The 72,089-nt window shown below is 46.3% G+C and overlaps 1 protein-coding gene across 4 annotated transcripts; it reads right to left on the minus strand.

Moving 5' to 3' along the window:
* Positions 1-3,954: 3,954 nt before the first annotated feature.
* Positions 3,955-31,524, minus strand: RNASEH2B (ribonuclease H2 subunit B). Of its 4 annotated transcripts, none has more exons than XM_073583319.1 (11): positions 31,142-31,522; positions 28,212-28,283; positions 17,058-17,165; positions 15,770-15,846; positions 15,083-15,200; positions 14,533-14,597; positions 13,584-13,689; positions 10,295-10,376; positions 6,232-6,274; positions 5,673-5,750; positions 3,955-4,127 (listed from the first exon to the last, which is right to left on the minus strand). In XM_073583319.1, exons 1-11 carry the CDS (start codon positions 31,203-31,205, stop codon positions 4,020-4,022), a joined length of 921 nt encoding a protein of 306 aa, XP_073439420.1. In that variant the 5' UTR covers positions 31,206-31,522; the 3' UTR covers positions 3,955-4,019. The 4 variants fall into 4 exon arrangements, with proteins under 4 accessions (XP_073439420.1, XP_073439421.1, XP_073439423.1 ...); XM_073583320.1 differs by lacking the exon at positions 31,142-31,522 and adding an exon at positions 30,418-30,466; XM_073583322.1 differs by lacking the exon at positions 31,142-31,522 and adding an exon at positions 17,668-17,683.
* Between the last annotated feature and the right edge of the window lie 40,565 nt (positions 31,525-72,089).

Raw genomic sequence — 72,089 nt, forward strand, 5'->3', positions numbered from 1 at the left:
CCAATTGGAAAGGACCCTCGCGTGCCCGATGATAGTCATGCTGAAGTAGACCGTCCAGATCTAGATCTGGGCGGTCTGCCCTGGGAGGAGTGGGGTCGCCAGGAAGGAGTGGGTCTGAAGGAAACTTTCTTTCTCTCCTGGCGAGCCTGCGGTCTCTGTTGGCTGGAGGAGTTGTCCGCCGTATTGAAACGGCGGAAAGTCCGAAAGGGTCGAAACTGACGCCTTAGTGGGGGTCTGCGAGGCTTGGACTGAGGGAGGAGTGAACTCGTGCCTCCGGTGGCGTCCTTAATAATCTGGTCCAATTGGGACCCAAAGAGGCGCACCCCCTGAAAAGGCAGGTTAGTGAGGGACTTCTTAGAAGACAAGTCCGCTTGCCATGCCTTTAGCCAAATTGTACGTCGAATTGCAACAACGTTGCTTGACGCCTGAACTGCACAGGATGCAGCATCCAAGGAAGCGGAGAGAAGATAGTCCCCAGCATGGGAGATCTGATTGGCGAGATCGGCCAAATGCTCCGGTTGCGCCTTATCTAAGATGCCCTGACGAAGGTCGTCTGCCCACGTGGCTATGGCCTTTGCTGCACAGGATGAAGCAAAGATTGGACACACCGCAGCTGAAGCCGCTTCAAAGGCAGACTTCGCCAGGGATTCTATAATCCTGTCATTAGAATCCTTTAGGGACGCCACGCCTGAAAGCGGGAGAACCGTGTTATTGGATAGCCTGGACACGGGCGGATCGACCGAGGGAGAGGCCGACCAGTTGTCCGTGAGCTCCTTAGCAAATGGGTAGAGTATGCCGAGACGTTTTCCTCTTTGAAAGCGTCTGGTCGGATCCTCTCTTTCCTTGGTAAAAATTTTCCCAAACTCGGAATGGAAAGGAAAAACCCTGGAGGGAGTTTCTGCCCGTCTGAACGAAACCTCCTGATCTGAGGATTTCGCAGGGGAGTCAGCAATATCGAAGGTATGATGGATCGCAGCAATGAGGTCCTGCACTGTGACCTTCATGCTTGCATCCTGGTCTGAATCCAGCTCAATCCCCTCAGATGACTTGTCCGAAAGCGCTTCCCCTGACTCGGGAGACGAGGCCCGAGAGGGAGGCTGGTGAGAAGGGCTATGCGGTGAGATGGGACTAGGAGAGGATTCCGGCTGGGAATCTTGCCTGGGTCTTTTGCGACTACCGCTGGCTGATTCAGATGGAACAATTTGGGACCTGCTTGGCCCTGCTGAAGAGTCCAGGGGCAACTTATCAAGAACGGCCACCAGGGACTGAGACACCCTGGTGAGGTCTGCCACTGATTGAGATAGCGAGGAGGCCCAGCCAGGCATGGGGGGCTCACTCTCACCTGGGGCCGCAGATGGCTCCTGGACGGCGTCAGGCTGAATTGGATTGCTACAACCCAGGCAGAGGTGAGTGGACTGGCCTGAGGGAAGTTTGCGATTGCACGAAGAACATGCAAAGTACTTGACTAAAGTGCAGGGGGGGGGCGGTAGAGCGGGTACGATCAGACTTAGAGTTAGACATAGTGAAAAGCTGAGGTAATGCCGGAAGGTTGGGGGACAGAGGGCGGAGAAGGGTCAGTCTGCAGTGCAGAGCTACTCACGGTCCGGTGTCCCCAGAAGCGATGCTCTGCGACCTGTCAGTGGATGCAGGTCAGAGCGAAATCCGGCCGACAGACCTCCTGAAAAAACCAGCTGGAGATGGTATCCAGTGAGGAGCTGGTGCCCGGGCTAACAGGCTGGGAAAATGGCGCCTTCCTGAGAAAAAGCGCGCGTTCAGGAGAGGAGGGAGGGCGGAGCACCACGCAGGGTTAACAATTCACCGCCCTCTAGCCAATAACAGGCTGGGCAGGTGAAGGACAGGCGGTGGGAGGGTCTGGGAAGAGCGGGAGAGAAGCCCGCTTAGAAGAAAGGGGCGGGGGGCGTGGCCGCGACGCAGCGGTAGGCCCGAACTGAAGCCGGGGCCTAAATTAGTTGCGGCGGCCGCCTGTCAGCAGGGGGTCGGCGCGGAGGTCCGAAAAAGTGGGACGCCGCAGTCGCAAGCCGCTCCCAATGGGAAAAAACCCTGTGCTCCCTGTCCCCAGAAAGGGGGGAGGGAAGGGGGGGATGCCCAGCAACATTGAGCTGCCTAGCCTTGTGGCGACTGCGAGCGACCGCAGCGCCTACAACCGGGGTTCCCCTGTGACCATTGAAGAGGCGACCGTCGGGAATGGGCAGCCAGGTAAATACTCACCCATCCACGATCCGTTACCTGTCTGAAGAAGTCTTGCGTCTCATCCAACCAACAGGCTCTGGTAGGCGAGTGGGAGGGAGACTGGCGACAAGGACCCCTGGAGTCGCTGGCACGTCTCGGTGTCGGCGTCCGTCTGGCTGGTCCTGCCGCGGAGAACTGCAAGGATACGGGGTGGCAGTACACGCCGTACTTGCAGACTACATGTGGGAGTACAGATGTGACTTTTCACTCTGTATCCCTCCGTAGAACCTGAAAAGGAACGACGCACGACGAGGTAGATATGGGTCTAATGAAAGACCCGTGTCCACCTCCTACTGACACTAAGCTAAACTGAGGAATTCTCTGCCGGTCGGTGGGGTGTACACTGCGGAGGAGGAGCTAACCTTTTTTTGTGCATAGTGTCAGCCTCCTAGTGGCAGCAGCATACACCCAAGGTCTCTGTGTCCCCCAATAAGGCGAACGAGAAAGTAGATTCTCCCAAACATATATTACCATTACAGCACCCATCTGCGCCCCTGTACTAGAGGTTGCTACAGAACATGCTGTGGTATTCTATGATTTACAGCTGCTCCAGCCGTGTGCTCAAGGCTCCTACATCCAGAGGACAGGAAACCACATTGAAGGAGGAAGTGGGAGTTGCCTTATTTTGTGCTCTTCACTTCTGTTAAAGTTATAGGGGTGGATCACACTCTCTCTCAGGTGCTCTCATTGGCCATGGGAAAAATTTAAATCAAATAATACTTTTATATCTGCAATTCAAAGAATGGATCCTGAGAAATCCAAATTTTTCAAATATGGAAGAGAGATCTTTTCAGCTCATTTAGGGCCCCGTTACATTTAGCGATGCACCAGCGATCCCTACCACGATATGACGCGGTCAGGATCGCTGGTGCATCGCTAAATGGGCACTAGTGAGCTGCCAAACAGGCAGATCTCACTAGCGACGCAGCAGCGGTCGTTACTTACCTGTCAGACGCGGCGATGATGACATCCTCCGCCCGCGTCCATGAGTCGCTCGTCGGCGCCAGCAGGAAGCCGCCGACGAGAAATGGACCAGGCCGATCTCGTGCGATCAGCGATAGCCAGCGGGGGAGCCGGTCGGAGGTAAGTGCCACATGTAGCGATATCACTGCTGCATCACAAAATTGGTGACGCTTTAGCGATATTGCTAGCGATATCGCTATGTGTAAAGCCCCCTTTACAGAGCAGGATCTTCCATAGTCTGCCTCCGGAGAGCTTTTCAGCTCATTTACATATTTGAAAAATTTGGATTTCTCAGGAACCAGACATTGGATTACAGATGATATCAAGGTGTCATTTGATTAAACTTTCTATGACATGCATGCCCATATACACGGCTTAAGAGGGTTGATCCTACGGACCGATGCCCTTTAATGTTTACAGTAGGCCACATTCACATGTCACTATTTTCTACATCTTCCCTCAACTGAAATAGAAACTAGGGTGAGCGTGAATGAGATATATAACCTTTCATTTTAAAATACAGTTACGGTATATCTTTCCAGAAGGATGCGGCTTTTGCTGGGAATGGTGGAGGGTCGAATGTCAGGATTCGCCAGTGTCTATTTGAAATGGAATCCACAGCGCCATTATAAGCAGAAGACATGACGCTGGTGTCATCAGTGCCTTAGTACGAGTATACTGTAAATGCAAAAACTAGAACATATAAATCTCAAATCTTCACCCAAGTAAATAAACTACATGTAACAAAACAATATTTTTTTATTAAATAAAAAGCAGTGAATTTCCATATAACGGTCTCATTCTTCTTATTTTGAGGTTTTTGGCTTTGGACTAAAAAAAGACGATATGTTTTTCATTCCACTTTTGTCCACTTTAGCCAGGGATTTCTGAGCTGCCGTCATCTTACTATTAGTCTGTGAATTGAAAACACAGTGAATACAGTTTTCCCAAATTAAGCATTCTGTCGGGTCCATAAAACGCAGCACAAATTTCAGTTTGTCAATGAACAATAAGAAACTTGACAACTTATTTCACAGCAGCATCTTCCCGTTTGGTTTCCTACTCACATATGACTTTAACATAACTAATGTGCTTCCGTGTGCTCGAGCACTGTGTAGATCAATCGCCTGGATTATTTTCTGCGCAGTGATTTCTAACTCGGTGCAAACCAGAAAATAAAAAGCGCTACGTGTGAACTGGCTACTACTCACCAGCTCTGGTCACACACAAAACAAGGGAAATTGTAATGTTTAGTATCATGTAAACGAAAAAAATGTAATATTTAAATTGTAAGATCCCCAAATGCCTTTTTCTCTAGCTAAAAGCCTTCACTCAGACAGCCATGATTTTTCCCATGCACAAAAATATTGACTGTCCATCAGTATTTGGTCATTGCGTCATTTTTTACCATCAGTGATTTTCACTAATGAAAAATAAACTGCAAAGATTCTCCTACCCACTACAATGTTAATCGCTGACAATGCATGGATGGCAAAATGCCATCTTTGTGCACTTTATAATTTTCAACTATCCATAGACTTGCATGGGTCATTTAAAAAAAAACAGACATGTGTCTGCAATTTTGTTTTTTCCTGACTGTGGCCACAAAAAAAAAAAAACACTGACATGTGAATAGCTCCATAGTGTCACGGTTTCATGATTGACTGTGGTCTAGGCACGCTGTGACAGCTCAGCCACCCCAATGGAATCTGGAGAGTGCTGCACTGTCTGTTTTGTGAGTTACAGTCCAGTCATCCAATCTGATCCTGGGGTGTGCTGGGCTGTCAGCATTTTGATTGACAGTCCTGCTGCTCAATCTGGTCTAGACTGCGAGTGGTGTTTCCCCAGGTGCTGCCCATTCTCAAATGATTTGCTAGGCATTTAGTTGGCTTGCTGTGAGCAGCAGATTGTCAGTTGTGTAGGCGTGTGTGCACTTGCTCTGTGTCTAACTTCTGATTTTGTTTACGACGTTGAATCTGTTGTGACAATTCTCGTGCATTATCGCTTCTGCTTTCGACGCTCTTCTGACTTCAGGTATCTGACCCCGGACTTTGTCTTTGACTATCTGTTGTACTCCCTAGTTTTGACTTAAGTCCCCGTCACACACAGCGAGATCGCTGCTGAGTCACAAGTTTTGTGACGCAACAGTGATCTCACCAGTCAGGTCTGAGGAGTCGGAGCCCATTTTGGTGAAGTCGGGGTCATGGAAATTGAGGAGTTTGAGTCAGAGGTTTGGCTAACCGACTCCACAGCTCTGAATATAACACAAAAAAGGGCCCCCACATTAGACAGACATAAGATAAGCAGTAAGAAGCAAAAGGCAATCACAGATAGAAAAGCGCCAGAACTATTCAAGGAAATAAACGTAGCTGCCCTGATCTGGTGTAAGAAAAGTGTATTTTACTTAAAATCTTCCTGTATTCGTTGGAAACTAGGAGTTTTAGGGAAAACATGCCCACCTTTTTGCCTTTGTCATTTGAATTATATTTTGAGTAGTCCTCTTCTGCTTCCACAGGCTTGTCAGACACTTTCCGTTTCTGCAAATTTAGATGGGGGAACGTACTCAGTATATTTTTACATAAAAGTCCAGGAGGGAGGGAAAAAAATCCACTTGTTAAGTTGACAACATGATTGGACTAAGTTCTAGTTCCCATCCGGGGAATGAGTACATTCAGCAATCAGAGAAACTTAACTCATCAAGAAATGTCCCAAAAATATAGGTTTCTCTGTGAAGATATGCAAGAGGCCTTGTATTTAAGATGCTCCCAACATCTTGAATACAGAGGAATCCACCCACCAGAGAGGCTCGTCAGACATCTTCCTGCTTACATTCCCCTCCTGCTTCCCAGTTTATCCATTGCCAACTAAATGCAAACTAGCTTTAGGAGTTATACTAAAACCCAAAAATAAACTTTTGCATAAAAAGGTATTAGTGCAAATTATCAGGAAAGAGTTAGTCCTGATTAATGGAAATGCAAGCAGCAGTAAAGCAGGAAGGTGCGGTGCACAAGTAGTTACCTTTGTTGGTGGCTCTGGGGTTGGACTGGAGACATCTGGAAGACTGAAAAGCACAAGGACATAAAAAGGAAGCATCAGTATCTTGTTAAACTTCTAACAGTGGCTGTTTTGTCAAATAATTAAAGGGTCTGTCTCAGTGCTGAACAGGAGGGCATGGCTCTCCTGCCTTCCGGATTCCCAGGGGTCGATATGCTCCTGATGTGGCATTGTTGTGCTGATGGCCCAAACTGTGCACCATCAATGCTGCAAGCAGAGGCAGCTCTCCTCTGCAGCACTTATCAGCAGAGGGCATGGAGGAGGACCGGATACAGTAATCTGCAGAGCAGTGCTTACAAGCGCTAATGGAAAAAGCCACCCCTGGTAGACTACAGGTTTTTTTTTTACCATATCAATTTTTATTCTCAGATTGTATGCAGGGTGTTGGACCATGTGCTACTCTGTAATGTGTTATGTTGTTTGTACAAGTACCCTCTGAATTGAAAAGTGCTGCGGAATAGGTTGACGCTATAGAAATAAAAAAAAATAATCTTGCTATTTCACACTGGCCACTGGGGATTTTTTTTTAGACTCTTACTTCTTGTCATTTCAGGAAGAGCTTTCAGAAATGCTCATTAGAGACAGGATTACAATGTCAGGCCAACACCTCTATGCACAGCTGATGACACAGGATCCAGCACTCACAAAAGGTGATGACACAGCTCCCCCTTCCTTCAAAATAACATGTGCACATGCTCATAAGGTGCTTCAATACAAAAGCATAGGGTCAGGATCATGACTTATTCATGACTTTATTAAGCGGTACCACGTGACCGCTGAAGGAAGGGAGACCGTGGTAGAAGAGGTGGGAGGCTGCAGAGACCGCGCGAGGAGGGGGTAAGTATATGCATCACCTGTCCCCGTTCCAACGCTGCTCGCCGCTGTCTGCCGGGTCCTCTGTCAGTGACGTTTAGGCAGCAGAGGGCGCGATGATGTGGTTAGTGCGCTCCGCGCCCTCTGCCTGAACAGTCACTGACAGAGGACCCGGCAGACAGCGACGAGCAGCGATTGAACAGGGACAGGTGGATATCTCAGGTGCCGGGGTCCTGAGCCAGCGGTGACACCAGCACCTGGCCCCCAGCGACAAGAGGTGAGTATGTCTTTTTTTTGCAGCATCCTATGGGGGGCATACTCTACAGAGCATCCTATGGGGGGCATACTCTACAGAGCATCCTATGGGGGGCATACTCTACAGAGCATCCTATGGGGGGCATACTCTACAGAGCATCCTATGGGGGGCATACTCTACAGAGCATCCTATGGGGGGCATACTCTACAGAGCATCCTATGGGGGGCATACTCTACAGAGCATCCTATGGGGGGCATACTCTACAGAGCATCCTATGGGGGGCATACTCTACAGAGCATCCTATGGGGGGCATACTCTACAGAGCATCCTATGGGGGGCATACTCTACAGAGCATCATATGGGGGGCATACTCTACAGAGCATCATATGGGGGGCATACTCTACAGAGCATCATATGGGGGGCATACTCTACGGAGCATCATATGGGGGGCATACTCTACGGAGCATCATATGGGGGCATAATCTACGGAGCATCTTATGGGGGCATAATCTACGGAGCATCTTATGGGGGCATAATCTACGGAGCATCTTATGGGGGCATAATCTACGGAGCATCTTATGGGGGCATAATCTACGGAGCATCTTATGGGGGCATAATCTACGGAGCATCTCATGGGGGCATAATCTACGGAGCATCTCATGGGGGCATAATCTACGGAGCACCTCATGGGGGCATAATCTACGGAGCATCTCATGGGGCATAATCTACGGAGCATCTTATGGGGGCATAATCTACGGAGCATCTTATGGGGGCATAATCTACGGAGCAACTTATGGGGGCATAATCTACGGAGCATCTTATGGGGGCATAATCTACGGAGCATCTTATGGGGGCATAATCTACGGAGCATCTTATGGGGGCATAATCTACGGAGCATCTTATGGGGCCATTATTAACCTTTGTGCAACATTATATGGGGTGTATTTTGTATGGAGTATCTTATGGGGCCCATCATGAACTGTATGGAGCATTATATGGGGCTCCTGATTCAATATGGATATTCAAAAACATTTAACCTACTGATGTCTCAATTAATTTTACTTTTATTGGTATCTTTTTATTTTTGAAATTTACCAGTAGCTGCTGCATTTTCCACCCTAGGCTTATACACGAGTTAATAAGTTTTCCCAGTTTTTTGTGGCAAAATTATGGGGGTCGGCTTATACACGAGTATATATGGTAAGTTACAGTGGTATTCACATCTCCATGATCCTATCCCAATATGTAGTAGGTGGAAAAATAATAATAGTAGAAAATACCTCCATTAGAATTGTAGTATAGTTATTCTGATTCACTATGTCTCTTTCCTCATGTGCAGGCATTGCAGGACCTTAGGTATCCATAGTTACCACCACTGATGAAGTAACAGTTAGGTATCCATGGTTCCGACCACTAACAGCTAAGGTCCTGCAATGCCTGCACATGAGGAAAGAGACAGTGAATAGTATGCACCTGTACACGCCTGTTTTCTGCTTGAAAGTGACAGTCTTATCTTAGTATCATTACATAGGATGTCCAGTTTACAAAAAATTGTGAAAGGTTTTCTTTAAAGGAAATCTGTCACCCTTTTTAGCCCCTATTAGCTGCCGGCACAGACATCGGGGGCTTATCTACAGCATTACAGAATGCTGTAGATAAGCCCCCGATGTAACCTGAAAGAGAAAAACACGTTATATTATACTCACCGGGGTGGGCGGTCCGGTCCGATGGGTGTCGCCGTCCCGTCCGGCGCCTCCCTTCTTCATACGATGACGTCCTCTTCTCCCGTCCTGTAATGGCTCCGGCGCACTGCTCTGCCCTGTTGAGGGCAGAGCAGAGTCCTGCAGTGCGCAGGCGTCGGGAGAGGTCTGGCGCCTGCGCACTGCAGAATTCTGCTCTGCCCTCAACAGGGTGGAGCAATGCGCCTGCGCCGGAGCCATTACAGGACAGGAGAAGAGGACGTCATCGTATGAAGAAGGGAGGCGCCGGACGGGACGGCGACACCCATCGGACCGGACCGCCCACCCCGGTGAGTATAATATAACGTGTTTTTCTTCTCTTTCAGGTTACATCGGGGGCTTATCTACAGCATTACAGAATGCTGTAGATAAGCCCCCGATGTCTATGCCGGCAGCCAATAGGGGCTAAAAAGGGTGACAGATTCCCTTTAAGGCTACGGTGCCATGATGAGCATTTGGTGAGTTTTTGAGGTTTCTGCACCAATTAAGTAAAATAGGTTACTTGCATTTTTTCTTAAATACGGGACATAAAGAAAATTTCACCAAAAACTGATAGATCCTTTAGGCTGCGTTCCCACTAACAGAAAAAATTCAAGTTTGTATATGATATTTATCACTGTGCTATGACTACTATTGAGAAGAAGTTGCCTGGTGGCAGCACTGTATACAGTAAGCACAGTGTTTTGGAATAATTCAGAGGCGTCAAAGTACGGTTTTAGAAGTGAGGTTAGGCTAAAACGGTGAGCTGAAAACCTTTGGTACAATTTGCTTCTATGCTTTAAATATAGCAGCTAACGTATTAGTCCAATTTAGCAAAGTTCACATATTACAGGGGGATCTTGCTGAAGATTCACCGCGGGCTATAATGTAATGTTGGCAGGATTAAATAAGGCAAGTCAGTCATATTAAGAATTTCTATTCATTACATAAAATAATCGCGCAGAGGTACTGTGTGTGAGAAAAAAAACACCCAAAACCCAACTCAAATTTAACATCCGACTGCCGTGTATTCTTGCTTAAAAAATAAAAGTGTAAAAACATCAGTAAGGTGCACAGAATGAACCAGGCCTTGATAAGATAGAGGTCCATCTATTAAAAAATGCAAAAAAAAAAAAAAAAACGTTTTTGTGAACACTGAAAACAGAACCTCATTCCTAGCGGAGTAGGACTCATACATACTGTTCTTTACATTGATGCCAGAAGCAGCGTGTCACCTTACTTTAAATGTGCAGACAGTTCGCTGCGAAGATCTTCGGGAATGTATTCTGAAATCAGTCCATGAGCATACCGCATATAGTCCTCTGGAAAAACGGAAGGAGACAAAACTAAAATGATGCAAGCAGTTTCTATGTGAAGCTCCTACACATGAAGTACGAGCACAACCTCAAAAGGCGATGTCCCATCTGGCATGTTTAAAGAAGTACTCCTCCTCCCAGCAAAGGTTTTACCCTCTTAATATATTGCAGTCATCATATTATATAGCGCTATGTACTTACAATTGCTCATTTTGCCTTTCTACCCAGCTAATTCTTCTCTATTCTCTGCTCTATGTAGAAAAAGGAAGTCTTTTGTCCCTGCAGAAATCATTCCCCTCTTCAACTCCTGACCCAACTTCTCCCACCTTCCCCTGCCAGCGACTTTTGTAGTGACTCATGAGTCATACAGGGACTGATCTCCTGTTTCTACATTGATTGGCTGAACCCTTCTAAACTCTGTTTTTAATCACCTGATGTCATAGACCTAATGGAAAAAGAAGAATTATCTGTGTAGAAAAGAAAAATGAGCAATTGTAAGTACACAGTGCTAAATAATATGACGACTAAAATATATTAAGAGAATAAAAAACGTTGTTGGGAGGATCAATGCTTCTTTAAAGACATGTATATAGGATAAGCCATAAATGTCTCATAGCTGCAGCTCTCAAGAATGGAGAACAGGGTCCAGGTGCGCATTCTGAGAAACGGAAAGAAATCTGTGCTCGCGCAGCACTCAACATTCATTTCTATGGAAGCCCCAAAAATTGCTGAGTGAGTGTGACGTGTCCTATATGGAACCACCTCTGTATAAGGTCATATGCCTATTTATTTGGATCTATACTCTTCTGGGAAATACAAAGAGGAAAATCTTTCCACCACTCTCCCTTATCACTGTTGCCAATATTACTATACAGGCAAGCAAAATCAAACCATAGTGGAGATGAAAATGACCCCCTCCATGTTATGGTGCCAGATATTAAATGATACTGCGAACCTCCTTCATCCATATCCAATAAAACAGATCTGCCAATAAATCTCTGCACAGTCAAAGCGTCAGCTACAGTGATATATGAAAAGTGCAAGCTTTCAAAAGATGGAATGAAAAAAATACAAAAATCTTCATATTAAACACCTTGCTCTATGGTCAATAGCTTGGACTTTTCTACATTTCTTCTACTTAGCTGAAGACGTTATGCGGCTTTTACATAAGGAATTAACTTTGGATTAAAGGAACAAGGAGCCTTCCTCACCTTAGCGTGACCTGGCATTCTTACACAGGGTGGATTGTATCAGTGCAAACATAACATGATCCAGTTTATGAAGCTTTGGGAAATCTCAGACCAGTGAGAAGAGTTTCAGACAATATTTGCCGAATTGACACAAATGCCTGATTATATAACTGAGCAGATGTCTCTTTATATCTTTTTTTTTTTACCTCAAGTGTTGGCAGGAAAATTTCTGCGTAAGATATTTTTTACAAGCAAACTTTTCCCTATTAATTGGAATGGGTTAAAAAACGCTGCAAAAACGCTGAAAGATTTTACATGAGGAAAATACCGTATTTTTCAGACTATAGGACGCACCGGACCATAAGACGCACCTAGGTTTTAGAGGAGGAAATTAGGAAAATTGAAGCAAAAAATGTGGACAATTCTGTACTTAATATCTCCTATACTGGTATATATGCCTCCACTCATCCCTACCCTGGTATGCGTGGCTCCCCCCCCTCATCCCTACCCTGGTATGCGTGGCTCCCCCCCTCATCCCTACCCTGGTATGCGTGGCTCCCCCCCTCATCCCTATCCTTGTAGGAATGGTCACCCTCATTCCTATCCTGATATGACCCTCATCTTATCCTAGTATGCATGGTCCCATCCCTATCCTGGTATGCAGGGCCCCACCCTTAACCTGGTAAGAATGGCCCCATCAGAAAACATAAAAAAAAAAAAACACCATTACACCTTGCCGGCGCTCCCTCGCAGCGTACTGCTCCAATGCCAGCAGCTGCTTAATGCTTGTAAGCAACACATGTCAGGGACGTCATGTGTTGCTTGCAAGCTGAAGGGCAGCTGCCGGAATACTCAATGCTCTCCATGCCGTGACCTCAGTGCGCGCAAAGAATTGAGTATTCAGTGCTCTGTAACGAGCAAAGTGTCAGTCGGGGCCTTCCTTCTGCTGCCGGCGGTCACGTGTGCCGATACTCAAGATAAATGAATATTCATGGAATGGGGTGAATATTCATTTCTCAGCACACGTGACCGCTGACATCAGCAGGAAGTTTCCGGATTCATTGCTCATTAGAGAGCAATGAATACTCTCTGCTCACACAGGCCCGGCATGCAGAGCATTGAGTATTCCGGCAGCTGCCCTTCGGCTTGCAAGCAGCACATGACGCCCCTGACATGCGCTGCTTACAAGCATTAAGCAGTTGCTGGCATCGGAGCAAGACGCTACGAGGGAGCGTTGGGAAGGTAAGGTAAGTGTACTGTTTGTTTGTTGTTTATGTTTTCTGATGGGGCCATGCATTTCAGGATGGGGGTTGGGGCCAATCATACCAGGATAAGAAAAGGATGGGATCAATCATACCAGGACTGGGATGGGGGTCAATCATACCAAGATGCCATTAAAGAGAAACGAATATTCATTGCCCTTCACGCCCATGGGCGTGGATTGCAGTGAATATTAATGTCTCTTTAGCAGTGGGCACAGGAATTAGCTGTAGCAGCCGGCTCCTTCCTCTGTGACCCACTGCTCTGCCGAAAACGCTCCCCCACCTCCCCACCATAGCCAGAGTCGGTACATAGGACTATAAGACGTACCCCCCCCCCCCATTTTCCTCCACATTTTGGAGAAAAAAAAATGTCTTGTAGTCCGAAAAATACGGTAATACATTGGGTAGAGTAGTACAATGCATGACAAGCTGTAAATGTTTTCATAAGAATTTGGGGAAGTTATGAAATGTCCTATAAATGTCTGTTCTGTTCCTGATCTCGGCTGTTAGTGGAGATGAATCTGTGCTGCACTTTATGTATATGCTCAGTCGTGACCAAGGCTGTAAGGTCAGAGTGAGGGAAATTCAGGAGTCGGAGGTTTGGCTTACGAACTCCACAGCACTGAATGTAACGCTAATAATCTATCAGAGCTACACGTAATAATGTATAAAGTTACTTTCCATGCAGTTTGCCATTCAGGAACACGAGATTTGTCATTTTACAAAAGCTCAGCAAGGACATTATGGGAACAGGCACGCACCTTCTTTTATGTCAGATTCTTGTTTAATCCGAATGTAGCTGGCAGACTGCGTGCTTCCACCCACACATATGTCACTGCCCTTTAGTACTTTAACAGTCTGATCAACCTAAAGAAACAGAATTCCATAACACATTAATGCACTCAAAATGTTCATTGTGCTGACTAGATTCTGGAGATTCCATAATGATTATTGAAAGACCTTCCTTGCAAGAAGGTGGAATAAAGGCCTCTAATACACAGACTAAAGATGGTCAAGCCCACCGATACAGGGCAGAGCAAAGTCCTGTAATGCACTGGACTAGTGATGAGCGAGCGTGTTCAGATAAGGCGTTATCTGAGTGCCTTCAGCGTGCTCAAATAATATGTTCGAGCACCTGCATGTCTCACGGCTATTAGTCAGCGGCATCACATGCGGGAATTGCTTGTGTGTTAGGCAATCCCTGGATGTGTTGCGGCTGTCTAACAGCCACGAGACATGCAGGTGCAGGGGGCTTGAACATATTTTTCAAGCATGCTGAAGAGACACTGTTAGCACACGAGCATGCTCTGATAGCACCTTATCTGAGCACGCTCGCTGATCACCAACTCGCACCTATTAACCAAAAGTTAAATTGGCGCATTATAGAAGTTTGCTCTGCCACTGTTTAAACTGCACAGGCGCAAGATTTGCAGGGATGACAGACGCATCATCCACATCAATCAAGGCAGGAGGATGGCAATTCTGCCAATAGAGGTGGTGAAGACTCTAGATCACAGACGCCCATTGGGCAGGATCAGCGTGGGAGACTTAGACAAGGTATTTCTACGATCTGGAGAGGGAGTTGGGGGCTTATATACACAGGTTGATGGACTACAGTAATAAACCTTAAAGGCTTTAGCTTAAGTAGAGAAAACATGATGACAGGGCTCCTTTAAGTCAGAATTTTACTTTTTTAAAATACAATGTCACCTTTTTCTTCAGCCATGAAAGGGTCTTTTCTTTGCTGTACCTGTAAAATTTCTTGCTGCCAATTTCTAGTTAAGAAAATCAAGAACAAAACAAAGATATTCTTCTTAGTCTGGGGGAGAAGCGTGACAGTACAGAAATCCATAGTAAATATAATAGCGGTATCCTCCCTATAGTCCAGTGCTTCCTACAGCCCCGGATCTGCGCTCACACAAGACAAGCTATGTAACAACATGCATAAAGCACTGCGGCTACAGCAAATCATGGTTAAACGAAGCAGATTTGTGAAGAACAGAGGCGCTTCTAGGTAAATTTTTCAGAATTATTGCATTTATGTGTAAATCAAAGCATAAAAATGCCAGAAAAGCAGCACGTGTAAGTATTTCTAGTCTAGAGGATGTCCCTTAGAAAAAACATTTTTTTTATGCAAATGGCCAAAAACTGCCACGTGGCACATGCTTGTGGTTCAGATGTAAGTGCGAGGCAACTTTGGGTTTCAGATTCTTAGATGCGCATCTTGATGACTTTGTAAATTAGCTTTAGATGTCGTTACCTTTTTCTTCTGTAACATGATGGAGTGATTGTGCTACCTGTGTGCACTGCAGCAACAAGTTACATGATGGAAATTCTTCATCTACCACGATCTGTTCTGCAGGCTGAAATTTCCCTTGCTTTGAAAAAAAAAAAAAAAAAAATTAAGTGTCATTATTATTATCTAGTTAATACAGAAAACCTCACCAGCTACAGTAGGCAGGGCTGGACTTTTGCAGATGAATAAATAGGCGTAAACTCGGGTTTCAAACCAGGGCTGTCGAGTTGGAGCCGGAGCCCATTTTGGTGGAGTCATGGAAATTGAAGAGTCGGAGGTTTGACTTACCAACTCCACAGCCCTGGCACCCCTTTAAGTTAATGCAACGAAGATGAGAGTGAATGAGAACTTATAAGTGGTCCACCATACAAGATAAAATTGAGACAAGTCAGCCATAACAAAAAGGTTTTCTGTTTAGTAGTCACATATCATAAATCAAGAATTGGTGGACATGTATAATGAAAGAAAAAGTGATGCATCTGGCCATGGCAATATGCACCAATCATTTCTCAGAGGCCCATGGGGAAATGAAAGCAGCAAGTGGTTATAACTCCTTTTTCCTTTGCACCAATATTCACATGGTTAATAATAAAGCGCAAGTCATTTTTCTTTTTGCTAAAATTTCAGTGACAAAGCTGGATGACACTGTACCTCTTTGTCAGCTTTGATCAGATAGTACAACGCCAAATACAGAGGATCCACTGGGGTTGCATACAGTAATCTGCCATCTAGAAATGATCACAAGTCAAAATTGCATAAGAAAATTATTGCAACTAAAACTAGAAAAATGATACTTGGATGAGTCATTTTAAGTCAGAATATGAAAAAAAAATGTCCCAACGGGCTCACGCATACAAAAACTAAGAAAATACTTTACATTCCCTATAGATCTTAGATTGTCAATGTGTCCTACATACACCCAATTAGGAAGACCGCAGGCCACATTTATCAAGCTTGGTGTTTTATACGAAAATAAAATGACAGTATTTAATAGCGTCAAACTTCTGAGAAGACACGCCAAATTAAGTTTGGTGCAGTTTAGAGGCTCCACACCTCCTCAACAGGTGCAGATTTGTGCCAAAGTCCCAGACTTGTTTGGAATAGATATATCAACTGACAAAAACTTGGTTGGCGCACCCTCCTGATACTCCATGACCACTTTTTCAACTCTTGTCAAGCAATGTGCAGAAATGTGGGACTTTTTTCAAGATTTTAGAACTTGGCTTGAGCCAAAAACTTTGGTAAATTGCTTGATAAATGTTTGCAAGTGTCTCAAGAAGGACTGTGTGCTGTCCTCCTGCCTGGGGGTAGCAAGGTATTTCAGTGTGTGTGTGTGTGTGTGTGTGTGTGTTCTTGCCTTGCTTATTTCCTTTAAAGTGAATGAAGCAAGAAGTTCTAATGGAGCACTATTTGGTGGCATGGATGGTTATTTTTATCTAAGAAAGGAGAGTTTTTTCTCTTCTTGACGACTGTTGAAACAATAGGTTAGTCAACTATTTTTAAAACCGTTCTAAATGGTTGAAAATACCAAACTAAACTATGCTCACTTTACTAATACCATGTCACTATGCATGAGGTTTATGGGTCATCGCCGGTCTTCATTTTCTGATCAGAGATGATTTCCCTGTCCTGGACATATGACTGCTGCAACCAATCATTGGTCACAATGATGACCCACAACCACCGATTGGCAGAAGCAGTAGCATATCCAGGATACCATTGCTTAAGCAGATAGTGGAGACTGGCAAGTAACTGGGAAAAGTGGTGGAGACCAAGGTGGCAAAGAGTCTAAATGACCTTCTGTATATTTTGCCTGGTTAAATAATCCTTTTAGCCTGGAAGTCAAGAATTCTAGTGTCCGATATTAATTCTGGTTTTAGCAGTGATTGAATTTACTGTATTAATATGATAAAGAAAAGCTGAATTTTATTCTATATACCTTCTTGTACTGTCTGACCAATAAACCATGACCGAAACTCTTCCTGGAAAGCTTTCACTTCACAGACCTGTTGTCCAGAGTTGATAAATAAAAACATGGCTCCTTTATCTATAAAAAGTAGAAGAGACCATAGTTAGCCACCCTGCACAATTTGAGTACCGGCACCAAGTCACAGGGTTTGGGATCACGGATACAACGTCAACCGTTCAAACATTGCTGACCGAACCAAGTTCTGACGCCAACATGTCTCTGATCAGCCTATGCTGAACTCCATGGACTTTGCATAATTGCAATTGCAGTCCATAGAAACACAATTGTGCATGCATACGTCATGATGATTTTATGCAATTGTCGCAGGACAAATACAAACACAAGGAGAGACATTGCTTGGAGCATTGTGAATTGGGGAGAAAAAAAAAAGACAGGGAAAAGATGTGTGCACACCCAATATATTTATTATTTTTCATTTTTTAGAAAATATTTAACATTTATTAGGAACAAGGCACAACAAAAGTCTATAAAAAAAATGATTAAAAATGTACATGCATAACGAAATAGGATGGAATTTGGATGAAATAGTCCAAAAATAGACACTCAGAAAAAGGCACACCTTAAGTAAAGTGATCCTGGTGCAGAAATCAATTTGTTGGATATGATTGTCAAAAATATAGAAAAGACTGGTCAATTCAGAATAAATATATTATATATATTTTATAAACACACACACGTGGACAAATTTGTTGGTACCCCTTGTTTAATTACAGAAAAACCCACAATAGTGACAAATAACTTCAATCTGACAAAAGTAATAAATCAAAAATCTATGAAAATGAACAAATGAAAGTCAGACATTGCTTTCCAATCATGCTTCCACAGAATTTTAAAAACAATAAAAACTCATGAAATAGGCCTGGACAGAAATTATGGTTTCCTTAACTTAATATTTTGTTGCACAACCTTTTGAGGCAATCACTGCAATCAAATGATTCCTGTAATTGTCAATGAGACTTCTGCACTTCTCGGTAGGTATTTTGGCCCACTCCTCAAGAGCAAACTGCTCCAGATGTCTCGTGTTTGAAGGTTGCCTTTTCCAGACAGCATGTTTCAGCTCTCTCCAAAGATGCTCAACAGGATTTAGGTCAGGGCTCATAGAAGGCCACTTCAGAATAATCCAATGTTTTCAGCTGTGTGTTCTGGGTCATTATCCTGCAGGGTGGATTGATTTAAATCACGCCGATTTAAATCATGATTTAAATCACGATTTAAATCAAAAGATTTTTTTCTATTTAAATCGGATCGATTTTAATCATGATTTAAATCACTGATTTAAATCAAAAGGTTTTTTTTTAATATAAATCACGATTAAAATGAGAAGTGAGAGCAGTGTGCATGTGCGCCCATAGTTACACGGACGAAACTAGGGGCAACGATCTAACGCCAGGGTGAGGGGGGGACCCCAAAGTAAGTAAAAATCTTTTTTGTTTTACTATATGGCAATAGGTAGGTGTTTAAAAGCAGCATGTCTTAATTGTATAAACTATTAATAGCCTCCACATTTTGTTCATACTGCCCCTTTAATTCCACACTTCTAGCTTGGTTTCAGTTTTGGTTTAGTTTCTTTTTCCCTGCATTCAGTTGACATGCCCAAACTTGTTGGATAGTCAGCAGTACTTGGCTCAGGCTGTAGTAACATCAGCAGTGCTTGGCTCAGGCTGTAGTAACAATCAAACTTCATAAGTGATCTGTGTGAGCCATGGCAGCAGGTCGTAAGAGAGACCCTATTTGGGTTCATTTTGTTGAGATGCCAGCAGCAGATCTTGGAAAGAAAGGTGCAAGAGCAAAGTGCAAATACTGTCAAAAGGATATCCAAGGACTTGTTTGCCGTTTGAAATCACATTATGAAAACTGCAACCAGAAGGGAAATGAAGATGTTGATAGTGATACAACTAATGTCAATGAACCCCCACAGCTTCTTATGCACCAGGAGCCTAGTACTAGTGGTAAGTCTGGCAATTAATTTACAACCTATTTTTTTAACAGACATTTTACTGGGATGGTTAAAGTCTATGAAAAGAAAAATGATTTAAATCAAAAAAATCTGATTTAAATCAAAAAAATCTGATTTTTTTGATTTTTTTAAAAAAATCAAGATTTTTATCCACCCTGTTATCCTGTTGCAAGGCCCATGACCTGCGACTGAGACCAAGCTATCTGACACTGGGCAGCACATTTCTCTCTAGAATCCCTTGATAGTCTTGAGATTCATTGTACCCTGCACAGATTCTAGACATCCTGGGCCAGATGCAGCAAAGCAGCCCCAGAACATAAGAGAGCCTCCTCCACGTCTCATAGTAGGGACAGTGTTCTTTTCTTGATATGCTTCATTTTTCAGTCTGTGAACATAGAGCTGATGTGCCTTGCCAAAAAGTTCCATTTTTGGCTCATCTGTCCATAGGACATTTTCCCAGAGGCTTTGTGGCTTGTCAATATGTAGTTTGGCAAATTCCAGTCTGGCTTTTTTCAGATTTTTTTCAACAATGGTGTCCTCCTTAGTCGTCTCCCATGAAGTCCACTTTGGTTCATACAATCACAGATGGTGCGATCTGACACTGATGTTCCTTGAGCTTGAAGTTCACCTTTAATCTGTTTAGAAGTTTTTCTGGGCTCTTTTGTTACCAGTCGTATTATCAGTCTCTTTGATTTGTCATCAATTTTCCTCCTGCGGCCAGGTCCAGGAAGGTTGGGTACAGTCCCATGGAGCTTAAATTTCTGAATAATATGTGCAACTCTAGTCACAGGAACATCAAGCTTCTTGGAGATGGTCTTATAACTTTTACCTTTAACATGTTTGTCTATAATTTTCTTTCTAATCTCCTGAGACAACTCTTTCCTTCGCTTCCTCTGGTCCATGTTGACTGTGATACACACCATGTCACCAAACAGCAGGGGGTATCTGTAGCCCTCTATACATGCCACTCACTGATTCCAAGACTGTAGACTCCTGTGATGCTAATTAGTTATTTCTGTGACCATTGTGGGTTTTTCTGTCATTAAACGAGTGGTACCAACAATTTTGACTGTGTGTATGTATATGTGTGTATATATATATATATATATATATATATATATATATATAATACACAACAAATAAATACATAAGATGACAAGCATAGAGACATGATTATCCAAACATATTAAGAGGATAAGCCAAGATGACCATTTTGGGTTTTTCTGTCATTAAACGAGGGGTACCAAAAATTTTGACTGTGTGAGTGTATATATATCTCAAACATACATATACACACACACACACACACACACATATATATATTATACACAACAAATAAATACACAAGATGACAAGTATAGAGATATGATTATCCAATCATATTAAGAGGATAAGTCAAGATGTCTATTTATGACAGAACCCAATGTGTCGCTGCTGGTGGCAGCTTTGTGAGGGGTCCTAAAATGCGCTGCACAAGTGCCCTCTAATATGAACATAGTGTACAGCATTATCAAAATGTGCTGAGTGCATATTCTGTCTTGCGTTCCTTCAGTGAGGAAGTTAATAGACGTGACATGTACATTCTTTGGGCGGCTTCCACTGGAACACCACGCGCTCTATACTGCACAGTATAAAAAGAAAGACAAAAGAAAGATAAATGCAAGAATGACAGCAGGACTGTAGGAGAAGCCACTTCAGGAAACCATCCTCTGAAGTTTTACTGAGGCGGATTCACCCGAGAAACCTCGGCACGCACATGGACAATCCAGTAAAATGCTGCAGCCGATGTAAGTCTTCACATTAGTGACATCATAGCTCATCAGCTCATTTACTATAAGGGCTCGTCCACACTAGCATATAACAAATAGCTCTAATGTTGTTCCTGAAAAGTTGGATTAGTGGAATCGGTATGCGCCAATTTTTCCTCACCTACCATCCGTATGCAATGCGTTTTTATCATCTTTTACATACTAAAATGCTCTATGTAACTAAAAGCTAGTTTTCAAACTAATAAAGCAATCTAATATAGATATAAGTAGACAGAACATATAGCTATCCTGTACACATAATTTCACAAGCCCCCTACATATAACAAACTACACTATGTAAAGCAGTCAATACAAGAGAAGATAGTATTCTGCTACAGATGGATCTGGATAAGTTGGGAACTTGGGCCGAAAGGTGGCAGATGCAGTTTAACAATGATAAATGTAAGGTTATACACATGGGAAGAAGGAATCAATATCACCATTACACACTGAACGGTAAACCACTGGGTAAATCTGACATGGAGAAGGACTTGGGGATCATAGTTAATGATAAACTTACCTGGAGCAGCCAGTGCCAGGCAGCGGCTGCCAAGGCAAACAGGATCATGGGGTGCATTAAGAGGTCTGGATACACATGATGAGAGCATTATACTGCCTCTGTACAAATCTCTGGTTAGACCGCACATGGAGTACTGTGTACAGTTTTGGGCACTGGTGCTCAGGAAGGATATAATGGAACTAGAGCGGGTTCAAAGGAGGGCAACAAAATTAATAAAAGGGATGGGGGAACTACAATACCCAGAGAGATTAGCAAAATTAGGATTATTTAGTCTAGAAAAAAGACGACTGAGGGGCGATCTAATAACCATGTATAAGTATATAAGTTACAATACAAATATCTCTCCGAGGATCTGTTTATACCAAGGAAGGTGACGGTCACAAGGGGGCATTCTCTGCATCTGGAGAAAAGGTTTTTCCACCAACATAGAAGAGGATTCTTTACAGTTAGGGCAGTGAGAATCTGGAATTCCCTGCCTGAGGAGGTGGTGATGGCGAACTCAGTCGACGAGTTCAAGAGAGGCCAGGATGTCTTCCTGGAGCGCAACAATATTGTATCTTACAGTTATTGTTAGGTTCTTTAGAAGGACGTAGATCTGGGGATTTATTCTGACAGAATTTTATAGGCTGAACTGGATGGACTAATGTCTTTTTTTCGGCCTTACTATGTTACTATTTAAGGTGTTTCTAGCCTTATTTAACCTAATAAATAATCTTGGGAAAAAAAACAAACAAAAAAAAATGTAGGCTCCCCCTTTATTTCCTTAATCAGCCAAGGTAAAGCATACAGCTGCGGGCTTGTATTATCAGGCTGGGAAGGTCCCCGGTCAATGGGCCCTTCCCAGCCTAAAAATATAAGCCCGAGGGTGCCCCACAATTGACACATCACAAGATGCGCCAATTCTGGAGCTTGGCCCGGTTCTTCCTGATTGCCCTGGTACGGTTGCAATCAGTGTAATTGTTTATGGAGTTCATGTCAGAAGGCATCAAACCCAGGGGTTAGTACTGCAAAGGCGCAAGTTGAAAGAAAAATATATATCTATTTATATAATTGCCTAGTAATGTTTTAATTTCCTGTTCTGTCTAGATGTCACCGTATCCCAGAATTCCAAGATGAGGAAGTTCACCAACCTATTGTGCGGTACCAGCAGCGGAACACCGTCACACCACACACACACACACACACACTGTACGCACCACTCACACTGCCTCTTGCGCAGTACCACCAGCGCAACACCGTTGAATCTCGTGCAGGCGCAGTGAATCATTCGGCTGATCCCGGCGGCAGATACGCGACGTGTCTACAGGCAGAGGAATCAGGTCACATTAAAAAGAGTTTTCCCACGAACGAAAGTTTATTTTAAAAATTGTCTGTGTCTGGCCATATATGGAATAGACCACATCTCCTGGACAGGGGAGGAAGCAAAAGACAATACTGACTGTTGTGAACTAATTTTCAGGTCTACCAGTTGTGAGTTCTCCTTCCGGGCTCCCTCTGGTGGTAACAGGAGGTAGTGAGGTTGATTTAATTAGTAGAGATCTGCCACCTGATGATGAGGATAACGATTGGATCTCTGGAATCTCAGACTGGATTAAGACAGCCGACGCCCTATTCTGGTGCTGGTGATTCCTTCTGGATTTTCAGGTCTTGGTTTTCAGCTCTGTTCCAGTCATCTCAATCTAAGTGTTTCTGCTAATGTTCACACTTGATTTTGTTGGTCTATTCAGTTTTTTGTGTGGTCAGCCAGCCCCGGCTGGAGCCGTGCTGAATTTCCACTCTTATCTGTATTTGCTAATTTGCTTTTTGTTCCTTATTAGATTGGCCTCTTTTTTGCTCTGTCTCAGAATATTTCAGAGTGCTGATATAGTGGGAGAAGTCTAGGAACTTCAGGGTTAATTTTGTTATCAGAAGTGTTGGACATTATTTTTGTAGGGTTTTTTGGGCAGATTGCAGACAGTGTCTTTCCTTTCCTGTCCTTTCTAGTTAGTTTGGGCCCCATCGTTTGCTCAGCCTATTTTCCTGCCTGTGTTTGTGTTTTCATCTTGTTTCACCGTCAATACATGTGTGGGGGGTGTCTATTCATTTGGGGTCTGCTCTGGGGCAGTTAGTTTTCCCCTTTCCTTGCTTTAGGCTTATTTAGTCCTCCGGCTGTGACGAGGCGTCTAGATTCATCGTAGGAACGCTCCACGGCTGCTGCTAGTTGTGTGGTTAGGATCAGGGGTCTGCAATCTTCATAGTTACCAACCTCTCTGGTTTTCTGTGACTTAGCTTGTTTAGTTTTGCTCCTCGGTGACCCATTCATAACAACTGACATTACAGCAGGGGATCACAGAGGATTCATTTTGTGAGATAAAATATTTCACTGACTGTTTTTAAACAATATTTTACCTCGCAAAATGTATCCTCTGCGATCTCCTGCTGTAACGTCAGTATTGTCTTTTGCTTCCTCCCCTGCCCAGGAGCTGTATGTTCTGTACACGGTCAGACACAGGGGTGAGAAAGACAGAGCACAAGGGGGAGACAGCAAACAGGACAGCACATGAGGGAAGGACACAGCACAGGAAGGAGAGAAACAGAAGACAAGGGGGTTTAGCACATGGGGTAGACAGGTCAAAGAAGAGAGCACAGACGAGAGAAGTCACCACATGCGGAAAGAGAGTGGATAGGTGGGTGAGCACATGGGGGGGGGGGGAGAGATTCTCAACGCTTTAAAGCCTGCCCCCATCGTGACATTACAGCCCTCCCGAGTCTCCATCTAGTATATATATATATATTTGAAAAGACACCCCCCCCGACTCTAGCCATCTTTCACTAATTTATAAAGGAAAAAAAACATCCAATCAAGGGTTTTTGTTTTTAATAATAAACTGGTGAATGAGGGAGTGTCATATGTATGTCATATGTCATAAGCTTCATGCCAGCGAACATTACAAAGCTGACATTAAATCATATAAACCATTACCTAATGTGATGCACCAATTCCAGGGACTTGTATTTTCAGGTTGGAAAGGGTCCAATAACCAGGGACCTTCCCAGACTGATACTATAAGCCTGCAGCTGTCTGCTTTACCTTTGCTGGTTATTATTTAATAGGTTAAATAAGGCTAAACACCTTTCAATGCCACATGAAATGCAGTAAAGGGGGCTAGTTTATATGTAGGGCACTTGTGACATTAAATATCTACAGTAGCATGTAAAAGTTTGGCAAACCGGCTCAAAATTGCTGTTATTGTGAACAATTAAGCAAGTTGAAGATGAAATGATCTCTAAAAGGCCTACATTTAAAGATGACATTTATTTTGTATTTTAGGCAAAAAATATTTAGACAAAAATTACAAAAAGAAAAATAGGCCGATGCAAAAGTTTGTGCACCCTGTATGGTTAGTACCTAGTAGAAACCCCTTTTGAAAGTATCACAGCTTGTAAACCCTTTTTAATCACAGCCGGCCAAGATTCTTTCATTTCTTGTTTGAAATATTCATCCATTCTTCCTTGGAAAATTCTTCCAGTTCTGTGAGATTCCTGGGTAGTCTTGTACACTGCTATTTTGAGGTCTAGCCACAGATTTTCAATGATGTTCAGATCATGGGACTGTGCGGGCCATTGTAAAACCTTCAATTTACACCTACCTCTGCCTATTGTGGATTTCGACGTCTGTTTAGGATCATAATCCATTTGTAGAAGCCATCCTTTTTCAACTTCAGCTTTTTTTTTTTTTTTATAGCTGGTGTTATTTTATTTATTAATTTGTTGAAATTTCATTGAATCGATTTTTCCCTCTACACGTGCTGCAACACAACCCCAAAACATGATTGACACACCGCATGCTTAATGGAAGGCAAGATGTTTTTTCCTGAAATTCTGTGACCTTTTTTTCTCCACACAGCCTCTCACTAAATAAAATCTTGCTTGGTTTTCCAGACCTTATCTTGACCTCCACTGTTTCTGTTAACTGCCATTTTTAAATTACTTTGCAAACTGAGGGAAGGGCAACTTGAAAAGGCTTTATCTTCTTATAGCTTTCTCCTGCTTTGTAGGCCTCCACCATTTTCAGAGTGGTAGCCAACTGCTTAGAAGAACCCGTGGCTGCTACTTTTTGCCAAAAGGTTAGAGGTGGCTTAGTTTTTATACAGCTGGGTATCTTGCACCACCTCGCGTTTCCTAAAGATGATAGTGAACAAGCCATAACACTAAGTCTAATTAAGGTCTGAAACCTTGGCCAAAGTTATCTGAGCACACAAATCTCCAAGAGTGCCCAAACTTTTGCATCGACCCATTTCCCTTTTTGTACTTTTTAAAATAAAAAAAAAAAAAAGGACAATTTTTGTTTTAGCAGTGGTGCCAAACCTTTTACATGCCATTTTATCTATTCTATACTGATGGTTCTGGCTGTAAATTTACTGTACTTGGCTGATGAAATGTCGGGTGGCACATACATGGATGTGTACTGTGTGATTTTTCTTGCACCCATGACTTGCATTGGCGAGTGTGATACAATTCTCGCATCCAACCAAAGCATGCTGCAATTTTTCCCTCAGTCCGATTAGAGTGGAGAAAATACAAAAACCCTAGCAGATGAGCACTGCTTCATTGAATAACATTGGTCAGAGTGCAATGCGTTGTTTTTCCCGCATTGCACCCCCTCCATTTTATACGCCAGGGTGAGCGAGCCCTAAAGGTGAGAATCACTTTCTGCACATAAATGCAGCCGTTGGCAGGAATTTGACATGATGGGAAACCCCCCGGGGTTTACAGCAGGAGGAAGAGTATGAAGCAAGATCCCCATTTTTGTTTTGCTTAAATGAGGAACTTGCACAATATTGTCCTGGTAAAAGTAGCAAGCGAGAGTGATGAGAAGGCAGACGTCTAAAGGGACACCATTAGGGTGGGATTAGTAGTGAAATGTCAGACAAGAGTTCTCAGATGTTTTCCTGCTTCTTCATGTGGGATAGGGAAAGCTCTTGGCTTTTGGGTGAAAAATCAGGATGAACCTAAAATGCACTCTAATCGTTTCCGGAGAACTTAATGTGACGTCTCTAAACTTTTAAGTGCACGTCCAACTGTTCAATGTTTCAGTACTTTTTGCACAAACAGCTGTTCTCTAACAAGGAGCTTAATGGCAAAATTCACAACAGTCTTCCTCATCATGCTGTTCACATTTTGACATCATGAGACCAAGATGACACCTAACAATTGATGAACTGTATCTCGCCATTGTGAGGCTTCAAGCAGGATGTTCTCAGACGAAGAGGCCACTGAGCTTACAGGGTCACAGAGTCATCAGCAGGGTGTAACAGAGAGACTGGAAGAGTAATAGAAAGGCAGAGAAGTGGACCTCTGGCCACATCCCACATTGATGACCGCTTCATTGTAAACAATGCCATTCGGAACCAGATCATGAATGCTACAGAACTCCAGGCACATTTAAGGGAGGCGAGAGGTACCCATGTGTCATGTCAGACCATTTGAAATCATTCACATCATGGTCTGCCTGTTAAATGACCTGCAAGGGTACCTGACCACACCACCGGGCACAGTCCTCATCATCTTGCTTGGGCCAGGGAGCATCTACACTGGACGAGGGACCAGAGAGCCTCAGTGCTGTTCACTGTTGAAAGTCAACTCACACTGAGCAAAAATGATGGCCAACAACGATGTTGGAGACGTGAAGGAGAGAGCTATGCCTCAGCCATTGTTGTCACCAGATGAGCCTTTGGTGGTGGTGTTAGAGTGTGAGCAAGTTGTCTAGTCAATACAGAACTGCCCTACACTTTGTGAATGGTACAGTGACAAGCCAATACTACTGAATAACATCATTAATCCAGTCACTGTGCCTCTGCAAAAGCAACTCAGGCCTAATTTCATCTTAATGGACGACAATGCTCCAGGTAATCGAGGTTGCATCATTAGGGAATGGCTGCTGGAGATTGGGGGGGGGGGGGGGAGCTCAAATGGAGTGGCCTGCACTTTCTCCAGACCTGAAACCCATGGAAAACCTATGGGATCAGCTGAGTCGCCGTGTAGAGGTTAGTAACCCTGTACCCCAGAACCTCAAAGACCTGAGGGCCGCCCTTTAAAAAGACAGATGTCATCCCTTGGCAGACAATAACTCCACTTGTGAACAATAGATGTTGTCATCAAGCCAAGCTGTAATTGATGTTCAAGGTCACATAAGTTATAGAGGCATTGACATTTTTCATTGGGAGGTATACCCACCACTGGTGTTGGATTTTGTTTCAATAGATTGTTTGAGATGAGGAAATTGGCATTGCTTCTACTTAATGCTCGGCTGTCATGATAAAATGTCACTGTAGCTTGAAATTTTCACGTTTTCCATAAATTTTGCCCGAAAGGCAAAAATCCTTATCTTTTTGTGTTTAATGTATATGGAATTGTAAAGGAATAAAAAAAATAAATAAACTCAAAACAATGAGAATGCAGCAAACTGATAAATCCACAGATTCTGCATGAAAAAGCCAATGATTAGCCCCATAAAGTGTCAATGGGGCTACACCACAAGCAGATCCAGCAGCCTATCTTCTCTGGCGTTAGGACAATCCTCAGTATAGTGCTCCCGCACACCGTGGCACGGTAGTTTCTGATGGAATGAAATTAGTATGTAATGGCGGGGACAGACACCAACGTTACATTCTTCTGCAAGGCTCTCGGAAAGGCTGTGTTCACACAGTTGTATATCAGGGCCCTTATACGGTCTACAATGCCCAAACTAGCCACAAGTCTCATGTGTCTAGACCTGTGTCAGTCCGGGCATTGTGATGATAAACAGAGCAAGGACCGGCAATGAGAACCATCATCACCTGTCAGGGGACTGCGGAGCTTGGCAAACAGCGTTTTATCACTTGGCTTCTTTGCATCTTCTTTAAGCGAATCTGAAATGAGAAATAAAGAAATGAGAAACCTGCAGTCTGTAAATCATCACAAACAAGAACATAAAATAGAAAAAAAAAAAAATGACATAAAAAGTTCTCAAGACGTGTTTCATTCACATAGAATACAATAAATGATGCACAGATCTCGTCCCAGAGGGTCGTTATTAGATACTGATTCATGAAGCAACCTCGGCTTATTATGTATCAGGGTACAGTCCCACGTTCAGGATTTGCTGCGGTTGTGACACTGCCAAATATCCGCACCTATTGTGCAAACTAGCGCATTTATGCTTTTTACACAGGGGATTTTCCTCACTAATGTAAGTCTATGGGGGGAAATCTGCATGCGAACCTGCAAGAGAAACTGACATGCTGCGGATCTGAAAGACGCAGCACATGTCACTGTCCCCAGGTGCACAAAGACGCACAGTGCACACGGGATTTCTAAAAATCCCATCCACTATGCTGAAACACATAGTTGCTGTGGTTTGACGCTGCGTAAATACGTAGCATCCAACCCACAGCAATTCCTAATTGTGGGCAAATACCCTTAGCATCGCACCGGGGGGAGCACAGATCGCAACGGGAGGAGGGGGCACAAAGCTGCATATCCAGAGCCTAAAGGCCCCGTTACATTTAGTGATGCACCAGCGATCCCGACCATGATACGACCCGGTCATGATTGCTCGTGCATCGCTAAATGGCCGCTAGCGAGATGCCAAACAGGCAGATCTCACTAGACATGCAGCAGCGGTCGTACTCACCTGTCAGACGCGGTGAGGGTGACGTCTTCCGCCTGCGCCCATGGCTCGCTCGTCGGCGCCAGCAGGAAGAAACGAGAAATGGACCAGGCCGATCTCGCGCAATCAGCGACAGACAGCGGGGGAGCCGGTCGGAGGTAAGTGTCACATGTAGCGATATCGTTGCTGCGTCACAAAATCGGTGACGCTTTAGCGATATCACTATGGGTAAAGGGCCCTTAAGTGTGCAGCTGGTGACATCACTGCCCTATTAACATAAGTGAAAAAAAGCAGCCAATCAGTTGCCAGCTCTCACTGGTACACTACCGTTCAAAAGTTTAGAGTCACTTAGAAATTTCCTTATTTTTGAAAGAAAAGCACAGTTTTTTCCAATGAAGCTAACATTAAATGATTCAGAAATAGACTGGTAAATGACTATTCTGGCTGCAAGCGTCTGGTTTGTGATGCAATATCGTCATAGGTGTATAGAGGCCCATTTCCAACAACTATCACTCCAGTGTTCTTATGGTACTTTGTGTTTGCTAACTGTGTAAGACGGCAAATGGATGGTTAGAATAGCCTTGAAAACCCTTGTGCAAGTATGTTAGCACAGCTGAAAACAGTTTGGCTGATTAGAGAAGCTATAAACCTGACCTTCCTTTGAGCTAGTTGAGAATCTGGAGCATTACATTTGTTGGTTCCATTAAACTCTCATAATGGCCAGAAAAAAAAACAAAAAAAAAAAAACTTTCAAGTGAAACTCAGTCTATTCTTGTTCTTAGAAGTGAAGGCTTTTCCATGCGAGAAATCGCCAAGATACTGAAGATTTCCTACAACGGTGTGTACTACTCCCTTCAGAGGAGAGCACAAACAGGCTCTAACCAGAGTAGAAAGAGAAGTGGGAGGCCCCGCTGCACAACTGAGCAACAAGACAAGTACATTAGAGTCTGTAGTTTGAGAAATTGACGCCTCACAGGTCCTCAACTGGCAGCTTCATGAAATAGTACACACAAAACGCCAGTGTCAACGTCTACAGTGAAGATGCGACTCCGGGATGCTGTCCTTCGGGGCAGAGTGGCAAAGAAAAAGCCATATCTGAGACTGGCTAATAAAAGGAAAAGATTAATATGGGCAAAGAACACAGACATTGGACAGAGGAAGATTGGAAAAAAGTGTTATGGACAGACGAATCCAAGTTTGAAGTGTTTGGATCACACAGAAGAATATTTGTGAGATGCAGATCAACTGAAAAGATGCTGGAAGAGTGCCTGACGTCATCTGTCAAGCATGGTGGAGGTAATGTGATGGTCTGGGGTTGCTTTGGGACTGGTAAAGTGGGAGATTTGTACAAGGTAAAAGGGGCCATCACTCCATTTTGCAACGCCATACCATACCCTGTGGACAGCGCTTGATTGGAGACAATTTCATCCTACAACAGGACAATGACCCAAAGCACACCTCCAAATTATGGAAGAACTAATTAGGGAAGAAGCAGGCAGCTGGTATTCTATCTGTAATGGAGTGACCAGCGCAGTCACCAGATCTCAACCCCATTGAGCTGTTGTGGGAGCAGCTTGACCGTATGGTACACAAAAAGTGCCCATCAAGCCAAACAACTTGTGGGAGGGGCTTCTGGAAGCATGGGGTGGAATTTCTCCAGATTACCTCAGCCAATTAACTGCTAGAATGCCAGAGGTCTGCAATGCTGGAATTGCTGCAAAGGGAGCATTCTGTGACGAAAGCAAAGTTTGAAGGAGAAAATTATTATTTCAAATAAAAATCTTTTTTCGAACCTTGTCAATGTCTGGACTAGATTTTAAATTCATCTGGCAACTCATTTGATTAATAAAAGTACGAGTTTTCATGGAAACCACAAAGTTGTCTGGGTGACCCCAAACTTTTGACCGGTAGTATAGTTTGTAAATGACCGCTGCTATGGAGAACCCGCTCCTCTCCAGCCACTTGTGATCATCAAGGAAAGGCCGCAGAACCCCACAGCTCCTGCAGGGTAGTGACACCCCGCCAGTCGCGGCCGCCTGGCCACTGCAGCTGCGCCACAAAGCGGTAGTAAAAAAAACCGCACACTATGACGGAACACATGCCGCCAGCTGTCTGTACCTGGAGCTACGAGCACCCACTGGTCGCTGGGCGCATACACGGGCTTCCTCCTCCTGGTCGCCATGGTACGAGCCGCACAGCAGCAGAAACTTGGCGCGCTCCGGGCGGGTCCGCAAGACTGAGCGGAGAAGGGAGGACGGCGTCTTTTTTTTTACCGATTGTTGCACTAGCTAACCGTCCACAGAGGCAGAACCGAGGGAACAGCGCCGGCTGCGTGCACACTACACCGTACGACCGAGAGTCTCAAGAACGGAGCAGAACTTCAATTTGTGATACAAACAGCACAACACAAAACACCCCCCTATGGGAGGACGCGATGGTAGCGTCCGAGCGCGGGTTGTTGATGTGCGCAGCTTCTACCCACAGAGCTTCCTGCCACAGGGTGACGTATGTAAGGCGGCGAGTATGTAAGGAGGCGTGTATTCAGAGGGCGTGATGTCACACAGGGGGCGGGGGCGTATTTACAGGGGGCGTGTATACTAGAAGACCATGATGAATTCACAGGGGGCGTATATACAGATGGGGCAGTGACTTGTACAGGCTGGGGTTTGTATACAGGGGGACCGTGACGTTCCACAGGGGGCGGTCACGAGTTTACAGTGCGCCCGTGACATGGATACAGTGGTATGCAAAGGGGGTGGTGACATGTATACAGGGGTATGCAAAGGGGGTGGTGACATGTATACAGGGGTGTGCAAACGGGGTGGTGACATGTATACAGGGGTGTGCAAAGGGGGTGGTGACATGTATACAGGGGTGTGCAAACGGGGTGGTGACATGTATACAGGGGTGTGCAAAGGGGTGGTGACATGTACAAACGGGGCAATTACGTGTATACAGATGGCGCGATGTGTATACATGGGGCGTGACATGTAGACTGGGGCGGTGACGTGTACACAGGACGGCGTGTATACAAGGGGGCGGTGATGTGTACACAAGGGCCATGTATACAGGGAGGCCACGACGTGTATATAGGGGGCGGTGACGTGTACACAGGGGGTGGTGACATTACACTGGAGGCGGCGAGGTGTACACAGAGCGTGTATGCAGATAGGGCAGTGATGTGCACACAAGGGGGCGTGTATACAGGAGGGCCATGGCATGTACACAGAGGGGGCGGTGATGTGTATATAGACAGGGGTGACATGTACACAAGGGGCGGTGACCAGTATGTATAGAGGAGGTAGGACCTGTATATATACATAGAGAGAGGGCAGTGACGTGTACACAGAAGGGGTGGTGACGTTTACATAGAGGGCGGTGACGTATATAGAGGGAGATGACATGTATATAGAGGGGGTGGTGACATGTATATAGAGGGTGGTGACATGTATATAGAGGGGGAGGTGACATGTATATAGAGGGCGGTGACATGTATATAGAGGAGGAGGTGACATGTATATAGAGGAGGAGGTGACATGTATATAGAGGGCGGTGACATGTATATAGAGGGCGGTGACATGTATATAGAGGAGGAGGTGACATGTATATAGAGGAGGAGGTGACATGTATATAGAGGGGGTGGTGACATGTATATAGAGGAGGAGGTGACATGTATATAGAGGGCGGTGACATGTATATAGAGGGTGGTGACATGTATATAGAGGAGGAGGTGACGTGTATATAGAGGAGGAGGTGACATGTATATAGAGGGCGGTGACATGTATATAGAGGACGGTGACATGTATATAGAGGGTGGTGACATGTATATAGAGGAGGAGGTGACATGTATATAGAGGGCGGTGACATGTATATAGAGGGTGGTGACATGTATATAGAGGAGGAGGTGACGTGTATATAGAGGAGGAGGTGACATGTATATAGAGGGCGGTGACATGTATATAGAGGACGGTGACATGTATATAGAGGGAGGTGACATGTATATAGAGGAGGAGGTGACATGTATATAGAGGAGGAGGTGACATGTATATAGAGGGAGGTGACATATATATAGAGGGGGTGGTGACATGTATATAGAGGAGGAGGTGACATGTATATAGAGGGTGGTGACATGTATATAGAGGAGGAGGTGACATGTATATAGAGGGGGAGGTGACATGTATATAGAGGAGGAGGTGACATGTATATAGAGGGCGGTGACATGTATATAGAGGGTGGTGACATGTATATAGAGGAGGAGGTGACGTGTATATAGAGGAGGAGGTGACATGTATATAGAGGGCGGTGACATGTATATAGAGGAGGAGGTGACATGTATATAGAGGAGGAGGTGACATGTATATAGAGGAGGAGGTGACATGTATATAGAGGGGTGGTGACATGTATATAGAGGAGGAGGTGACATGTATATAGAGGGTGGTGACATGTATATAGAGGAGGAGGTGACATGTATATAGAGGGGGAGGTGACATGTATATAGAGGAGGAGGTGACATGTATATAGAGGGTGGTGACATGTATATAGAGGGTGGTGACATGTATATAGAGGAGGAGGTGACATGTATATAGAGGGTGGTGACATGTATATAGAGGAGGAGGTGACATGTATATAGAGGGGGTGGTGACATGTATATAGAGGGAGGTGACATGTATATAGAGGAGGAGGTGACATGTATATAGAGGGTGGTGACATGTATATAGAGGAGGAGGTGACATGTATATAGAGGGGGTGGTGACATGTATATAGAGGAGGAGGTGACATGTATATAGAGGAGGAGGTGACATGTATATAGAGGAGGAGGTGACATGTATATAGAGGGCGGTGACATGTATATAGAGGGCGGTGACATGTATATAGAGGGCGGTGACATGTATATAGAGGAGGAGGTGACATGTATATAGAGGGCGGTGACATGTATATAGAGGGGGTGGTGACATGTATATAGAGGAGGAGGTGACATGTATATAGAGGAGGAGGTGACGTGTATATAGAGGAGGAGGTGACGTGTATATAGAGGAGGAGGTGACATGTATATAGAGGAGGAGGTGACATGTATATAGAGGAGGAGGTGACATGTATATAGAGGGGGTGGTGACATGTATATAGAGGAGGAGGTGACATGTATATAGAGGAGGAGGTGACATGTATATAGAGGGCGGTGACATGTATATAGAGGAGGAGGTGACATGTATATAGAGGAGGAGGTGACATGTATATAGAGGGAGGTGACATGTATATAGAGGGAGGTGACATGTATATAGAGGAGGAGGTGACATGTATATAGAGGAGGAGGTGACATGTATATAGAGGGAGGTGACATGTATATAGAGGAGGAGGTGACATGTATATAGAGGAGGAGGTGACATGTATATAGAGGAGGAGGTGACATGTATATAGAGGGGGTGGTGACATGTATATAGAGGAGGAGGTGACATGTATATAGAGGAGGAGGTGACATGTATATAGAGGGGGTGGTGACATGTATATAGAGGAGGAGGTGACATGTATATAGAGGGAGGTGACATGTATATAGAGGGAGGTGACATGTATATAGAGGGGGTGACATGTATATAGAGGAGGAGGTGACATGTATATAGAGGAGGGCGGTGACATGTATATAGAGGAGGAGGTGACATGTATATAGAGGGCGGTGACATGTATATAGAGGAGGAGGTGACATGTATATAGAGGAGGAGGTGACATGTATATAGAGGAGGAGGTGACATGTATATAGAGGGGGTGGTGACATGTATATAGAGGAGGAGGTGACATGTATATAGAGGAGGAGGTGACATGTATATAGAGGGGGTGGTGACATGTATATAGAGGAGGAGGTGACATGTATATAGAGGGTGGTGACATGTATATAGAGGAGGAGGTGACATGTATATAGAGGGGGTGGTGACATGTATATAGAGGAGGAGGTGACATGTATATAGAGGAGGAGGTGACATGTATATAGAGGGTGGTGACATGTATATAGAGGAGGAGGTGACATGTATATAGAGGGGGTGGTGACATGTATATAGAGGGCGGTGATGTATATAGAGGGAGGTGACATGTATATAGAGGAGGAGGTGACATGTATATAGAGGAGGGCGGTGACATGTATATAGAGGAGGAGGTGACATGTATATAGAGGGCGGTGACATGTATATAGAGGAGGAGGTGACATGTATATAGAGGAGGAGGTGACATGTATATAGAGGAGGAGGTGACATGTATATAGAGGGGGTGGTGACATGTATATAGAGGAGGAGGTGACATGTATATAGAGGAGGAGGTGACATGTATATAGAGGGGGTGGTGACATGTATATAGAGGAGGAGGTGACATGTATATAGAGGGTGGTGACATGTATATAGAGGAGGAGGTGACATGTATATAGAGGGGGTGGTGACATGTATATAGAGGAGGAGGTGACATGTATATAGAGGAGGAGGTGACATGTATATAGAGGGTGGTGACATGTATATAGAGGAGGAGGTGACATGTATATAGAGGGGGTGGTGACATGTATATAGAGGAGGAGGTGACATGTATATAGAGGAGGAGGTGACATGTATATAGAGGAGGAGGTGACATGTATATAGAGGGCGGTGACATGTATATAGAGGGCGGTGACATGTATATAGAGGAGGAGGTGACATGTATATAGAGGGTGGTGACATGTATATAGAGGGGGAGGTGACATGTATATAGAGGGCGGTGACATGTATATAGAGGAGGAGGTGACATGTATATAGAGGAGGAGGTGACATGTATATAGAGGGCGGTGACATGTATATAGAGGGCGGTGACATGTATATAGAGGAGGAGGTGACATGTATATAGAGGAGGAGGTGACATGTATATAGAGGGGGTGGTGACATGTATATAGAGGAGGAGGTGACATGTATATAGAGGGCGGTGACATGTATATAGAGGGTGGTGACATGTATATAGAGGAGGAGGTGACGTGTATATAGAGGAGGAGGTGACATGTATATAGAGGGCGGTGACATGTATATAGAGGACGGTGACATGTATATAGAGGGTGGTGACATGTATATAGAGGAGGAGGTGACATGTATATAGAGGAGGAGGTGACATGTATATAGAGGGCGGTGACATGTATATAGAGGGGGTGGTGACGTGTATATAGAGGAGGAGGTGACATGTATATAGAGGAGGAGGTGACATGTATATAGAGGGCGGTGACATGTATATAGAGGAGGAGGTGACATGTATATAGAGGAGGAGGTGACATGTATATAGAGGAGGAGGTGACATGTATATAGAGGGGGTGGTGACATGTATATAGAGGAGGAGGTGACATGTATATAGAGGAGGAGGTGACATGTATATAGAGGGGGTGGTGACATGTATATAGAGGAGGAGGTGACATGTATATAGAGGGTGGTGACATGTATATAGAGGAGGAGGTGACATGTATATAGAGGGGGTGGTGACATGTATATAGAGGAGGAGGTGACATGTATATAGAGGAGGAGGTGACATGTATATAGAGGGTGGTGACATGTATATAGAGGAGGAGGTGACATGTATATAGAGGGGGTGGTGACATGTATATAGAGGAGGAGGTGACATGTATATAGAGGAGGAGGTGACATGTATATAGAGGAGGAGGTGACATGTATATAGAGGGCGGTGACATGTATATAGAGGGCGGTGACATGTATATAGAGGAGGAGGTGACATGTATATAGAGGGCGGTGACATGTATATAGAGGGGGTGGTGACATGTATATAGAGGAGGAGGTGACATGTATATAGAGGAGGAGGTGACGTGTATATAGAGGAGGAGGTGACATGTATATAGAGGAGGAGGTGACATGTATATAGAGGAGGAGGTGACATGTATATAGAGGAGGAGGTGACATGTATATAGAGGGGGTGGTGACATGTATATAGAGGGTGGTGACATGTATATAGAGGAGGAGGTGACATGTATATAGAGAAGGAGGTGACATGTATATAGAGGGAGGTGACATGTATATAGAGGAGGAGGTGACATGTATATAGAGGAGGAGGTGACATGTATATAGAGGAGGAGGTGACATGTATATAGAGGGGGTGGTGACATGTATATAGAGGAGGAGGTGACATGTATATAGAGGAGGAGGTGACATGTATATAGAGGAGGAGGTGACATGTATATAGAGGGGGAGGTGACATGTATATAGAGGAGGAGGTGACATGTATATAGAGGGTGGTGACATGTATATAGAGGGTGGTGACATGTATATAGAGGAGGAGGTGACATGTATATAGAGGGTGGTGACATGTATATAGAGGAGGAGGTGACATGTATATAGAGGGGGTGGTGACATGTATATAGAGGGGGTGGTGACATGTATATAGAGGAGGAGGTGACATGTATATAGAGGGTGGTGACATGTATATAGAGGAGGAGGTGACATGTATATAGAGGGGGTGGTGACATGTATATAGAGGAGGAGGTGACATGTATATAGAGGAGGAGGTGACATGTGTATAGAGGAGGAGGTGACATGTATATAGAGGGCGGTGACATGTATATAGAGGGCGGTGACATGTATATAGAGGAGGAGGTGACATGTATATAGAGGGCGGTGACATGTATATAGAGGAGGAGGTGACATGTATATAGAGGAGGAGGTGACATGTATATAGAGGAGGAGGTGACATGTATATAGAGGGGGTGGTGACATGTATATAGAGGAGGAGGTGACATGTATATAGAGGGCGGTGACATGTATATAGAGGAGGAGGTGACATGTATATAGAGGAGGAGGTGACATGTATATAGAGGGCGGTGACATGTATATAGAGGGAGGTGACATGTATATAGAGGAGGAGGTGACATGTATATAGATGGCGGTGACATGTATATAGAGGAGGAGGTAACATGTATATAGAAGGCGGTGACATGTATATAGAGGGTGGTGACATGTATATAGAGGAGGAGGTGACATGTATATAGAGGGCGGTGACATGTATATAGAGGAGGGGGTGACATGTATATAGAGGAGGAGGTGACATGTATATAGAGGAGGAGGTGACATGTATATAGAGGGGGTGGTGACATGTATATAGAGGGGGTGGTGACATAATAATAATAATAATAATAATAATAAATTTTATTTTTATAGCGCCGACATATTCCGCAGCACTTTACATTTCAGAGGGGATTTGTACAGACAATAGACATTACAGCATAACAATAATCACATACAGTAGATTATAACAAATACCAAGAGGAGTGAGGGCCCTGCTCGCAAGCTTACAGTCTATGAGGAAAGAGGTAGACACGAAAGGTGGGTGGTAACAGTTGCCCTGATTGTATGGACCAGCCATAATGTTAAGTGTGTAACAGTACAGACACAGAGGGCTAATGGATGCATAAAGCATGTGGGAACATGATGCTGGGAACCTGGTTATGGTAAAACTTTTGGCTCTGCCACACAGGGATAGGTTAGGTTAATGTGTTGAGGCGATAGGCCAGTCTGAATAAATGCGTTTTCAGGACACGCTTAAAATTGTGGGGATTGGGGACTAATCGTATTGACCTGGGAAGTGCATTCCAAAGAATTGGCGCGGCACGTGTAAAGTCTTGGAGACGGGAGTGGGAGGTTCTGACTATTGAGGATACTAACCTCAGGTCATCAGCAGAACGGAGGGCGCGGGTAGGGTGGTATACTGAAACAAGGGAGGAGATGTAGGGTGGTGCTGAGCCATGGAGGGCTTTGTGGGTGAGGGTAATAAGTTTATACTGAATTCTGGAGTGGATGGGTAGCCAGTGTAATGACTGGCACAAGGTAGAGGCATCGGTGTAACGATTGGTGAGGAATATGATCCTGGCTGCAGCATTCAAGACAGATTGGAGAGGGGAGAGTTTGGTAAGAGGGAGACCGATTAGAAGAGAGTTACAATAGTCGAGACGAGAATGAATAAGAGAAACAGTAAGAGTTTTTGCAGAGTCAAAAGTAAGAAAAGGTCGAATTCTAGAAATGTTTTTGAGGTGCAGATGACAAGAGCGAGCCAGTGATCGAATGTGGGGGGCAAAGGAAAGCTCGGAATCAAGTATGACCCCAAGACAGCGGGCATGTTGCTGGGGAGTAATAGTGGAACCACACACGGAAATGGCAATGTCGGGTGTAGGTACATTAGTAGCGGGAGGAAACACCAGGAGTTCAGTCTTTGACAGGTTCAGTTTCAGATATAGTGAGGACATGATATTAGACACAGCGTTTAGACAATCGACAGTGTTTTCTAGAAAGGCTGGCGTGATGTCAGGAGAAGAAGCGTATAATTGGGTGTCATCAGCATAGAGATGGTACTGGAAACCAAATCTACTGATTGTTTGACCAATAGGGGCAGTGTACAAGGAGAAGAGGAGGGGGCCTAGAACCGATCCTTGAGGAACCCCAACAGTAAGGGGAAGGTGAGAGGAGGAGGAACCGGCAAAAGAAACAGTAAAGGAGCGGTCGGAGAGATAGGAGGAGAACCAGGAGAGAACGGTGTCCTTGAGGCCAATGGAATGGAGCATAGTGAGGAGGAGCTGATGATCCACAGTGTCGAATGCTGCAGAGAGATCCAAGAGAATTAGCATGGAGTAATGACCATTTGATTTAGCTGTTAGCAGATCATTAGAGACTTTAGTGAGGGCAGTTTCAGTGGAGTGTAAAGAGCGGAAACCGGATTGGAGAGGGTCGAGAACAGAGTTTTCTGAGAGATAGCGGATAAGACGGGAGTGGACCAGGCGTTCCAGGAGTTTAGAGATGAAGGGAAGATTAGAGACAGGTCTATAGTTAGCGGCACAGTTTTGGTCGAGGGATGGTTTTTTAAGTAGTGGATGTATGATAGCATGCTTAAATGAGGAGGGAAAAATACCAGAAGAGAGAGAGGTTAAATATTTTAGTTAGGTGAGGGGTGACAGCAGGGGAAAGGGACTGGAGGAGATGTGACGGAAATGGGTCACTGGTGCAAGTAGTTGGGCGAGAAGATGCAAGGAGCCTGCTTACTTCTTCTTCTGTGACTGGTTCAAAATCAGAGAGTGAGTTAGATGCAGTGGGGGAGGGAGGACAGTGCATGGTATGAGGGGATTTGGAGATAATTTCCTGTCGGATCTGGTCAATTTTTTCTTTGAAGTAATTGGCCAGATCGTCAGCTTGGAGCTCCGTGGTTGGGGCCTGTACTCTTGGATTGAGTAGAGAATGAAAAGTGTCAAAGAGACGTTTCGGGTTATTGGACAGTGAGATGATGAGGGTGTTGAAATAGGTTTGTTTGGAGATGTGAAGGGCAGTGTTGTATGTTCTAAGCATAAACTTAAAATGGATGAAATCTTCGTGTAGTTTGGATTTTCTCCACAGACGTTCGGCGCACCTGGAGCACCGCTGCAGGAAACGTGTTTGCACCATGTGCCAGGGTTATCGCCGTCTGCGTTGTGGTGTTCTATTTATAGGGGGTGCAAATTCATCCAGGGCACTTTGAAGTGTTTCGTTGTAATGCTTCAATGCAGAATCAGGACATGAGAGGGAGGAGATAGGGGCCAATGAAGACTACAAGTTCTTCAGAAGTTTCTGGGTGTTAATGGCCTGTATGTTTCTATAAGTCTGGACAGTGGAGGTGACCTGAGCAGCCTGGCAGTTCTTTATAGAGAATGAAAGAAGATTGTGGTCAGAGAGCGGGAGAGGGGAGTTTGCAAAATCATCCACTGCACAAAGCCGAGAGAAGACCAAGTCGAGGGAGTTTCCGTCTTCATGCGTTGGAGAATTAGTAAGCTGCGAAAGGCCAAATGAGGAGGTTAGAGATAAAAGGTGAGTAGCAGATGGGGAGAGGGGAAGAGCAATGGGGATGTTGAAATCTCCCATGATGAGGGTAGGGATGTCACAGGAGAGAAAATGTGGAAGCCAAGTGGCAAAATGATCCAGGAACTGATGGGAGGGGCCGGGAGGACGATACACCACCGCCACTCGCATGGAGAAGGGGGTGTAGAGTCTGACGGCATGGACCTCAAAAGAAGGGAAGACAAGTGAGGGTACTTGAGGGATAACCTGAAAGGTACATTTTGGTGATAGGATCAGACCAACGCCTCCACCAGCTCTATTGTCTGATCTTGGGGTATGAGAGAAGTGTAGCCCCCCGTATGAAAGAGCAGCAGCAGCGGCAGTATCTGACTGCTGGATCCAGGTTTCAGTAAGAGCCAGGAGGTTAAGAGAATTAGAAAGGAAGAAGTCATGAATGAAGGAGAGTTTGTTACACACTGAGCGAGAATTCCAAAGTGCACAATTAAGAGAGACAGATGGCATGCAGGGAATATTAATAAGATTAGAGGTGTTTCTGAGTGTAGCAGTGGGGGGGTTTGACTTTCTATAACATGGGGGACCAGGGTTGGGAGCAATGTCTCCTGCAACTAGGAGAAGGAGGATAGAAAGAGTGAGCAGATGGTTAAGTGATTTGTGAGAGCGTCTCTGGTGTTGAATGGTGGGACTGGCTGGATCTGTGCAATTTAACAATGTGAAAAGAGCATGAGTGCTATACATAGGAGAGGAAAGAAGCGAGGGGCCAATATGGATGGAGTGTGGAGAGTTAATGCCAGGGCGGTGAATGTGTGTGAATGCAGCGGCCAGGATAAAAATTACACAAATGCATATGGTATATATTTGTTGTACTCCAAATGTACAGGGTGTAGATGTATATAAATGTCTTACCTGTCTCCTGCCCTGTCTAACTGCCATGTTATAACTGCCAGAAGTACTTTGATACATGTACTTAGATTACATGTGCATAAATGCCACCCCTGCATAAATGCTCCCCCTAGCTAGGTCTGAATATATAGGAGATTAAGGCTAAGTTTTACATGTATATAGAGGAGGAGGTGACATGTATATAGAGGGTGGTGACATGTATATAGAGGAGGAGGTGACATGTATATAGAGGGGGAGGTGACATGTATATAGAGGAGGAGGTGACATGTATATAGAGGGTGGTGACATGTATATAGAGGGGGTGGTGACATGTATATAGAGGAGGAGGTGACATGTATATAGAGGGTGGTGACATGTATATAGAGGAGGAGGTGACATGTATATAGAGGGGGTGGTGACATGTATATAGAGGGGGTGGTGACATGTATATAGAGGAGGAGGTGACATGTATATAGAGGGTGGTGACATGTATATAGAGGAGGAGGTGACATGTATATAGAGGGGGTGGTGACATGTATATAGAGGGGGTGGTGACATGTATATAGAGGAGGACGTGACATGTATATAGAGGGTGGTGACATGTATATAGAGGAGGAGGTGACGTGTATATAGAGGAGGAGGTGACATGTATATAGAGGAGGAGGTGACATGTATATAGAGGAGGAGGTGACATGTATATAGAGGGGGTGGTGACATGTATATAGAGGGGGTGGTGACATGTATATAGAGGAGGAGGTGACATGTATATAGAGGAAGAGGTGACATGTATATAGAGGAGGAGGTGACAAGCTTGTGACCCTGTTGGAGGAAAAGTTGCAAAATCTCGAAGAGAGGTTAGCTACGTTGAAGATCATTAAGGAAGGTGAAGAGTTCTTGGACAGAGCAGAATTATCTCTTCATGTTACAGAAAGAGAAGAAATTCGAAGTGCACCTGAAGAAACAGAGGATTGGAGACATGTGACCCAGAGAAGCAGGAGGATCAGGAGGCAGTCAGCACCCATACTGCTCAGAAACCAGTACCAGGCTCTCACGCAGGAAAACGATGAAGAAATACATCAGGATAAGACTTTGCCAACAAACAGCAACCTTGTACGCCTTCAGAGTCCTCCTGGATGGAGAAAGAAAAATGTTGTGAAGAAGAAACGGAGAGTGGTGGTCATGGGGGATTCCCTGTTGAGAGGAACAGAGGCCGCTATCTGCAGACCGGATATAACTTCAAGAGAAATGTGCTGTCTTCCAGGTGCAAAAATTAAAGATGTGTCTGACAGGATATCAGGACTCTTCAGACCTACAGATGACTACCCATTCCTGCTACTACATGTGGGGACAAATGACACCGCAAGAAACGACCTGGAAACCATCTGCAGAGACTTTGAAGACTTAGGCAAGAAAGTGAAAGAACTGGGAGCGCAGGTGGTCTTCTCTTCCATCCTCCCAGTGGATGGCCATGGAACAAGGAGGTGGAATAAGATTCTGCAGGTGAACAACTGGCTACGTCGATGGTGCCGTCAGCAACGATTTGGATTTCTGGATCACGGAGTGAACTACTTATACGATGGACTACTTGCTAGAAATGGGGTGCACCTTACGAAGACTGGAAAGCAGGTATTTGGAAGTCGCCTTGCTACACTTGTAAGGAGAGCTTTAAACTAGAACAACATGGGAAGGGAAGCAAAAGACCAGAAAAAGCCATACACCTGACAAATGCTACTGAGAACTCTGCTATTAGAAGTGGAAAGGAAGAACAAAGACGAAAGAATCTAATTAAAAAAAATATTGGAGAAAGAGAAACCAATCACAAACTAAAATGTTTCTATACTAATGCACAAAGCATGGGCAACAAACAAGGAGAATTGGAACTACTAACACAGGAAAAGAAATATGATGTCATTGGAATCACTGAAACTTGGTGGGACAATACACATGATTGGAATACAAGACTAGAAGGATACAACTTATTTGCAAGAAACAGACTTGATAAACGAGGAGGGGGTGTCGCATTGTATGTTAGAAACGCGTATATCTGCACAGAGATTGAAGCTTCAGAGACTGGGAGTTCTGTGGAAACTGTTTGGGTAAGAATACAAGGACAGAACAATGGAAAGGACACCATTGTAGGCATTTACTACAGGCCGCCTGTGCAAGCTGAAGATATGGATGAACTCTTTATGCATCAAATGGCCAAGTTCTCCAAAAAATATGACATAGTTGTCATGGGAGATTTCAACTATCCAGACATTTGTTGGGAATCTCTCTCAGGCAAAACTAACAGGTCAAGGAAATTCTTATCCTCTCTTGCTGACAACTTTATCTTCCAAAAGGTAAAGGAGAAAACAAGGGGAACTGCTACCTTGGATCTAATCCTTATAAACAGGGAGGAAATGGTTGAGGAGGTAAAAGTGGCTGGGACCCTAGGAGGTAGCGACCATGCTATTTTAGAATTTTGGATAACTAGAGGCGGAAGACCTGTGAAGACTCAGACGTCAAGGTTAGATTTCAGAAAGGCAGATTTTAAGGGATTCAGAAAGAGAATTGGAGGGATCCAATGGCTGGATATCCTTAAAGACAAAAATGTCCAGGAAGGAAGGGAAATCTTGAAAAATGAAATTCTCAAAGCACAGTTGTTAACAATTCCGAAAAGAGGGAAGAATAGGAAGCATTTAAGGAAACCAGGATGGATGAACACAGAACTTAAGCACATGCTAAAAAGGAAGCAAAAAATGTTTATAAAATGGAAAGAAGGAGGCATATCTAAAGAAGAATATAATGCTGTCTGCAGAACCTGCAAGGCACAAATCAGATTATCTAAAGCTGAAAATGAATTGAGGCTTGCAAGAGATGTCAAAAGCAATAATAAAGGATTTTGGGGATATGTCAAAAGTAAAAGAAAAGTCAAAGATGCTATAGGATTTTTACAGGATGAAAATGATGAAATGGTAAGACAGGATGTTGAGAAGGCTGAACTTTTAAATTCCTATTTTGCATCTGTTTTCTCTCAGAAAGGAAATGTAACATCAACTGTTATTCACTGTCCTATTAAGGGAATAGAAGAATCCAGGATATCTATAAACAGAAAGATAGTGAGGAAACACTTAGCTAACCTAAATGTATTCAAGTCTACAGGTCCAGATGAATTACACCCTAGAGTACTGAAGGAGATAGCAGAAGAAATTTTTGAACCCCTCTCCATAATCTTTGAAAATTCTTGGAGAACAGGAGAAGTGCCAGAAGACTGGAGAAGAGCAAATGTTGTTCCTATCTTCAAAAAGGGGAAGAAGGTGGACCCAGGCAACTATAGGCCGGTGAGTCTGACTTCTATACCAGGAAAGATCTTTGAACAAATTATTAAACAACATGTATGTCAATACCTGGATAAGAATGAAGTGATTAAACAGAGTCAGCATGGGTTTGTAACTAATAAGTCATGTCAGACTAATTTAATTTCCTTCTATGATGGTATTACTAATTGGGTGGATCAAGGAAATGCTGTAGATATAGTATATCTTGACTTCAGCAAAGCATTTGACAAAGTCTCTCATACAATCCTTATTGAAAAAATGACTAAGTATGGAATGGACAAGGCAACTGTTAGGTGGATTCATAACTGGCTTAGTGATCGGACCCAAAGAGTGGTCGTAAATGGCTGCACATCCAGTTGGAAGAATGTCTCAAGTGGGGTACCACAGGGCTCTGTCCTGGGCCCTGTATTGTTCAACATCTTTATCAACGATTTAGATGAAGGAATTGAGGGTAAACTGATTAAATTTGCTGATGACACAAAGCTAGGAGGAATAGCTAATACTAGAGAAGAGAGAGAGAGGATTCAAAAAGATTTAAATAAACTGGAGAAGTGGGCAGCAACTAACAGAATGGTTTTTAACAGGGAGAAATGCAAAGTACTACATCTGGGCAATAAAAATGAAAAAAGCATATATAGAATGGGAGGAATAGGGCTAAGTGACAGCACATGTGAAAAAGACTTGGGTATACTAATAGATCACAGACTGAATATGAGTCAACAGTGTGATGCAGCAGCAAAAAAGGCAAATGCAATTCTAGGATGTATTAACAGAAGCATACAGTCTAGATCACGTGAAGTAATTATTTCCCTCTACTCCTCTTTGGTCAGACCTCATCTGGAATATTGTGTCCAATTTTGGGCACCACATTTTAAAAAAGACATCAACAAACTGGAGCAAGTTCAGAAAAGAGCGACCAGAATGGTGACCGGTCTGCAAACCCTGTCTTATGAGGAAAGGTTGCAGGATTTGGGAATGTTTAGTTTGCAAAAGAGAAGACTGAGAGGAGACTTAATAGCTGTCTACAAATATCTAAAGGGCTGTCACATTGTAGAAGGATCAACTTTATTCTCATTTGCACAAGGAAAGACTAGAAGCAATGGGATGAAGCTGAATGGGAGGAGACACAGATTAGTTATTAGAAAAAACTTTTTGACAGTTAGAGTGATCAATGAGTGGAACAGGCTGCCACGAGAAGTGGTGAGTTCTCCTTCAATGGAAGTCTTCAAACAGAGGCTGGACAGACATCTAACTGGGATGATTTAGCGAATCCTGCTTTGAGCAGGGGGTTGGACCAGATGGCCCAGGAGGTCCCTTCCAACTCTACGATTCTATGATTCTATGATTCTATGTATATAGAGGGCGGTGACATGTATATAGAGGAGGAGGTGACATGTATATAGAGGAGGAGGTGACATGTATATAGAGGAGGAGGTGACATGTATATAGAGGGGGTGGTGACATGTATATAGAGGGGGTGGTGACATGTATATAGAGGGGGTGGTGACATGTATATAGAGGGCGGTGACATGTATATAGAGGGGGAGGTGACATGTATATAGAGGAGGAGGTGACATGTATATAGAGGGGGTGGTGACATGTATATAGAGGGGGTGGTGACATGTATATAGAGGAGGAGGTGACATGTATATAGAGGAGGAGGTGACATGTATATAGAGGGGGTGGTGACATGTATATAGAGGAGGAGGTGACGTGTATATAGAGGAGGTGACATGTATATAGAGGAGGAGGTGACATGTATATAGAGGGCGGTGACATGTATATAGAGGGAGGTGACATGTATATAGAGGAGGAGGTGACATGTATATAGAGGAGGAGGTGACATGTATATAGAGGAGGAGGTGACATGTATATAGAGGGAGGTGACATGTATATAGAGGAGGAGGTGACATGTATATAGAGGGGGCGGTGACGTGTATAGAGGGAGGTGACATGTATATAGAGGGGGTGGTGACGTGTATAGAGGAGGAGGTGACATGTATATAGAGGGCGGTGACATGTATATAGAGGGTGGTGACATGTATATAGAGGGGGTGGTGACATGTATATAGAGGAGGAGGTGACATGTATATAGAGGAGGAGGTGACATGTATATAGAGGAGGAGGTGACATGTATATAGAGGGCGGTGACATGTATATAGAGGGAGGTGACATGTATATAGAGGAGGAGGTGACATGTATATAGAGGAGGAGGTGACATGTATATAGAGGGCGGTGACATGTATATAGAGGGAGGTGACATGTATATAGAGGGGGAGGTGACATGTATATAGAGGAGGAGGTGACATGTATATAGAGGGAGGTGACATGTATATAGAGGAGGAGGTGACATGTATATAGAGGAGGAGGTGACATGTATATAGAGGAGGAGGTGACATGTATATAGAGGGAGGTGACATGTATATAGAGGAGGAGGTGACATGTATATAGAGGGGGTGGTGACATGTATATAGAGGAGGAGGTGACGTGTATATAGAGGAGGAGGTGACATGTATATAGAGGAGGAGGTGACATGTATATAGAGGGCGGTGACATGTATATAGAGGAGGTGACATGTATATAGAGGGAGGTGACATGTATATAGAGGAGGAGGTGACATGTATATAGAGGAGGAGGTGACATGTATATAGAGGGAGGTGACATGTATATAGAGGAGGAGGTGACATGTATATAGAGGGGGCGGTGACGTGTATAGAGGGAGGTGACATGTATATAGAGGGGGTGGTGACGTGTATAGAGGAGGAGGTGACATGTATATAGAGGGCGGTGACATGTATATAGAGGGTGGTGACATGTATATAGAGGGGGTGGTGACATGTATATAGAGGAGGAGGTGACATGTATATAGAGGAGGAGGTGACATGTATATAGAGGGCGGTGACATGTATATAGAGGGAGGTGACATGTATATAGAGGAGGAGGTGACATGTATATAGAGGGCGGTGACATGTATATAGAGGGAGGTGACATGTATATAGAGGAGGAGGTGACATGTATATAGAGGAGGAGGTGACATGTATATAGAGGGCGGTGACATGTATATAGAGGGAGGTGACATGTATATAGAGGGGGAGGTGACATGTATATAGAGGAGGAGGTGACATGTATATAGAGGGAGGTGACATGTATATAGAGGAGGAGGTGACATGTATATAGAGGAGGAGGTGACATGTATATAGAGGAGGAGGTGACATGTATATAGAGGGAGGTGACATGTATATAGAGGAGGAGGTGACATGTATATAGAGGGGGCGGTGACGTGTATAGAGGGAGGTGACATGTATATAGAGGGGGCGGTGACGTGTATAGAGGAGGAGGTGACGTGTATATAGAGGGTGGTGACATGTATATAGAGGGTGGTGACATGTATATAGAGGGGGTGGTGACATGTATATAGAGGGGGAGGTGACGTGTATATAGAGGGGGAGGTGACGTGTATATAGAGGGCGGTGACATGTATATAGAGGGAGGTGACGTGTATATAGAGGAGGAGGTGACATGTATATAGAGGGTGGTGACATGTATATAGAGGGGGTGGTGACATGTATATAGAGGGCGGTGACATGTATATAGAGGGGGAGGTGACGTGTATTTAGAGGGCGGTGACATGTATATAGAGGGAGGTGACGTGTATATAGAGGAGGAGGTGACATGTATATAGAGGGTGGTGACATGTATATAGAGGGGGTGGTGACATGTATATAGAGGGGGAGGTGACGTGTATATAGAGGGCGGTGACATGTATATAGAGGGTGGTGACATGTATATAGAGGGAGGTGACATGTATATAGAGGGAGGTGACGTATATAGAGGGAGGTGACATGTATATAGAGGGGGTGGTGACATGTATATAGAGGAGGAGGTGACATCTATATAGAGGGTGGTGACATGTATATAGAGGACGGTGACATGTATATAGAGGGTGGTGACATGTATATAGAGGAGGAGGTGACATGTATATAGAGGGCGGTGACATGTATATAGAGGAGGAGGTGACATGTATATAGAGGGCGGTGACATGTATATAGAGGAGGAGGTGACATGTATATAGAGGGTGGTGACATGTATATAGAGGACGGTGACATGTATATAGAGGAGGAGGTGACATGTATATAGAGGAGGAGGTGACATGTATATAGAGGGCGGTGACATGTATATAGAGGAGGAGGTGACATGTATATAGAGGGCGGTGACATGTATATAGAGGAGGAGGTGACATGTATATAGAGGGTGGTGACATGTATATAGAGGGTGGTGACATGTATATAGAGGGCGGTGACATGTATATAGAGGAGGAGGTGACATGTATATAGAGGGTGGTGACGTGTATATAGAGGGCGGTGACATGTATATAGAGGGGGTGGTGACATGTATATAGAGGGCGGTGACATGTATATAGAGGGGGTGGTGACATGTATATAGAGGGCGGTGACATGTATATAGAGGGGGTGGTGACATGTATATAGAGGGTGGTGACGTGTATATAGAGGGCGGTGACATGTATATAGAGGAGGAGGTGACATGTATATAGAGGGTGGTGACATGTATATAGAGGGCGGTGACATGTATATAGAGGGTGGTGACATGTATATAGAGGGTGGTGACGTGTATATAGAGGGCGGTGACATGTATATAGAGGAGGAGACATGTATATAGAGGAGGAGGTGACATGTATATAGAGGGGGTGGTGACATGTATATAGAGGGAGGTGACATGTATATAGAGGAGGAGGTGACATGTATATAGAGGTGGAGGTGACGTGTATAGAGGGAGGTGACATGTATATAGAGGGGGCGGTGACGTGTATAGAGGAGGAGGTGACATGTATATAGAGGGTGGTGACATGTATATAGAGGGGGAGGTGACGTGTATATAGAGGGCGGTGACATGTATATAGAGGGAGGTGACGTGTATATAGAGGAGGAGGTGACGTGTATATAGAGGGTGGTGACATGTATATAGAGGGAGGTGACATGTATATAGAGGGCGGTGATGTATATAGAGGGAGGTGATGTATATAGAGGGAGGTGACATGTATATAGAGGGGGTGGTGACATGTATATAGAGGAGGAGGTGACATGTATATAGAGGGTGGTGACATGTATATAGAGGAGGTGACATCTATATAGAGGGTGGTGACATGTATATAGAGGGCAGTGACATGTATATAGAGGGTGGTGACATGTATATAGAGGAGGAGGTGACATGTATATAGAGGGGGTGGTGACATGTATATAGAGGGCGGTGACATGTATATAGAGGAGGAGGTGACATGTATATAGAGGGCGGTGACATGTATATAGAGGAGGAGGTGACATGTATATAGAGGGTGGTGACATGTATATAGAGGGTGGTGACATGTATATAGAGGGTGGTGACATGTATATAGAGGGTGGTGACGTGTATATAGAGGGCAGTGACATGTATATAGAGGAGGAGGTGACATGTGTATAGAGGGTGGTGACATGTATATAGAGGGCGGTGACATGTATATAGAGGGGGTGGTGACATGTATATAGAGGGGGTGGTGACATGTATATAGATGGGGTGGTGACATGTATATAGAGGGTGGTGACATGTATATAGAGGGGGTGGTGACATGTATATAGAGGGTGGTGACGTGTATATAGAGGGCGGTGACATGTATTTAGAGGAGGAGGTGACATGTATATAGAGGGCGGTGACATGTATATAGAGGACGGTGACATGTATATAGAGGGTGGTGACATGTATATAGAGGGTGGTGACATATATATAGAGGAGGTGACATCTATATAGAGGGTGGTGACATGTATATAGAGGGCGGTGACATGTATATAGAGGGTGGTGACATGTATATAGAGGAGGAGGTGACATGTACAGTATATAGAGGGGGTGGTGACATGTATATAGAGGGCGTTGACATGTATATAGAGGAGGAGGTGACATGTATATAGAGGGCAGTGACATGTATATAGAGGAGGAGGTGACATGTATATAGATGGTGGTGACATGTATATAGAGGGTGGTGACGTGTATATAGAGGGCGGTGATATGTATATAGAGGAGGAGGTGACATGTATATAGAGGGTGGTGACATGTATATAGTGGGTGGTGACGTGTATATAGAGGGCGGTGACATGTATATAGAGGGGGTGGTGACATGTATATAGAGGGCGGTGACATGTATATAGAGGGGGAGGTGACATGTATATAGAGGAGGAGGTGACATGTATATAGAGGAGGAGGTGACATGTATATAGAGGGGGTGGTGACATGTATATAGAGGGGGTGGTGACATGTATATAGAGGAGGAGGTGACATGTATATAGAGGAGGAGGTGACATGTATATAGAGGGGGTGGTGACATGTATATAGAGGGGGTGGTGACATGTATATAGAGGGGGTGGTGACATGTATATAGAGGGAGGTGACATGTATATAGAGGAGGAGATGACAGGTATATAGAGGAGGAGGTGACATGTATATAGAGGGGGTGGTGACATGTATATAGAGGGAGGTGACATGTATATAGAGGAGGAGGTGACATGTATATAGAGGAGGAGGTGACATGTATATAGAGGGGGCGGTGACGTGTATAGAGGGAGGTGACATGTATATAGAGGGGGCGGTGACGTGTATAGAGGAGGAGGTGACATGTATATAGAGGGAGGTGACATGTATATAGAGGGGGTGGTGACATGTATATAGAGGGGGAGGTGACGTGTATATAGAGGGCGGTGACATGTATATAGAGGGAGGTGACGTGTATATAGAGGAGGAGGTGACGTGTATATAGAGGGTGGTGACATGTATATAGAGGGAGGTGACATGTATATAGAGGGCGGTGACATGTATATAGAGGGAGGTGACATGTATATAGAGGGGGTGGTGACATGTATATAGAGGGGGTGGTGACATGTATATAGAGGGGGTGGTGACATGTATATAGAGGAGGAGGTGACATGTATATAGAGGGTGGTGACATGTATATAGAGGAGGTGACATCTATATAGAGGGTGGTAACATGTATATAGAGGGCGGTGACATGTATATAGAGGGTGGTGACATGTATATAGAGGAGGAGGTGACATGTATATAGAGGGCGGTGACATGTATATAGAGGAGGAGGTGACATGTATATAGAGGGTGGTGACGTGTATATAGAGGGTGGTGATGTGTATATAGAGGGCGGTGACATGTATATAGAGGAGGAGGTGACATGTATATAGAGGGTGGTGACATGTATATAGAGGGCGGTGACATGTATATAGAGGGGGTGGTGACATGTATATAGAGGGCGGTGACATGTATATAGAGGGGGTGGTGACATGTATATAGAGGGTGGTGACATGTATATAGAGGGGGTGGTGACATGTATATAGAGGGTGGTGACGTGTATATAGAGGGCGGTGTCATGTATATAGAGGAGGAGGTGACATGTATATAGAGGGCGGTGACATGTATATAGAGGGTGGTGACATGTATATAGAGGGTGGTGACATGTATATAGAGGAGGTGACATTTATATAGAGGGTGGTGACATGTATATAGAGGGCGGTGACATGTATATAGAGGGTGGTGACATGTATATAGAGGAGGAGGTGACATGTATATAGAGGGGGTGGTGACATGTATATAGAGGGCGGTGACATGTATATCGAGGGCGGTGACATGTATATAGAGGGTGGTGACATGTATATAGAGGGTGGTGACATGTATATAGAGGAGGTGACATTTATATAGAGGGTGGTGACATGTATATAGAGGGCGGTGACATGTATATAGAGGGTGGTGACATGTATATAGAGGAGGAGGTGACATGTATATAGAGGGGGTGGTGACATGTATATAGAGGGCGGTGACATGTATATAGAGGAGGAGGTGACATGTATATAGAGGGTGGTGACATGTATATAGTGGGTGGTGACGTGTATATAGAGGGCGGTGACATGTATATAGAGGGGGTGGTGACATGTATATAGAGGGCGGTGACATGTATATAGAGGGGGTGGTGACATGTATATAGAGGGTGGTGACATGTATATAGAGGGGGTGGTGACATGTATATAGAGGGTGGTGACGTGTATATAGAGGGCGGTGACATGTATATAGAGGAGGAGGTGACATGTATATAGAGGGCGGTGACATGTATATAGAGGGTGGTGACATGTATATAGAGGGTGGTGACATGTATATAGAGGGTGGTGACATGTATATAGAGGGTGGTGACATGTATATAGAGGAGGTGACATCTATATAGAGGGTGGTGACATGTATATAGAGGACGGTGACATGTATATAGAGGGTGGTGACATGTATATAGAGGAGGAGGTGACATGTATATAGAGGGCGGTGACATGTATATAGAGGAGGAGGTGACATGTATATAGAGGGCGGTGACATGTATATAGAGGAGGAGGTGACATGTATATAGAGGGTGGTGACATATATATAGAGGGTGGTGACATGTATATAGAGGGCGGTGACATGTATATAGAGGAGGAGGTGACATGTATATAGAGGGTGGTGACATGTATATAGTGGGTGGTGACGTGTATATAGAGGGCGGTGACATGTATATAGAGGGGGTGGTGACATGTATATAGAGGGCGGTGACATGTATATAGAGGGGGTGGTGACATGTATATAGAGGGTGGTGACATGTATATAGAGGGGGTGGTGACATGTATATAGAGGGTGGTGACGTGTATATAGAGGGCGGTGACATGTATATAGAGGAGGAGGTGACATGTATATAGAGGGTGGTGACATGTATATAGAGGGCGGTGACATGTATATAGAGGGTGGTGACATGTATATAGAGGGTGGTGACGTGTATATAGAGGGCGGTGACATGTATATAGAGGGGGTGGTGACATGTATATAGAGGGCGGTGACATGTATATAGAGGGGGTGGTGACGTGTATATAGAGGGGGTGGTGATGTGTATATAGAGGGGGTGGTGACGTGTATATAGAGGGCGGTGACATGTATATAGAGGAGGAGGTGACATGTATATAGAGGGGGTGGTGACATGTATATAGAGGAGGAGGTGACATGTATATAGAGGGTGGTGACATGTATATAGAGGGTGGTGACGTGTATATAGAGGGCGGTGACGTGTATAGAGGGAGGTGACATGTATATAGAGGGGGTGGTGACATGTATATAGAGGGGGTGGTGACATGTATATAGAGGGCGGTGACATGTATATAGAGGAGGAGGTGACATCTATGTAGAGGGTGGTGACATGTATATAGAGGGCGGTGACATGTATATAGAGGGGGAGGTGACATGTATATAGAGGGAGTGGTGACATGTATATAGAGGGGGTGGTGACATGTATATAGAGGGCGGTGACTTGTATATAGAGGAGGAGGTGACATCTATATAGAGGGGGTGGTGACATGCATATAGAGGAGGTGACATGTATATAGAGGGCGGTGACATATATAGAGGGCGGTGACATGTATATAGAGGGTGGTGACATGTATATAGAGGGCGGTGACATGTATATAGAGGGCGGTGACATGTATTTAGAGGAGGAGGTGACATCTATATAGAGGGTGGTGACTTGTATATAGAGGGCGGTGACATGTATATAGATGGGGAGGTGACATGTATATAGAGGGGGTGGTCATGTATATAGAGGGGGTGGTGACATGTATATAGAGGGCGGTGACATGTATATAGAGGAGGAGGTGACATCTATATAGAGGGTGGTGACATGTATATAGATGGCGGTGACATGTATATAGAGGGGGAGGTGACATGTATATAGAGGGCGGTGACGTGTATATAGAGGGCGGTGACATGTATATAGAGGGGGAGGTGACATGTATATAGAGGGCGGTGACATGTGTATAGAGGGTGGTGACATGTATATAGAGGGCGGTGAAGTGTATAGAGGGAGGTGACATGTATATAGAGGAGGAGGTGACATGTATATAGAGGGTGGTGACATGTATATAGAGGGCGGTGACATGTATATAGAGGGGGTGACATCTATATAGAGGAGGAAGTGACATGTATATAGAGGGGGTGGTGACATGTATATAGAGGGGCAGGTGATATGTATATAGAGGGAGGTGACATGTATATGGGTCGCCCTCCCAGGGCTGCGCGGTACTCGGTACCGGGCCGGTGTCAGTGGGATGTGTCACAGCAGCGGTGACCCGGACCGTGGCCCTTGGCGTCCAAGTACTGGCGATAGGTTAATGGTGAATAGTTCGTGACGCCACCTGTGGTGTTCGGCAAGGGAGGTGTTAAGCCGACGCTGCAGACAGATGGTGTGGTGCAGCAGTGATGGTATAGCCCTCCACAGGCAGGGCTGTTGTCCCAGGGCAGTGTAGATGTGGGGACACTTAGATGGTGTAGTGTCCGGCGCAGGGGATGTAGCAGTGCCAGGCAGGCGGCCCAGAAAGGAATGGAGGACACCAGGGCATGTAGTTCCAACGCTTTACTCACAGTCTGTAGTGTCCTCCGGGTCAGGGACTCAGTCAACCTCCAGGCAAGATGGAAAGCTCCCTTCCACACTCTGCCAGCTTATGTGCCTTTTCCGAACGTCTCCTCTATAGCGCCTTTAAGTGTGAATATCTCCTAGTACTGAGTTACACTGGAGTTCCTCCTGACAGATGTTCCCAAGAACTCTACGTGTACGGCAGACAGCTGTAGCCTGCTTCGGGGACTCCTCTCTCCTGAGTCCCAGCTCTCTATCTGTGTTGCTGTTGTGCCCTCAAGTCTTACATGGGAGTAGTGCATTTACAGCCCACTACTCCACCGGTGTCTGCTGCAGAACCATTAGTGTTCATACAATCTCTGGGACCGGGCCCCGGCCTTGCGCTTAGAACTTCTAGGCAGGGTTCTTCCTCCAACCCACGACCTCTGTGTTCCCTTTTACTCCTACGTTCCGTACTTGTCTTTCCCTTCTATGGAAGCTCAGGTTTCAGTTCTACGTCTTTCTCCTTCTTTCCTTTCCTTTCCTGTGCCAGCTGGCTCAGGTCACTGAGGCAGCTGCAGCACTCCTTCCTCCATCCCTTCTTCCAGGGATCTCCTTTCCTCACTCCTCTCTGAGTGACTTCCTCCCTCCGACTGACCTCCTGTCAGACTGACCTGTCATCCTAAACCATCCCGCTCTTTTATTTATCCTAAACTCCACCCGCCTCCCAGTACGTTTAGTATTCCTGTGACGTGGAACCAGCGGGGTCCATGGCCTGATTATACTGTGACGTTCAGGAAGAGATAACGTCCGAGAGTGGACCCTCTGGATCGCGGATCCGGAGCCCCTGGGTCGAGCGCACCAGGTGATGACCGACCCCTGTACAGGGATCGTTAGGGGCAGGACCGCAGAGGGCAGAACCGCGACTGCTGGAACCGAGAGGGACGGCTCGAGGGACTGGAGAAGGCAACCGCCTGGAGAGGCTTACCAAGGCCCGGAACTCCGTGCAGGAGGATGAGGACAGAGGGCTGGATGCTGGGCAGGGAACAGAACGGACACCGGAGGACGGAACAGAGACAGGGAACCGGGAAGACGAAGGTAGTGGCACTAGGAGTAGGCAGGACAGATGACGGGCAGGAAGACAGGGCAAACACCAGAGGTAGAGACAGCAAGACTAGGGAACGTATGAGACGAAAAGAGACCTATAGGAACCTATAGGCGGCCAAATTAGAGCAGGTATGGACACACAATAATCAGGCGTCCTCCCCTTGTGGGAGACGCCTGATATATCCCCTGCCGGTAGGCGATAGGCTGGCCACTAATCGGCCGCCGCCCACCGCAGGGTTAAACTACCCGACGGCCACGTGCCCGCGCCCTAATGCGCATTTGCGGGGTCGCCGCTGTTGGGAGACCAGGAAGGCGGGGCGCGCGTGAGCAGGAGGAGGAAGAAGGCGTGCGTGGACCGGAGGAGGGAGGAAGCGGCGGCGCGCGACGGAGCAGGTAAGAACTAGCCGCGGGGGGCCCAGAGCTAGGGGACCGGCGGCGGTTACGACCGGCGCCGTTACAGTTCCAAGCAGGGAACCACCAAAGGTGCTCTGCTACTCTCTAAGCAAGGAGCCGCAATGTGGTTATGCTGAACTACTCTATTGTGTGGGGTGCGAGTGTTGGAGCGTGGTCAGGAGCTCCCAGCTTACCTGGATGGTGGGGCACCACACCTTAGGAGAAGGTGCAGTACCTCTGTGGCGACTGAGCCTCAGGGGCGCCACATATATATAGAGGGTGGTGACATGTATATAGAGGGTGGTGACAAATATATAGAGGAGGTGACATCTATATAGAGGGTGGTGACATGTATATAGAGGGCGGTGACATGTATATAGAGGGAGGTGACATGTATGTAGAGGGCGGTGACATGTATATAGAGGGGGTGGTGACATGTATATAGAGGGAGGTGACATGTATATAGAGGGGGTGGTGACATGTATATAGAGGGAGGTGACATGTATATAGAGGGCGGTGACGTGTATATAGAGGGCGGTGACATGTATATAGATGGGGTGGTGACGTGTATATAGAGGGGGTGGTGACATGTACTGTATATAGAGGGGCGGTGACATGTATATGGAGGATAGAGGATGGTGACGTGTACATAGAGGGGGTGGTGACATGTATATAGAGGGCGGTGATGTGTATATAGAGGGCAGTGACGTGTATATAGAGGGGGTGGTGACATGTATATAGAGGGGGTGGTGACATGTCTATAGAGGATGGTGACGTGTACATAGAGGGAGGTGACATGTATATAGAGGGTGGTGACGTGTATATAGAGGGCGGTGACGTGTATATAGAGGGCGGTGACATGTATATAGAGGGTGGTGACGTGTATATAGAGGTCGGTGACATGTATATAGAGGGTGGTGACATGTATATAGAGGTCGGTGACATGTATATAGAGGAGGTGACATGTATATAGAGGATGGTGACGTGTACATAGAGGGAGGTGACATGTATATAGAGGGTGGTGACGTGTATATAGAGGGTGCAGACATGTATATAGAGGGCGGTGATGTGTATATAGAGGGCGGTGACATGTATATAGAGGAGGTGACATGTATATAGAGGGTGGTGACGTGTATATAGAGGGGGTGGTGACATGTATATAGAGGTCGGTGACATGTATATAGAGGTCGGTGACATGTATATAGAGGATGGTGACGTGTATATAGAGCGGGCGGTGACGTGTATATAGAGGGCGGTGATGTGTATATAAAGGGCAGTGACGTGTATATAGGGGGCGGTGATGTGTATACGGAGGGGGCAGTGATGTGTATATAGAGGGCGGTGACATGTATATAGAGGGTGGTGATGTCACCGCCCTCTATATACACGTGTATACAGGTGGCGGTGACGAGTATATATAGAGGAGGCGTGACCTGTGTATATTTATAGAGAGAGAGCGAGGGCGGTGACGTGTACACAGAGGGTGACATATAGAGGGCGGGTTGGTGATGTGTGCACAGAGGGTGGTGATGTATATGTGGTACTAGCAGGTACGCAGGACGCAGTGACGAGGCGCGAGACGGTTTAGTGCTTAGAGTAATAACGTTTATAGGCCTAGAGGTAACTGTCCTCAGTCGTAGCCTGACCAACCAAAGGGGTAACAAGAGTTGCCCTCGCAGGGGCTCAATACAAGCAAACACGAACAGAGTAGAACACGACTACGTCCGGCGAATGCCGGTCACTATAGGGCCGCGGTATGGCCGACTACGGGTCCTTAACTATATTGTCAACTTAGCCTTCCTGACGTCCCTCGGCGTTCTGGACGGTGGTTCTTCGGCGTAGTAGCCGCTGGGCCCAGCTGCTGAAGAGTTGACGTAGTCTTCGAGCGTTCCGACGCTCCGGTGACACCGGGGCGCCACAGGCCCCAGAGGAGTCCTTGGACGGTTGGGCCGCAGTCCCCGGACTGGGGCAAGCGACAGCGATGCGGGGTGGCGATTGGCAGGCCACCTGTGCAGCTAACAGCTGCGCCGGGGAATCCGCAGCGAGCAGCGGCCCAGCCCTTGCCGCTGACCGGAGCGGGACAGTGGTGGCCGCCGACGGCACCCTGTGAGCAGGGTGGCTGTGGGTGGCGGGAGGCAGGCCGCAGCCGCGGGCTGGAGCGAGGCGGCGAAGGCCGCGAGCGATTGCGGGCAGGCCGCAGCCGCGGGCTGGGGTGAGGCAGCAGCAGCTGCGGGTTGAAGCGGGGCAGCGGCTCTCGGACGGTCGTCTGGGCGCTATCCCTCTGATGTCCTAGGTGAACGTCCCTCCTGGCTCTGGTAAGTCGCTTTGGCTCTCAGTCGCTCCCACGGTCTCCTGCTGCTTCTGTCCCGGTCTGCTGACTCATCGTGACCAGCGTTCCCCGCCCCTTTTATCCTGGCTCCTCCCCGCCCATCTGTCCATCCCAACGGTCCGTCCCTGAACTCTGTCCCCCGGGAACAGTTTCCCCCGGAACCTAGGTGACGGTCCCCTTGGTTCCGGCCCGGGCACTCGGCGGGGGGCCCTTCTTCCCTTCTTCCCACACTTCCCCGTCCTGTACCCTCGCCAGTCCTCGGGCGAGGGTTTTGATAGACTCGGGTTAGTGTTTCGAGACGACAGTCCTTGTCGCCATACGAACTGGTCCTGTTCGTACCGTTTAGGGGGTTTGCCAGCTGTTGATCGCTCGGAGCGTCGAAGTTCGGGTATAGTGGAGTCTTCTGGGGTGGTGGATAGTGGTAGGATAGTCGTTTCTGGTGGGATGCCCGGGTCCACTGTAGTGTCACTGCTTGGGTGACTCGCAGATGCGGTTGGGGAGTCCTCCTCATCATCCAGGTCACAGACCGTGAGCGGGGGGTCGGGGACCTGAGGGATCGGTTCGGGTCGCATGGGGTCAGTGGACGCACAAGGCCGTAACATGTTATGGTGCGCAACTCGAGTGAGAGGTCCGTCGTTTCCTTCGGATTGTATTTCATATACAGTATGGGCTGGTTTGTTAAAACTTAACTTTTAATCATCCTTTAAAAAACATATATAATGTCAACAAAAGTGCCATACAAAGTGCTCGTGCATATATGCATATAAAATGACAGACTATTCAATGCCGCCTGATAATAACCTATACAAGGACAATACAGCAGATATTGTATTATATTGTGCCTTTTTCCGCACCCACACCTCGGATTTTTAAATAACATGCGTAGTAGGCTTATGTCCCCGAACACATCTTGATATTGGTATACACACCCCTGCTATATATTTCATATACAGGCCCGTCGGGGCTTATCGGGGAGCAACACTCGGTGTGGGTTCTCCTCCCACCGTGGTTCTAACTTGTTTTGAGGGCTGATCTAGTACGAGTACCCGATCCCCAGTATGGAAGTCAATTGGTGGGGGCAGCGCTCCCCCCGGGTGTTCTAGATCCTGGAGCTTTGTATGGACAATTCGGTGGAGGGTCTGCAGCCGATGCCGGTGGTTTCGGACCCTCGAGGATACTCCAGGGTTGGGGTTCCTCCGGGTTTAACTCCACTTCCATGATTCCTTTGCCTTCCTGTCCAAACAGCAATGAGTAGGGGGTGTAACCCGTCACCCGGTGTACCCGGTTATTATATACCCACGCCAGCTCAGGGACGTATTCAGGCCAGTGGGCCATTCGGTCGCTCTCCAGGGTACGCAGCATTTGGATTAGTGTCCGATTGAATCGTTCGCAGGCTCCGTTACCCTGCGGGTGGTATGGTGTAGTCCGAGACTCATCGATACCGTAGAGATGATGTAGTTCTTCCATGACTTTTCCCAGGAAGCACGCTCCTTGGTCCGAATGTATTTGTTGCGGGCAGCCGTACACTTGGATAAAGTTTTTACAAATCGCATAGGCGGCCGACTCCGCTGTCTGGTCTCGGGTGGGGGTGACCACGACGAACTTGGTGAAATGATCCACCATAACGAGACAATGTTCATACCCCTGGTAGGCAGGACCTATGGTCAGATAGTCCACCGTGAGGAGCTCGAGCTCAATTGTCTGCACCGGGGCTCATTGCGCGGAAGGTTTAGCGAGCTCGCACGGGTGGCAGGTTCGACAAACTTCTTCCTCTGCAGCGTGCAAGCGTGGGTGGTACACTATCTGCTGCAACCATTGCAAAGTCTTTTGAGCACCAAACTAAGCCCCCTTTTCGTGGGCTTCCCGAGCCAGTTGGCTGAGATGGGTTCCGGCCACGATCACCTGCCATATTGTAGCAGACGTTGTTCGTGACACGGCTTTCCGATATAAAAGTCCCTTTTTGATGACTAGCTTCTCCCACTGGTGCAACATCAGCAACATATCCTGAATCAAAGTCTGTCTCTGTGAGCCAGTGGGCACTTTGCCGGTGGCCACCCATCGGCGCAGGAGTCCAATTTCTCCATCTTCCTGTTGCTGCTGGATCCACTTGTCACGTGGCTGTTCCAGCATTCCCCCTAAGGGTCCCGGATGAGGCGCTTCTTGCTCGTTGGCTGTAAGCGCGGTGGTGGTGAGGGCGAACGGCGTTTCTTCTCCTTCTAATTCGTCGTCTCGACTCCTACCTGGGGTGGTGTATCGAATTCTGGATAGTGCGTCAGCGCACACGTTTTCAGCCCCTCTTTTGTAGATGATCCTGTAGTTGAACTTGGCCATCCGAGCCACCCACCGCTGCTCCAGGGCCCCAGTTTGGCATTCTCCAAATGGGCTAGTGGGTTGTGGTCAGTCCGCACCACCACCTCGGAGCTCGCCAGGTACTCTGCGAACCGCTCCGTCATTGTCCACACTACCGCGAGGAGCTCGAGCTTAAAGGAGCTGTAATTGTCCGGGTTGCGTTCGGAGTCATGCAGTGACTGGCTACCATAGGTGATCACTTTCTCTCGGCCGTCCTGCACCTGCGGCAACACAGCTCCTAGTCCCTGGAGGCTCCCGTCGGTATGCAGGATGAACGGTTGCGAGAAATCCGCGTACGCCAATACCGGGGCTTCCGAGAGTGCAGCTTTGAGATCTTGAAATGCATCCTCTTGTGATCGCTGCCACTGGACCTTCCGTCCATTCGCCCCAGCTGGAGTCCCCTTCAGCAGGTCCTGCAGGGTTCAGGCTCGGCGTGCAAAATACTTCACGAACCGACGTTAGTAGCCGGCCAACCCCGGGAAGGCCCGCACGTCTTTCACCGTCTCGGGGGTAGGCCACCCCTGGATGGCAGCAACCTTTTCCAGGGATGGTCTGACACCCTCCGCCGAGACGGTATGCCCCAGATATTCAATCTGGGTGCGGAACAAGTGGCATTTCTGGGGCTTTACCTTCAACCCGTACTTCTGCAGCTGGCCAAGCACCTGCCCAAACCGCCGCAGGTGGTCCTCGAATGTGGCGGAATAGATGATGATATCGTCCAGGTATATCAACGTGGCTTCAAAGTTGAGGTCTCCCAGACACCGTTCAGTCAACCGTTGGAAGGTTCCTGGGGCATTGGCCAGCCCGAACGGCATCCGATTAAACTCGAACAGTCCCATGGGAAGGATAAATGCCGTCTTGGCTCTGTCTTCCTCGACATCGGCACCTGCCAGTACCCACTGGCCAGATCTAGAGTCGAGAAGTACGTTGCGTTCCCCAAGGCAGACAGAGATTCTTCTATGCGGGGCAGTGGATACGAGTCCTTGATGGTGCAGGCGTTCAACTTTCGGTAATCCACACAAAAACGCAGAGTGCCATTTTTTTTTGCGAACCAGTACAATGGGGGCCACCCAGGGGCTCTGGCTTTCTCATATGACCCCCTTCCGAAGCATTTGAGCTAGTAGGGTTTACACTTCCTGGTATAGCTGCGGTGGTATTTGCCGATATCGCTGCCGGATGGGGCCGCTCCTGCCATGGGGATCCCATGCGTGATGGCCGTGGTACATCCAAAGTCATCCTCATGACAGGCGAAGACACCGTAATATTGTCCGAGAAGTGTCTCTACCTGGAAAAGTTGGGCTGGCGCTAGGCCGGAAAGTTCGGCCCGCATTCTCTCCAGGATGGCTCGACCTTTCTCCTGGGTCGAGGATACGGCAGTCTGTAGGGTTCGTACCGTTACTGCCCAAGGATCTTCGGGCTGCACCTTCAACTGGACCACGGGTTCCGGCAGCATCTCCTCCAAAGGCCTTACTAGTTTGGCCATTTCAGCCTGGGGCTTCAAGGCGATATTTTGGTCTTCCAGGTTGACACAATGTACCAGCACGGTCCCTTCCCGCACTGTGGCCAGGGAGCGGGCTACCAGTATGCCAGGGTGCAGGCGCTCTGAGTAGCATGGTTCCACCTGCACCTCCACGCCCTTCAGTGGCATCGGGGCGCGGATCGGCAGGGCCACCACCGTCTGCCCTGGTGGAAGCAAGAGCAGGGGAGCCGCAGGCGCGATGACCTTGCCCAGCGCCTCACCCTCCTGGAGCACTCGCGCCTCCAGCACCAACCGCTGGAAGACCTGCCCTTGGGCCATGCGAGAACCCCACTGGCTCAGGGTCTCCTGCGTGGGATCGTTGAGGAGTAGATTGCCGAACTCCCGTAGAATGTTCATGCCCAAGATAACTGGATGATGGTCGTTAGATTCACCTTGGGTTAGGACCACTCCCCGGCGGCCGAGGGATTTACCACACAGCTTCATCTGGAGCCACACCACTCCAGCGACAGGTAGCGGCAGTTGGTTCGCGGCTACTACTTTAGTTGTTAGGCGTTGGATTTTTGTCGCTGCACAGCGAGAATCCCGAGCCTTGCTTCCAGCGGTCTCCCATTCCTCTCCAGCCGCAGAGGAGGTTGCTCAGCAAACTCGTCGGTCCAGGTGCTCTGCCCAGACCAGCTCCGTGGGTTTCCTTGCTGCTGCCACCTCTGGCACATCTATGGCAATACATGCTGCTCAGCAGCGAGATTCTCCAGGGACTAAGTCCCTATGTCAGGCCACTGAGCATGCCCGTGGAGTGATCTCCCATTGGAGATCGAAGGTCACGTGCTCAGGTCCTGCTTGTGTTCGGATTGGCCTATCCGAGAAGCCAGGAAGGTCCCGGACGATCGCGGTTATAAAAGGTTCGCATGGCCGCTCGGCCATGCGCTAGGATAGACTGTATTTACAGACTATGTGGAGTGAGTGATGTATGCACGTATGAAAATCTCTGGTGAATGACTCATTAAGAAACCCCTACCCTTGGTACGCATGTGTTGTGCAGCCTAGTCTGCTAGCGCCCAGGCTTAGGTGTATGTAGGACAGAGGTTGAGTCAGGCATCAGTCCTCACTAGGGACTCGGCACGCCTCAGTGCACGTGCTCCACTTCATAGCCAGCGTCTATAGCGGCGCTCGCGGCAGCGACGCCGCACGCTCAGTGGGCCTAGAGGGACTCTAACCCTGTGTCCTTGGGGTAGAGTTCTGTGACCGTACACTGTGCGCTCTTTTGGCGGGGCTCTGTGAGCTAAACAGGCTCCGGCATTTACGTTCAGCGGTTGTGCGACTCTGTGCATTAACAAAGTTCGCACCTGTTCACATTGGGTGACGTAACCCACGTGTGACTGTTTTTATGCCACTCTATTCTTCCGCCATTACTTAGCAGCAGTGTACCACCTCTGCACGGTGGACCCCGGGCTGCAAATGCACCTACTATTATTTTATAATTTGGTGCATTCCGCCAGCCCTAACACTAGTCGTATCATGGGTCCCCACTGTGGCCTTGCTGCTTCCGGGAAATGCTGCCGGAAGTAAGTTGCAGGCATGGTCGTTACTTGCGACCCCGTATCCACCAGGCACCGTACAGCACGATCCTCGACTTTGGCCCACACTATTGGGCACTTAGCGACCAGATCTTCGGGACTTCCACCACCCCTTGTTGTGGCTTCCGGCTCCGAGCGGCGTCCCCCATGCCCGGAGCCCTCTAGTTTAATGTCCGCCGGGGTGGGTATCTCCCACGCCACGGACACTCTTGTGCGAAGTGGTCCAGTTCTCCACACTCATAACACCGGGGCGGTGAGGCCCGGCTACCCTGGGTATTGTGAGGCCCCCAGGGCCCAGGATTGTAGCCAAGCTGGCCGGGCGCGGGCTCCGTTCTCTTCTTCACTTCGGCCAGCTCGCCCCGGATACTCTTCAGCTCTTGTCTCATTTCCTCAATCCACTGAGGCTCTCCTACAAAGTTTACGGAAGCCTCCATGCTCCGGGCCTTCCCCACGTGAACCATCATCCCCTGCTCCTGCTCTCGTACCCAGGCCTGACTCCCCACCACAGAGAAAGCTATGCGTGGGTTCACTCGGATCTGCTCCCGCCATGCCTGCTTAATTAACGGGTCTCGGAGTCCAGTCACTAACTGGTCACACAGGGTATTGTCGATGGGCCCTACCTGTCCTCCTGCTCTATGGCTGTGTATAGCTCCTAGAGAGCGTTCATATACTGGGTGATGGTCTCTCCCTCCCCCTGCATCCGACTGAACAACCGGGTCCTCAACTCTCCCACGTTTGTTGGATCCCCGTGGGTTTCTTCCAGAATCTGCAAGACCCTGGCAAAGGTGTTGCGGTGTCCCGGGGGTCTCAACATCACTGACTTCCAGGCTTCCCCATCTAGCGCCATGAGGGCCACCTCAGCCTCTAAATCGGGGGTCATCGGATGCATGCAGAAGAGGCCCCGCATGCGCTCTGTCCAGCTCCACAGCAGTGTATTGGAGCCAGAAAACGGGCAAGTTACTTAGCATAGCCCCCAGAGAGATGCTGGGGCAGGGGCCCCCATTATCGGCAGCACCCGCAGCCCCACTCTGGTCGGGCACACCGCCGTCTGCGCTCGGAGACTGCATCCTGCCGACTACGCCAAATGTGGTACTAGCAGGTATGCAGGATGCAGTGACGAGGCGCGAGACGGTTTAGTGCTTTTAGTAATAACGTTTATAGGGCTAGAGGTAACTGTCCTCAGTCGTAGCCTGACAAACCAAAGGGGTAACAAGAGTTGCCCTCGCAGGGGCTCAATACAAGCAAACATGAACAGAGTAGAACACGACTACATCCGGCAAAAGCCAGTCACTATAGGGCCGCGGTATGGCCATCTAAGGGTCCCTAACTATATAGTCAACTTAGCCGTTCTGACGTCCCTCGGCGTTCTGGATGGTGGTTCTTCGGCGTAGCAGCCACTGAGCCCAGCTGCTGAAGAGTTGACGTAGTCTTCGAGCGTTCCGACGCTCCGGTGACACCGGGGCGCCACAGGCCCCGGAGGAGTCCTTGGATGGATGGGCTGCAGCCCCCGGACTGGGGCAAGCGGCAGCGATGCGGGGTGGCGATTGGTAGGCCACCTGTGCAGCTAACAGCTGCGCCAGGGAATCCGCGGCGAGCAGCGGCCCAGCCCTTGCCGCGGACTGGAGCGGGACAGTGGTAGCCGCCAACGGCACTGGACTTCCCGCGGCCACGGGTGTGAGCAGGGCGGCTGCGGGTGGAGGGAGGCAGGCTGCAGTTCGGGCTGGAGCGAGACGGCAATGGCCCGAGCGACCACAGCCACGGGCTGGAGCGGGGCGGCAACGGCCGCGAGCGACCGCGGGCAGGCCGCAGCCGCGGGCTGGGGTGAGGCGGCAGCGGCCGTGGGTTGAAGCGGGGCAGCGGCTCTCGGACAGTCATCTGGGCGCCGTCCCTCTGATGTCCTAGGTGAACGTCTCTCCTGGCTCTGGTAAGTTGCTTTGGCTCTCAGTCGCTCCCACGGTCTCCTGCTGCTTCTGTCCCGTTCTGCTGACTCATCCTGACCAGCGTTCCCAGCCCCTTTTATCCTGGCTCCTCCCCCCAGCCCATCTGTCCATCTCAACGGTCCGTCTCTGAACTCTGTCTCCCGGGAGCAGCAGTTTCCCCCGGAGCCTAGGTGACGGTCCCCTTGGTTCCGGCCCGAGCACTCGGCGGGGACCCTTCTTCCCACATATATATAGAGGACGGTGATATGTATATACAGAGGGCAGTGAAGTGTAGTACAGAGAGGGTGGTGACATGTACAGCAAGAGGGCAGTAATCTGTATATAGAGGTCGGTGACGCGTACAGACAGAGAGGGTGATAACGCATACAAGATTGTGGTAATGTGTACAGAGTCGGGGGTGACGTGTACATAAGGGGTGATAATGTGTACAGAGAGAGGAGGGTGACGTGTACACAGAGGTGGCAGTGACTTGCATATAGAGGGAGGTGACGTGTATGCAGATAGGGTGGTGACATGAATATAGCGGGCGGTGATGTTTACATAGAGGGGGTGGGGACATGTATATAGACGGCAGTGACATGTATATAGAGGATGCTGACATGTATATAGAGGGGGTGGTGACACGTATATAGAGGGGGTGGTGGTGACATGTATATAGAGGGAGGTGACATGTATATAGAGGGAGGTGACATGTATATAGAGGATGGTGACGTGTATATAGAGGGTGGTGACATGTATGACATGTATATAGAGGGGGTGGTGACATGTATATAGAGGTCGGTGACATGTATATAGAGGATGGTGACGTGTATATAGAGGGGGTGGTGACATGTATATAGAGAATGGTGACATGTATATAGAGAGCGGTGATGTGTATATAGAGGGGGCGGTGACATGTATATAGAGGGGGCGGTGACATGTATATAGAGAGGGCGGTGATGTGTATATAAAGGGCAGTGACGTGTTTATAGGGGCAGTGATGTGTATACGGAGGGGGCAGTGATGTGTATATAGAGGGCGGTGACATGTTTATAGAGGGTGGTGATGTCACCGTCCTCTATATGCACGTCACCGTCCTCTATATACACGTCACCGCCCTCTATATACACGTGTACACAGGTGGCGGTGACGAGTATATATAGAGGAGGCGTGATCTGTGTATATTTATAGAGAGAGAGCGAGGGCGGTGACGTGTACACAGAGGGGACGGTGACATATAGAGGGCGGTTACTTGCATATAGAGGTTGGTGATGTGTGCACAGAGGGCGGTGATGTATATATAGAGGACGGTGATATGTTTATACAGAGGGCAGTGAAGTGTAGTACAGAGAGGGCGGTGACGTGTACAGCAAGAGGGCAGTAATCTGTATGTAGAGGGCGGTGACGTGTAGAGAGAGAGGGTGATAACGCATACAGAGATTGTGGTAATGTGTACAGAGAGTGGGGGGTGACGTGTACATGAGGGGTGATAATGTGTACAGAGTGAGGAGGGTGGCAGTGACTTGCATATAGAGGGAGGTGACGTGTATACAGAGAGGGTGGTGACATGAATATAGCGGGCGGTGAAATTTACATAGAGGGTGTGGTGACGTGTATATAGAGGGCGGTGACATGTATATAGAAAGCGGTGCTGTGTACACAGAGGTGGCAGTGACTTGCATATAGAGGGTGGTGACGTGTATATAGAGGGAGGTGACGTGTACACAGAGAGGGTGATGATGTGAATATAGAGGGCGGTGACATTTACATAGAGGGGGTGGTGACGTGTATATAGAGGGTGGTGACATGTATATAGAGGGTGGTGTCGTGTACACAGAGGTGGCAGTGACTTGCATATAGAGGGTGGTGACGTGTATATAGAGGGCAGTAATGTGTACAGAGAGCAGTGACGTGTATATAGATATAGAGGGCAGTAACGTGTACAGAGAGAGGGCGTGACATGTATATAGAGGGTGGTGACATGTATCTAGAGGGCAGTAATGTGTATATATAGAGAGCTGTGATGTATATACAGTGGGATTTAGAAGTTTGGGCACCCCTGGTCAAAATTACTGTTATTGTGACCAGTTAAGCAAGTTGAAGATGGAATGATCTCTAAAAGGGCTAAAGTTAAAGATGACACATTTTCTCTGTATTTTAGGCCAAAAAAATTATATATTGTCATTTTTTACATTTTAAAAATTACAATAAGGAAAATAGGCCAATGCAAAAGTTTGGGCACCCTGCATAGTTAGTACCTAGTTGCACTCCCTTTTAAATATCACAGCTTGTAAACGCTTTTAGTAGCCAGCCAAGAGTCTTTCAATTCTTGCTTGATTTTCATCCATTCTTCCTTGGAAAATTCTTCCATTTCTGTGAGATTCCTGGGTCATCTTGCATGCACTGCTATTTTAAGGACTAGCCACAGATTTTCGATGATGATCGAATCGGGGGACTGTGAGGGCCTCTAGCTATCCCCTTTTGAGGTAGTCTATTGTGGATTTTGATGTGTGTGATCATTAGCCATTTGTAGAAGCCATCCTGTTTTCAAATTCAGCTTTTTTACAGATGGTGTTATGTTTGCATCAAGAATTTGTTGAAATTTCATTGACTCCATTCTTCCCTCTACCTGTGAAATGTTCCCTGTGCCATTGTCTGCAACACAACTCCAAAGCATGATTGATCCATCCCCATGCTTAATGGTTGGAGAGATGTTCTTTTCCTGAAATTCCATGCAATTTTTTCTCTGCACATACCTTTGATCATTGTGACCAAAGAGTTTTATTTTAACTTCAACGATTCACAGGACTTGTTTCTAAAATGCATTGGGCTTGTTTAGATGTTCTTTTGCATACCTCTGATGCTAAATTTTATGGTGAGGGTGCAGGAGAGGTTTTCTTCTGATGATTCTTCCATGAAGGCCATATTTGATAAGGTGTCTCTGAACAGTAGAACAATGTACCACAACTCCAGAATCTGCTAAATCTTTCTGAAGGTCTTTTGCAGTCAAGTGGGGGTTCTGATATGCCTTTCTAGCAATCCTACAAGCAGCTCTCTCTGAAATTTTGCTTGGCCTTCCAGACCTTTATCTTGACCTCCACTGTTCCTGTAAACTGCTATTTCTGAATTACATATTGAACTGAGGAAAGGACAACTTGAAAACGCTTTGCTATCTTCATATAGCCTTCTCCTGCTTTGTGGGCCTCCACCATTTTCATTTTCAGAGTGCTAGGCAGCTGAGGCTATGTGTTTCTAAACCTGTGGAATCTGCATCAGCTGGCCTTTCCTAACATTGAGGGTGAACAAGCCATATCCCTTACAGGCTAATTAAGGTCTGAAACCTTGGTCAAAGTTTTCTGAGCACACAAATCTCCAAAGGTGCCCAAACTTTAGCATCGGACCATTTTTCTTTTTGTAATTTTTAAAATGTGAAAAAATTACAATGTGTATTACTTTTTAGCCTAAAATACAAAACAAATGTGTCATCTTTAACTTTAGGCCTTTTAGAGATCATTTTATCTTCAACTTGCTTAACTGTTCACAATAACACTAATTTTGACCAGGGGTGCCTAAACTTTTGCATGCCACTGTATAGAGGGCGGTAACGTGTACAGAGAGAGACTTTTTATAAAGTGTATTGTTCTTTACCTGCTATGTGTAATCTTCTCTAGGCTTGGGTTTGGTATGGCTATAACCCCTGAGACCTACGTCTAACAGCAAGAAATGTGTTCCAACTAATGGTGCATTTACAACTGTAAATTAGGGCTAACCCCCAGCCCTGCTGCATGCAGGATCCTCCAGCTTTTCCTGTATACTGAAGCACATGTGGCTGCGTCCTTGTGGAATGTGGAAACGTTCAATGCGTGACGGTCCGTGACCTCAGTTTGTATTTTTATTAGGAAGCAGATTCCTGTGTCATCGTTCTCATACTTCGTGTGCACACCCAGGGTGTTGTCATAGAGCAATCACTGCTATTACACACATCTTGTTTTTATCATATTATTTATTTTTATGTTTATGCAAATTCAAATATTTATCATTAACTGCGTATCATTAACCCAAAACATGTATACGGTAACTATAATAAGTAATAGCAAGCAGGGAGGGACTGCACATTCCAAAATGTGAGACGCTTCTACAGAAACTGGAATAGTGATGTCGCGAAACGAATATATGACTAATTTGTAACTTATACATAGACTTTTTTTTTTTAGAGCACAGGGACGTGATAGATGTGATGAAAGTAAATATATATATATTACAATATATACTGCTACAATCAGAGATCACCTCCTAAAGCTGGCCATGCTCTTGATATTTTGGGCCATTTTCCACCGGTGCATTTTTGTGACATAACGTGTGATAGATGCCAAGCTATCTGATGACAAGCAGATTTACCATCTTGCATTCTTTACATTGTTGAAAAGTAGTTTTTGCCACAAATTTGCCTAATGTAAGTCCAAATAAGTTCCCAGATCATTGTAGAAGTGTCACGGGTGTGTCACGTCCTGAGGTGACTTGGAGGACCTGGGATCAGACGGTCACAACGTTTATTAGATCGCAGGTCCTCTTCAGGATCTGTTTGTTGTATACCTTGAATTGGAGTGGATTTACTTTCATTCGAGGCTGAATAGGTTAAGGACCTTTTCTCTGTGAACTTGGAGCTTGAGTTCTCAGCTGCAGCAACTTGTGACCACTACCTTCCACTATACAGTGGGTATGGAAAGAGCATAATCAACAGAACAAAAGCGTACACTGAACCTGAAAAATCTCATCTTTATTCAGAGTATTTTTTTAAAAACATATAAACAGACATACATGAAAAAGTGCCAACAGTGCATGATAATGAGCCCAAAAAGACCAAATAAGTGGCACCAATGAAAATGTAAACCAAACACTCTCTTAAAACTGTGGATTGTAATCCCAAATATATATAAACATATAATACAAAAAAGGAATGATCAATCATGAGTTTATTAGAATCCACACTATACACTAGCAGTGATAGCAGTGTCCCTAGTGCAAACTAATATACATACCAAAGTACTATGAAGTTAGCTGCTAATCACAAAGAGTCGTATCAAATAAACATAATGATAAACAAACCTACCAGAGCTCATGTGATGGTGCCACTTCCCCAATGCGAAACGCAAATCATGCAGCTGAGGCGATGAAAACTAAATCTCCAAGCACGCCAAAATACTCGGAGTCCACCCGAGCATGCTCGGGGAGACCCGAGCAATGAGTTTACTTGCTCATCACTACTTCCTAAGCTTTTAAAAAGGTCCTTTAATCTGTTTCAGTAGGCTCCACAATCATGAGGAAGACTGTTGACTTGACAGATGTCCAGAAAGCAGTCATTGACACACTCCACAAGGAGGATATGCAAAAAAAGGTCATTGCTAAAGAAGCTGCTGGAATCATTGCTTAAAGAGCCACCACACACAGATGTATCCAGGACATGG

Source organism: Dendrobates tinctorius, unplaced genomic scaffold (genome assembly GCF_039654945.1).
Source record: "Dendrobates tinctorius isolate UK_male_01 unplaced genomic scaffold, ASM3965494v1 ptg000075l, whole genome shotgun sequence".
Classification (NCBI taxonomy): Eukaryota; Metazoa; Chordata; class Amphibia; order Anura; family Dendrobatidae; genus Dendrobates; species Dendrobates tinctorius.

Bases quoted from the DNA above. Each gene is read 5' to 3' on its own strand.
- RNASEH2B (XM_073583319.1), bottom strand. From the start codon at position 31,205: ATGGCGACCAGGAGGAGGAAGCCCGTGTATGCGCCCAGCGACCAGTGG. The intron at 6,275-10,294 runs GTAAGGTGACAC...TGTGCTTTTCAG, and splicing joins GAACTGTCTGCACATTTAAA to TCTTCCAGATGTCTCCAGTC. The intron at 5,751-6,231 runs GTAACTACTTGT...CTAAATTTGCAG, and splicing joins CCCCAGAGCCACCAACAAAG to AAACGGAAAGTGTCTGACAA.